General features: G+C 38.3%; 1 protein-coding gene across 9 annotated transcripts; it reads right to left on the bottom strand.

Moving 5' to 3' along the window:
• Window positions 1-12,142: 12,142 nt before the first annotated feature.
• BCAS1 (brain enriched myelin associated protein 1) lies at window positions 12,143-67,763 on the bottom strand. 9 transcript variants are annotated; one of them, XM_087959268.1, is made up of 13 exons: window positions 67,645-67,751; window positions 59,885-59,964; window positions 57,778-57,865; window positions 43,488-44,050; window positions 34,024-34,182; window positions 32,343-32,387; window positions 29,265-29,393; window positions 26,975-27,010; window positions 26,470-26,694; window positions 19,370-19,528; window positions 18,230-18,292; window positions 15,034-15,288; window positions 12,143-12,952 (listed from the first exon to the last, which is right to left on the bottom strand). In XM_087959268.1, the coding sequence occupies exons 2-13, from the start codon at window positions 59,954-59,956 to the stop codon at window positions 12,878-12,880; spliced, it is 1,869 nt and encodes a 622-aa protein (XP_087815394.1). In that variant the 5' UTR covers window positions 59,957-59,964; window positions 67,645-67,751; the 3' UTR covers window positions 12,143-12,877. The 9 variants fall into 9 exon arrangements, with proteins under 9 accessions (XP_087815394.1, XP_087815400.1, XP_087815395.1 ...); XM_087959274.1 differs by having other exon boundaries at window positions 67,640-67,732; XM_087959269.1 differs by lacking the exon at window positions 67,645-67,751 and adding an exon at window positions 65,032-65,079.
• Window positions 67,764-72,089: the final 4,326 nt, after the last annotated feature.

The raw sequence follows: 72,089 nt of genomic DNA, 5'->3' as shown, positions 1-72,089 counted from the left end.
TAAAAAAAATAAAAACAATGTGGTAGAGCCACAAGTAAGGAAATAGAGGTATTTCCTGCCTCTACAGGTTCAAAAGGAAGTTTCTTTTTCTTTCCCCTTCTCTTTTGCTTCTTTCCCTTTTTTCCCCGTTCTCCAGATTCAAAGGACTTGCTTGCTTTGCAAATCAGCTTTCCAAACATTGCAACTCAACATAAGCTTCTGAAGGATTTTAAGGAATATATTTACATAAGGTTGCCTCTATTTTTGCTGGCCTCCTCCTGCCTGCTTGACAAGGCAGCACTTAAGTTATTGGTATCTATTTCTCAATTTCTCAGTTCAGCAGTCTTGCCCGCTCACAAAATGGTGGTTCATAATCGGTTATAAACCACCCATCTCCCAGAATGCAATCCTCTCTATTATTTATTGACCAACTGATGGATTAGATTTTCATCCTGCCTTTTTCGCTTTAAAAGTAACACAAGGTGGCAAAAATACTTAATAACCCTTCCTCCTATTTTCCTCACAACAACCCTGTGAGATGGATTAGGCCCAGCTTTCATGCCTAAGGCAGAACTGGGAACTCACAGTCTCCTGGTTTCTAGGCAGCACCTTAATTACTACACTAAACTGACGAGCGGATCCCTCCCGTAGGACACCCCCTAAAGTTATTGTCTCTGTCCTTTTTTGGAGCAGATGGACACATTTTTGGAGAAGCCCTGAGTTGCAACTGACCATCGTTTTTATACTGAAGGAGTTTTTGTAACCTGTATGTATACTTGGGAATAAAAACCTGGAAGGGAATGTTTTATTTGGCCATGTGTCAGCCTTTTTATTTTTATTTTTCAATATATAACAAGATGCAAGGACAGACAGCCTGATAGCTCTAAAAGGGACAGTGCCGTACCTACTTAAATGAAGAGTTCCTGAACATTACTAAACTGATGAAATAATTATTACCAGTATTTCATTTGGAGATTGATTGATTATATGCCATCAAGTCAAGTCATCAAGTTTTGACTCCTAGCTACCATGTAACAAATTTTCTTCTGTATTGTTCCATCCAGAGGTGTGCTGCTACCGGTTCAGATCGGTTCGGGAAAACCAGATGCTGATTTTACATCTGGTTTGCCAAACCGATAGTTGCAATGATTGACTGGCTGGGCCCACCCACGTGGCCCCTCCCCTCCCAGGAGTCTCCATGCAGCTTGTTTTGGATCCCAGGTATGTGCAGGGCACATGTGGAGGCTTGAGGAGGGCAAAAAATAGGCCTCCTGGAAGTTCCAGAAGGCCAGAAACAGGCCCATTTCTGGCCTCCAGAGGGCTTCCAGAGCCCGGGAGGCCATTTTCACCCTTCTAGAGGCTCGAGGAAAGCCTCCAAAGCCTGAAAATGCCCCCACCCACCCTGCCGTGTTGCAGGAGGTTGACTAGGCTATGCCCACCATGGCCATGCCCACCCAGCAACTGGGCACAGAACCAGTTGCTAAAATTTTTGAAGCCCACCCCTGGTTCTATCCCTAACCTAACTCATTTGCATTAGAACTCCAGACAAGTTTTCAAATTATAGACTCCATTCAAATTGCTAGAAGAAGTTGAAACACCTTCAAAGAAAAGGAAACAAGCCTCTACTTTCCAGGTCTATGTCATTGTTCCCTTCTCTCTCGGTCTTCCTAGTTTTCTAATTTCTCCCAATCCCGAAAGCCTCATTACCAACTCATTTGTTTCCCATCCTTCAGACTTCTACAGACGATATTATCATTGTTTCTGTTCTCAAAACAATTCCTCAGCTGTTACTTTATGACACGTCTTGGAGGTAAGTGTACTATTTTTAATTCCCAAATAAATACTGTGCATATAAATGCTTCAGATTAATTGCAATGGCTTCTCTTTCCCATTCCTTCTCTTGGCACCCTCTTGTACATCTGATGTAATTTCCCAGCCTACAGGTTTTTACTTCCTAACAACAGCAGCATTCAGTAAGAACCACTAATTTACAGACATTTAAAATGGGAATTAAATTGCTTACTGCTTGCTCATTTTTTAGCTTTGTCAAAAACAGATCAAGTCAGACTAATCTTATTGCATTCTTTGACAAAGTGACAAAATTAGTGGACCAGAGGAATGCTGTCAATATAACTTACTTGGACTTCAGTAAGACCTTACTGACTATGTAGTTACAGTGAGCTCTAGCACTTAGATCATTAGAGATGAGTACTCCAGGGTCCTTGACAGAGTTTGGATCATCAACAAGGTCTTGACTATTCAGTAACAGTGAGTAACAGTGAGTAACAGTGGCTTATTCCAATACTTCAGGTACTTAAACTTTGAGATGCTCCTGGTTCAGGTTGCCAATTGGTGAGGCTATTGAGAATCCCTTGCAGTTTGCTTGGCAAATGTTTGGAAGTAGTTTGCCACTGGCAGAGAGAGATTGGTCCAGAATGGCTAGCTGATGTTCTTCTGCCAAGAATGTTTCTGCTCTGATCTAGCACCTTAACTGACCAAAGTGACTTTTTCTATGTCTCTACATCAGTCTTTCTCAATCTTGGTGGCTTTAAAATGGGTGGACTTCAACTCCCAGAATTCCCCAGCCCTCCACAACAGTCCCAGTTTTTCAAGTAACCCCTTGGCAAAATTAATTGCCCATTCCTGTTGTAAAAGGTCTTGGTCATTTCTAGATAGGGCAGTAACCAAATTGTTAGTCAATAATTGGATTTTTCTTCCCATGTTCTGGGAATTTTTGCACTCTGAAGACTAAGTTCCCCATGGCCAACTGCTTTTAAAAACAAATAAATAAAGACAAAAAAATTCTAACTGTAGTTTATTCAGCAGGCTTTACCATGCTTTACTCAAGTTGTTTGTCTCTGGATAAAAGACATCATATTTACTTAATTAAATCCAGGGGGATGAAGTATCTCTGCTTTGTAACCTTTGGTGCTCATTCTCAGGAACTTAAAATAAGTCAGCTGGTAGTCACAAACATACAGTCTGATCCTGTACCTTGCTTACATGTCTTACACATCCAATACCTGTAAACAGCTACCATCCTGATGATTTTCACCTCTGCTCCCTCTGACCATAAGGCAGAAAACAAATACCTATATAAATCTCCACAATACTTTCCATAATACTAGGATGAAACAGAAGATCTATCACCAATAGTTTTATTCTTCACCCAAAATTTATTAGGACTGAGACAAGGCATAAATATTGTATAAATACATTGTAAATGAAACATTTGATTACAAGAATGGCAGTGCTAAATCTAAGGCGTAAGAGTATCTATAACTGGAGCTTATAAGAAATGGACAGTGTTTATTGAGTTTGGTTTTGGAAAGGAACCATCTCATAAAGTCAACCCCTCCTTCCCTTTCAGAGCAATCCAATTATCGCAATTCTCTCTAACAAAGCAGGTTGCCTTGATGATACCTGGAGGGAGAGCTGATCTGCCTTGAACAGCCAAAACAGATCACCTATTTCCCCTGCCCCAAAGGCAATTGTGAAGCTGTTCTGACAAGGAGATCTCTTTGCTTTATAGAATAGAATGGAATAGAATAGAATGGAATAGAATGGAATAGAATAGAATAGAATAGAATAGAATAGAATAGAATAGAATAGAATAGAATAGAATAGAATAGAATAGAATAGAATACTTTATTGGCCAAGTGTGATTGGACACACAAGGAATTTGTCTTGGTGCAAATGCTTTCAGTGTACATAAAAGAAAAGATACATTCGTCAAGAGTCAAGAATCATAAAGTGCAACACTTAATAATAGCCATAGAGTACAATAAGCAATCAAATCATACTAGGAAACAGTCAATATAAACTGTAAGGATACAAGCAACAAGGTTACAGTCATATAGTCATAAGTGGGAAGAGATGGGTGAAAGGAAGGATGGGAGGATTAAGAGTAATAGTAATGTAGACTTAGTAAATAGTTTGACAATGTTGAGGGAATTATTTGTTTAGCAGAGTGATAGCATTCGGGGAAAAACTGTTCTTGTGTCTATTTTTTCCTGGTTGTTCTTCAAAGCCATTCCCCTAATTGAAGTCCCAGCTGTGCATAGAATCCCCCTCCAAGATCTTTATGGAACTAATGTTACTTTTTGCACGTCCAGGTGAAAAAGGAAGAAGCTATTCTTGAATGAATGGAACGACCTCAGAAAGTACATTATGGTGCCCTCTGCTGGCTATAGGAGATTAAAACCTCAGCCAGGGAGTTTAAGCAGCGGAGGGGGTTGAGAGTGTACAAAGCAGAAAACAGAGCAAGGAAGTGAAATTAAGCAACAGTCAAGGAACTTTGTCAATAAAACTGGGCAAGGCTTGAAAATTGTAATTGCATACCAGGGAGGACTATCTCATTCTTAGCAGACCTTGCACTAACTGTCAGCCTGCACATGTAACTAGTTCAAGATGGTGAAACAGAAGCTGTTGGGAGGGAGAGGGGAAACCAGGAACCGAGACTTTTCCAAGTTGTTTGATTTCCTCACAACAAGGAAAAAAGGGGTTTGTAGTAGATTTGCATAGGCTGGCAAGTCAAAAACCCTCCCTCTCCATGTTTCATGACAACTAAAGAGAAGAAAGGGAAATGTCCCATGTCCCAAAAGTTTTATTATTTTGATACTGAACATTCTGAAATTCACAGAGAGGGGGAGAGAAAGAAAGAGGGAGAGAAAGAAGTATTTGAGAAGAGGGCACCATGGACTGTGCTGCCCACTTATATTTTGGGCTGATCATGGCTCAGCTGCTTCAAAAGCTTTGATAATAAGGGGATGCAAAGGCATAATTGTTAGGGTTGTGCTGAGCACACTTTTAAAATGATCGGAAAGGAAGAATTTGGAGTTTGCACAACCTACTGATTAAAGCACCTCATCTTTTTCCAAGCTTCTATGCCAGCTACAAACAGTTGACTCATTAAAGTTAGTGCATCTGCAATGCTTTCTCAACTGAAGATTGACAAAAGATGTGTCTGAACAGACTAATCCAGCCGTTTCCTGTGTGTATGTGTGAGAGAGAATGAGTAGGTAGTGTTATGTCTACCAAATGCAGTGTGGTGTTTTATTTTTTTTAAAGAAAACTTTATTTTGTAGGTATGAGAGAGTGGTGCTTTTGTTAGGTTGAGTGGCTGTATTTTTTAATATAATTGTCCCTTTTTTATTCTGTGTTTTTTCGTTTTCTTTCTATAAAACTAGAAAGAAAGAAAAAGAAAAAGGAAAAGGAAAAGGAAAAGGAAAAAAACCATTCAACTTAACAAAAGAACTTCCACACTCACACAAACACACAATTATCAGAAAAGGGGAAAGCTATATATCTCGCAGATTAATCAAATTGCAAAGAATTTTTAAAATTTATTTTAAGGAAATTTTTTTTAAAGTGAATGGTTCTCTAACATTACAAAATATTATAAAAAGTGGCACAAAATTATACTGAGTGATTTGATTAGTGGATAGAATGGCCTTTTCAAAAATGGATGTTACTTATCTCTGGAATTAAATCCTTAACATCAGGAATAGTACTACTTTTCCAATTTTTCAAAATAATTACCTTAGCCATATCCAAGGTCCTAAAACTGTTCTTCCTCAAAAATGGTCATTATCTAAAATTTTGGAATGTAATTTAACATAATACTAACATCTTTAACATTAAAATATTTCTAAAATAAATAAAACATGAAAAAACCTTAAAATATTCCCTATAAATCTAGTTAGTTATCTAAAAGATGCCAATAAACCACAAGACCAAATCACAAGACTTAACAATCCTGTAATGTTTCCCCCCCAAAAAAACCAGTGTTGTGATGGCAGCCAAGCCATTTCTCTACAAGTGTGACACCACACATATGTATGAAGAATAGAACTAGTGGCAAAATAGAATTAGTGACAAAAACAGGAAGATCCTGAAAATACCTACAACATATTTGATCTGTCAACACTAGGGGAAAAAAAACATCAATGCATAATTGCTTAAGAGGTAAAAAGAATATACCAGTAGAAGAAACAAAAACCAAGCCAGATATTCTGAGATTTTGCAGAAGGCAACTCCACCTATGCTTGGGGCAAGCTTATTCTAGCATATACATGATATTAGATATTGCTTAAACAGCAGTGTATGTCTTAGACTCCCAAAATGTACTTGGAGTTTAACATCTGTTTATTATCAAGTAATAAGAGCAATTATTCAAACTTTTATCCTAAAGAATGAAGGGGAAAAATCCATAGGATTTATGGATGTTAACGTAAATGAATAGTTCGGGTATACGGGTACATAATTTATATAGAGCTATATTAGAGAACTGGGTGAAAATTCTTCATCTGACAATAAATGAATTTGAGGCATTATCCTAATGAGGTATCCAAATACATTGGAAGCTGGGTTTTTTAAAATATTTTTTTTCTGTTAAGAAAGAGTGCTTACTTTTAAACACTGGGTATTGATGAAATAATAAATATCTGGGAAAATATGTGGAGTTTCTGCATATGTCACTTTTAGTGTAAATGTTTGGTAATGCTTGGCACCAAACTGACAATATCTTCAGATTTGTTTTAAGGAAGAAGACTTGGAGATCTTTCAAATGCAATGAAGAAAGATAGGGATGAACAGCTGTTTTGACTAAGCTGCATGTAACTGGAACACCACTTCCTTGTGAATCAAAACGTGGGTGAGCCAGAAATACACATTTTAATGATTCACTGGAAAATCAGTTTTGGAGAAATAGGTTTATCTAATTTAGTAATTTCAGCATGCTTGTTCTTTTGGTTTCTAGTTCCTCAACATGGTGTACTTCAAATGTATGGGACCATAATTCCCAAAATTTTGGATGTGGTGATCACCATATATCTAGATTCAGCCTTGGCAACTTTAAGACTTTAACTCTCAGAATTCCCCTGCCAGTCATGTCTTAAAATTTCCAAGGTTAGACACCCCTTATCTGGAGAGTGTCATAAAAGCTGTGGTGGCGCAGTGGTTAGAATGCAGTATTACAGGCTAACTCTGCCCACTGCCAGGAGTTTGATCCTGACTGGCTCAAGGTTGACTCAGTCTTCCATCCTTTCATCCTTCCAAGGTCAGTAAAATGACTCAGATTGTTGGGGGCAATATGCTGACTCTGTATACCAGGAGTGTCAAAATCAAGGCCCCTGGGCTGGATCAGGCCTGCAGGGTGCTTAGATCTATACAAGACTTTTCTGATTCTCTTTGTTGCTAATTTGTGGATTTTGTCTCTCAGATCTGGTACTTATTTCAAGCATTTATTACAGGGGGAAAACACACCTTCCAAAGAGATGGTGCAGGATTTCCTGTTTTTGCATTGAAATTGAGTAGTCTGTAAAGAGCTGTAGTCACTAAAGGAGATACCATGGAAAGGGAGGAGTTGTAGTTTTCCCAAATTCTCTGTTTAAATGTTTTCTTTGCAAATGTACAGATGAGAAAATAAACTATATGCAGTGTATTTTCTCAAAAAAGTGGGTGTGGAGAGGGGTGTGTTAGGGATAGCCAAGGTCATGTACTTCTAAGCCATGATTTAGAAACCAGAGGAGTTAGGTTCATGCTACATGATAAGGTAAAACAAGCACGTCTCATTTTAGTGAAAAGTGTGAAGAGAGAGATTTCCAAGTCAGGCCTTCACTTAACCTGCTTTTCTTTTTCTTTCCTAATTATATATTCAAGCACACAAATGTGCACATATACTCAAAGGATTTGATTGTAGAAGTCCCTGGAAATGACCCAGCCACAATGTAGACTGAAGCAGCTTACTAAAAGACATAAACTGAAGCAATCTAGAATAGTTTCAAAAACTACATAAACCTGTATGCCGGAGAGCTAGGGTACAATAAAATAGTATATCTTCAGCGTTCCAGGTGCCTTCGGCGTTTAGTCATGTTGGCCACATGACCACGGAGACGTCTTTGGGCAACGCTGGGTCTTTGGCTTTGTAATGGAGATGAGCACTGCCCCCTAGAGCCAGAAATGTCTAGCATGTATGTCCAAGGGGAGCCTTTGAATGTTGGCAACCAAAAACTTCCCTTCTCTTTAATGCAAGGTTCAGAAATCTGAACTAGTCAAAATTGATAGTCTTAACATGAGCTTCAGTATATTGCTGAATATTCAATTTCCAATGAGGTTCAAATATATAAAATATGATTTACTGTACTAATTTAAACCTAATAGGTGCTATGTATTCATGAAATGGATTTACAGCAATCTGCCCCAATCGGGTGGCCACCCAAGAGGGAGAAAAAGAAAGATGCATGCGTGCGCACTCACACATACACACACACACCAATCATTTGGCTGGAGAAATGTAGGTTACACTTTTCTGTGTTCATGTTTGTCATTTTGTCATCAAAAATCCAGTGAATATCAAAGAGTCCTTGGGTGTCAAACATCATGTGTGGTCTTAGATCTTAAATACATTTCAGAAAACAGTAAAAAAGCGCCAATATGTAGTATCCAAGTTTTGCAAAATTGGGATCACCAGCCATAGAGAATTAATTAAAATCTTTAATTAAGCAATTAAGAGCAAATAGGTTTTCTTAAATAATGTTTATTGAATCAGAAGGAAATCAAAATATACAAGTATTTAAAATTCAGGTGCTAGTTTAAATTATAACATTAGTCTTACTGTTCCTTACTTTTACAATAATGAATAGAATGTATTTGTATGTGTAGCACAGATGTGCTATAAAAAGTTCCTACCACAGAATGTTTGTAAATCAGTTATAATTTGCATTTGTTCTTTTAATCCATTTTTTAAAAAAATCATGTCATTGTAAACCTAACAATCTCATCTTCCCCTGAATAACAATACACAAATTATATTAATAACACAGAAGTAAATATGTCCTTTAGGTTAGTAATAAAAGGGCCTCCATATTGCCCCCTTGTGTTGGATTCTGGTTAATACTTTAATTATGTACTTTTGAGAAGCAAACTTCTTGCATTTCATTACACGAAGACAGAAATAGATGAGAATTAGTGAGAAATTCTGTAAAGTTCAATAGAATTACAGGTAGACTCACAACCATTGTTTGACAACCATTTGCAGTTACAATGACGCTGAAAAAAAGTGAGTTTTAACCAGTCCTTGCACTTATGACCATCATGTGACAATGCAGTCACATGATCAAAATCCAGACACTTAGCAACTGGCATATAATCACAATGGGTGCAGTGTCCCAGTGTCACATGATCACCATTTGCAACCTTCCGGCAAAATCAAATGGGGAAAGCCAGATTGGCTTAACAACTATGGCAGAAAAGTTCATAAAATCGGGCATGAAACTCACTTAACAAGCAGATCACTTAATGATGGGAATTCTGTCTCAGTTGTAGTTGTAACTTGAGAACTACCTGAAATCACTTGAAAGCCAATTTCAAAAATGCCTTTAAAAAATCATGAATGCAGCCCTGGTATTCAGGATCAACAGTGGGCCATTGGTTTTAACCCACTGTTGTACGTTGGTGTGTTTTGAAAATAGTTTAGTTTACAACTTGCAATGGAAGTTTTTGCGGGGTTTTGTTTTATCCTTTTCCCTGGAAAATGGTACCCTTTAAAGAGGATTTCCCCCTGATTCTATACAGGTAGTCCTAGACTTACAACAGTTCATTTAGTGACTGTTCAAAGTGACAATGGCATTGAAAAAATATGACTTACTCAGCAGTGGGATCCTACCTGTTCTACTGCCAGTTTGGTGATCGCGCGTGTGCACCCGGCTTTCCCCACACCAGCTGAGGCCTGCAGCGTCAATCAGCTGAGAGGATAAAGAAGAGAAAAGCTCAGGGGCGGTTGGAAGGGCTGATCCTGTGCTTTTCTTTATCCTCTCAGCTGATCGGCGGCGGCTTTTTTTCTCTTCTCAGTTGATCGTCAGAGGCTTTTTTTACTACCAGTTCAGCCAAACCAGTAGAAATTTTTGTTACTGGTTCAGCTGAACCGGGCCTAACTGGTAGCATACCACCACTGGACTTACTGTATGATCGTTTTTCACATTTACGACCTTTGCAGCATCCCCACGGTCACATGATCAAAATTCAGATGCCTGACAACTGGTTCATACTTATAACCGTTGTCCCAAGGTCACGTGGTCACCTTTTGCAACCTTCTGACAAGCAAACTCAATGGGGAAGCCAGATTCGCTTAACAACCAGTTTAGTAACTTATCTACTACAGCGATTCACTTAACAACGGTGGCAAGAAAGGTTGTAAAATGGGGAAAAACTCACTTAACAAATGTCTCACTTAACAACGGAAATGTAGGGCTCAGTCGTGGTTGAAAGTCGAGGACTACCTGTAATGTACATCTAACCATAAGCATTTCAATCTCATCCTTTTCTTATTGTCTACTGCAACCCTAAACAAGCCTACTCAGATATAAACCCCCACTGTCCACTGAGTCTTACATTATATTATCTTTATAACTGCAGCCTTAGAAAGCTTTCATACTCTGATCAATTGCTCTCCATACTTGCATTTGCAAACACCACATAATACTGAACAATGGCTCCTCTCGTTATCGACTATCCTGAGCGTGGATTGTTATCTGATAAAACTACCAATAAGGGTGGCCTAGAAAAGGAGATATGAAAGTGTGGCTTGAAATATGCTTTCAAACCATCATTTGCCTTAAGTCTGTGGTGTGATCCATGCCGCTGTCAGACCAATGTAAACAACACTCTTTTGTCTGTATTAACTCATCCATGAAAGCTATTCTTAGCTTGCCAATTAACATCTCATTTTGTTCTCTTTAAGTATCTTTAGGTTTTAATGCCGGTACATGTTACCCAGTTGATTCCCTTTAACATGGTTTGATTGAAGTTGGTTTACTGTCAGCTCTTTGAAGACAGGTTAGAACAGGAAGCCAACTCCACAAGTTTTATTGAAACTTTATTTACTGACCTAGGGCAAAGTCAGAGAATTTTGAATGCCTGACTGAGTTTTCTCCTCTCTCTTTGTTAGACTTTAGTGAATTAAGGAGCCAAACTAAGATTCTTTCTACTATATTCCACTTTTCTTGGGTTTAAAACATGTGTGTTGACATGTTGTAGCCATCTTTGTATATAGTTTCTCCAAGGCTATCGCTGAGAAAGTACATTCGCACTTTCTACAATTTGAGAGAGGCTCATAAGAATATTTATCTCCGCATTAGCACCACTGTTTTATAATAACCCACAATATTCCTATCTAAGATTAAAATTAACCCCAGATTATCCATGTTCTCACAGAGCAGGGAAACTGAATTTATGTTTTGTAAATTACTGCAAAAGAAACGAATTGCAAACATATTAATACAAATGGTGTCCTTTGCATAACTGGGCAAACTAAGACAAATGATTCAAGATTGATATTCTAATTTGAGTAAGAGGACATTGTCAGAATTCATTCATACTCCAAATCGGTTCTGAAATGATTGACTCAGTTGCAGCCAAGAGTAATTGCAAATAATTTTTGATAACCTGAGATCATGAAACTACATTTATTTATTTACTGGGGCTTATATGCTGCTCTAATTATAGAAAGAGAGCTAGTCTCTGGTAACAAAAAAACAAAAACAAAAAACCCCAATCCAGAGGTTTCTGATAGCATCTTTTCTGAATAACCAGTTTTGTGGAAAGATATAAGCTTTCACAAGCTACATTTGCACTCATGAAAGTTTACGTATTTTAATAAAATTCCGTTACTTTCAAAAAGTTCAGTCAGACTTTGTCTGCTGTTCTCATCTAACAGGGCTCTGTTTATCTGTTATCTGGCTCTGAAGTGCTCAATGGACCTGCGATCAGATGTCTTGAGATGATCCTCTCTTAAAATAAGGACATTTGAAGAAAATTGGGATGGAAATTACATTTCATGGAGTTTGGGTTACACATGGAGGGGAAATACGTTTTCTTCAATTTTAAAAATACAAACATACTGTATGCATTTTTTGTGGATTTAAAGATGTTTCTTTTGTATCACACCACACACTTTGCACAGTCCTGTGACATGATTTGTAGCTTAAAAAGATGCCTAGATAATTGCATAAAATGCAGCAAAGTCTAGGAAATATCAGTGTCTAAATGGAACCCATTATGAACTTAGTACAGAAATGCACATATATTAGAAATGCGTAATGCATATAAATTTGTAGGCAGGCTTTCTCCAGTTCTTTTTTTAATTTGGGTTTTTTTGGGGGGGGGGGGATAGATTCAGAAAAAAGAAGGAAACAAATCTTAATCCATTCCCTTATACTGGTAATGTCTATCTGCTTTTGGGTTTTGATGAATCTATATCAGATATCCTGGATGCTGAATTCCCTTTAAATCTTAGTGCCTCTGTAAGCTTTTTTTTTTTATTATTATTTTTAAACTTTTAAGAGAATATGTTCTGCAATAGGTAGTCTCTCAAAGCATATATTAGCCCAGTGGGTGCATTCAGGGCAACAAGAAAGTTTGATAGTGTTTAATTTGGATCTTAGCTGCAGCTCCTAACAGTCCATTTTATGTGTTAGAAAAAGGAATGCCAGGCAGCTAAACCAATCAGATGGCAGGCTTTTTGAGTGCATGACCAATGAGAACACTGGAGTAGATAAATCTACCTTATGGTCATCCCATAGAAGGTATCATGGCAGCAGGAGAGAAGATATACGTGGTGATTCAACAGACTGAACTGCAGTGAGAGTGGGCAAGGCAGTGGGAGAAACCGTGGGTGAATGATAGTGGAAACAGACAGTCCACAAAACATCTTACTTGGAATAACCTTGGATTTGTATATCAGCCCTTAGGACTTAGTTTGCTTAGTCTGCCATGAAAAGAAGGGAAGGAGGGATGGGGGGAAATAAACAATACCAATCATTTCTTTTTTTTCTTTTTGTCCTGAAAGGAAGAAAAGTAAAGGTGATTCAGTGATTCTTCAGAGACTTCCAGTTGTTAATTATTTAGGTTTCACGATAGACACAATAGACACCGGATCTGTTTGTACCCCAGCATCTGACATCCGTTTGGGACTCTGGAGAAAAGGGAGAGAAAAATGTCAACATTGCTGATGCTCAAGAAATTATGTTTTTTATTTATTTCTCTCTTTAGTGGGCTGTTTTCTTAATCCATATGATGGAGGAGTCTGCATCCAGAATTGTGTGCACATTTTACTGTACAAACAAACTTACTGCCAATATGAGGCAAATTCCATGTGAGAAAAAGATGCAACCTACAACAATATTGCCGTCATGATTCACACATTTGCATGATGTTTTACTGTAATTTATTTTGTTCTGAGTGAGAAGAAACAAAAATTATGAAGCTTGTCACTCAGACCAGTGAACCTTTTTAAATTGTCTGTGATAGACAGAACAAATCAAGATGGCAGCCATTATAATACAATCAAAGATCCAGCAGTTTTTTTTAATGTGCATCACAACATAACACCCCCCATAAAGAAAAATCATTTAAAATCTTTGGATTTTTAAGAGTTGGCTTTAATTAAGCATGCATAAGGATTGGGAACATTTTAAAAGACAATATTCTGTCACTAATTATATTTCCTGCACTGTTTCTGCGTTTGTGTATATAATTTCTTCTATCATATTTAAAACACTAACATGTAATACATTTCTTGATTGTGGAAGCAACTCAGAATCTTTGCTCAATCATATCACATTATTCATCAAAACAAATTTATCCTGCCTTATTTTTTCTCTCTTTCCTATGTGCTTTGCATATGCAGAGATACAGGAAGAGGTTGGCTTGGAGGAGCTTCCGTGGTTCTAGCTCATTACTATTTTGATCCTACTTAAAAATAATAATAAATTTTCACTTAACTTTTGTAAGGAAAAATGAAATAAAACATGGATTACTAATAGCTTCCAAAGGGTTCTGGGATGCTTTACATGTTATTTGCAAGTTTCCCATCTGTCAGGACATTGGACAAAATTCATTGAGAATGATTTTAGTGTAATTCTCCTTTTAATGTCCTCTTGGGCCTGCTATTTGAAATAAATATATAAATGCACAGAGCTTGGCTCGAGGACTCAGTCTGAAAGACATACGTAAGAAAAGAGGAGCAGATAAAAATAGGATGAAAGTGTTGAACCCAAATTCTACAATGTGCAGTTGAGTCACAACTCAGGGAATGTTGTTTGCTGCAGCAGAAATTCCAGGAACAATAATAAAAAATCTTCTGGTGATAGAAAGGGATTCAGTCGATGTGTACAACACAACACATTTAACTGATTACTAACAATCTGTTTTTTGGGAGTTACCTCATACATAGGGATATATAAATAAAACCACTATGGAAATTGATCATGATAGTCTATTTCCACACTATAGTATTGTCCATCTTGATTATCAGATTCTCTATTTTGTAGCTGACCATAAGAATCCTACAAAAGTTAAAGTTAAAAAACATTCCCCCCCCCTATTCAGTTTCAAATGCAATGATATCCAATGAGGAAAGAAATGATGATGAATAATATATTAATTCAATACAAAGCACTAAACTTAGCCTTCAATTTAAACCCCAATGTGCTCTGTGAAGAAAGATATATAGTTCTTTAATTCAAGGCATGACTTTGGAAAGAGATTTCTGGGCCTAAAAAAGAAAAATTAGGCAATTAAGTTGATTTATCTGATAGCTTAACCATAGCCCAGATGGAAAACCACTTATTGAATAAAAATCCACATCGATCCATTTTTCAATTGCAGAGTAACTACTTCACAATCTAGCACTCTCTAGATGTACTTAGACCTCAACTCCCAGAATCCCTGTCAGTTTTCAGATATGCTAGTAGGGAATTTGGGGAGCTGGTCCCAATAGAATTAGAGGGCACCAGGCTGGCCAAGGATTCCACTACATCTGATTGCCAAAGCAATCCAGAATAAAGAATTTGCTTTTATAGCTCTGCTTTTGGTAATCTTGGAAGGGCCAGATCTCCCTCCAGCCTGGTGCCCCTTCCTTTCAGATTATTAGTCTCCCGTTCCTGCTTGGGAAAAGAATGAAGGTGCAGGAGCTATTCTCCTCTCCCCAAGAAAGTTTTCTTCCAGAAGTGCTGCCTAAGCAGGGATTGCTAAGGGAAGATGAAGATAACCTACAAGGCCTTTGAAAAACCCTCCAAAGGTTTGTCGCTTCTCCATTCGCTTGAGAGGACTTTGTTGTGCTGCATCCTCTCCATTCTGAAGGGAGTCTGTCTCAGCTGCTTCTTCTTGTCTTGACTCTTCTGGATCCTTGGTTTTCTGGGGAATCTCTTGTGACTTGTTCAGGTTGTCTGTTGAATTCTTGCGGCTCCCTTTGCTTGCAGAGTCTCGATTCTCAGCCTGGGTCAAAGGTCTGTCCGTGAAGTCCAGGGTCTAGAGCAGTTTCAAACAGGGTTACTTGGTCGGTGAGTTTAAAAGAAAAAAAAAAAGGGGGGGGGGGCAGCTTGCTTTGCAAAATGAAAGCCCAAATGGGGAATGATTTGTTTGCTCAGGAGACCTTTGGATGCAATCTTACACCCAACATGCAGGACTAAATGCCAGTTGTAGGGTTGATTCATGATTGTCCATACAGTACATTTTAAAAAGTCAAGGTATCAGACAATTTAAGCAAGTATATATTAATAAAAACTGTAAATCAGTTGGAACATAAAGAATGGAGAAATCAGAAACCAAATACCTATTTATATTATTTTGGTTCTCCCTCCCTTGCTCGCTCGCTTGCTCCCTCCCTCCTTTTCTTCTTTCCTCCCTTCCTAAGGGTAGTGGTGATTTTGGCAGCAGCTCCAAATATTTATACTATTTTTCATATCATAAAAAACAACTATGCTATCAGAATAAGTTTCTTGACATTTTTTTTAAAACCATACCCTGATGAGATCCATGGCACAGGGCAAAAACTGTACAGCAAGCATAATCTGCCATAATCTGATTTTCTTCATCCTGTGTTTATGTGAATAAAATGTCATCACAGGGTTTCTACAATATCTCTCCCTTTCCCTATTTCTAGATTTTTTTTTTAAAAGGATGAAAAAGTGGAAATTTGTTTGGCAAAGAGCTAGGAGCAGATAACACTTCTGGCACTGGCATATGCCATGTCAGCATTCCTCCCTGCCAACTTGTATCACCCTTTACAACAAGGGTAGGCAGGCAACTTCGTGGCCTCCAGATGATAGGATTTTAACATACACATGCTCCAACCAATAAAGCCAGTGGCAAGGAAGGTATCCAGAGTAATCAAAGCATATTATCTCTAATATGGTAGGGTTGGTATTTGTCTCTGTGATTTCAAAACTCAACACAAGGTTTGATAGAATATAATCTATCAAGATCATTAGACATAAAGGAATCCAGAGATGATCTTTGGAAAGAGACACAGAAGGAAGGAAGAAAGAGTTAGCCATTTAGGTGGGATCTGGAAAAGAGACCACACAGTCCAAAGATGGAAAGAAATGTGAGAAAGAAAAAAGTCAAAATAATCCTGCCTTGATTTTATAATTATTATTATGATGTAAGAAGAAATATATATTCCTGTATTTTCCCACCCCAGAATTTATTATTTTCTTTGTTGGGGGAAGGGATTCACAATATTCAGGCAGGGAAAAAATTACTGTTTACACACTGCACAGAGTCACTCTGAGAGTGGTACCTAAATTTGATAAATAAATAAATTAATTAAAATTTTTGATTGGAAGAGCTAAGAACTGCCCCTCTGGGAGAACTTAAGAGGTAAAGCTAGAAACATTATACCTAAACTGTATAGGGAGTTAGATGGAACTTTCCTAATTTTAGTCAAATGAGCCTGTAAAATTCTGCATAGAACCACAAATTGAGAAAAATTGATGTTGTTTCATTTACTTTATTGTTTTTGCAAAGACATCACAAGTACAAGAGAGTGTGTTTCAGACAAAGGAAAAGAGCAGGATACAGTACAGATAAAGAGTAAGGTACAAAATGGCACTGTTGATATGGCTGCAGTTTCAAATTACAAAGTACAAAGAATTTAATATTCATCCATCGCCTTTTGTAGTTGGAAGTCTGGAATAAGGAACTAACTAAACACACAAAACAACACATTCTTTTAAACTGGCTCATTGAGTGAAAGTAGAGTAGTAACCAAACATGTGCTAAAGACTGCAAAACAAAAATGATGCAAAAGGCATCAAATGACAGCTTTGTTTTTAAAGATTCTACATTTAATTAACTTAGGTTCCATGCTCTGGTCTGCAGTCTCTACTTTCAAAACAGTCGCAATTTCTGAAGCTAAAAGAAGTATTAAATCGATCTGAAATAAATTGGCCTAAAATTATCCTATTGTATGTTTTATCTGAAAAGCCAGTTTTCCCATGTCTGTGTCTTTAAATGCTGCAACTACATATTCTACTGACAGTCAGCTGTTTCACCAAAGTGGTCTCTGGAGTTTATATAAATAGTTCATAGGCATATCAATGAATAGTTCTTAAATTTTATAAGGCTGAAACATGTTCTCTAGCCTGAACAACCTTCCTTAACTGGGCTGAAAATACTAGGAGTCACAACCCACCCAACACTTCTGAGGAATATGAGGTAGAGGAGGATGGAAATGCTTCATCTTTTCTATAATAATGACAAGGCTATTGCTCAACCAGTGTTATGCATGTTGGCTGGGGAATTCTGGTAATTGAAATCCAATCCACACAAAGTTGCCAAGATTGTGAAACACAGCCTAAACTGTTGAATTTATATTTCACTGACAAAGAAATAAAGGGAGATTGGTATAGATCTATTTCAAGCTATTTAGCTCTCATCAGCTATCCAGACTGGCTTGAAATAGATCTATACTAGTCTCCCTTTATTTCTTTGTCGGTGAAATATAAATTAAACACAAAAAAAGTGTTTGTCATGAAAGCAACTGCCTGCGAAGGCTCCTGGATTGGGGCTGAAAGGCGAAAGTGGAAGCAGTATGCTCCATCCCATATTTGGGTAGACCAGGTTGCCCTGGTAGACCAGTTTCACCAGAAAAACACTGTCCTAAACTGTTAAACTTTTGTATTACACAGAAATATTCTGACCAGTTGATCCAGCCTTTGAGAACTTATTATAACAATGCCATTTTTCTTCATTTTAGCTTCAGTTTTGAACTGAGTTGAATGGTTTATAGAAGAATTTAAACCAACAGTGCCACTTTCAGTGCCAAAAGTATTGGGAAACAAAGACAGGAGGAAATACATAAAGTTGTATATCAAATATATAAAAGAATCATGTATGTTCTCATTAAACCCGAGAAGAGTTCAGTTGAACCATCACCGAAGGAAAACTAAATGATCCATCCACTTACTTGGTGATCAGATGCTGGCCCATTTATTTCAGGAGGAGTTACCCCTGTGTCACTCCTGACTGACTAAAATAACAAAGGGTGTCATGAATTTCTTCCTACTATGATTATAAATGATTGTACACAGGAGTTTAGCTGAGTCTTCCTGTTTCAGGACTTAAGAACACAATGGCAAATAGAAAAGCATGTGATTTCTTTTCTCATAGGAATGTCCTCTAAGGAACCTCTAGCCAAACTTGGGTGTGTCCCCTCAATATCCATTTAGAATAAATATATGGTCTACCACATCATTTGTCATACCTTTTAATGCCTTTTTTATACAATCTATCAATTGCTCTCCCAGAAATGATTTGTTTCAGTGTGTCAGGGTTTAGACTAGGACTTGTTAGTAGATCATAGAACTAGAGACTCTTCACTCTTAGTTGACTTCCCAACTTGAACGGCAGGAAAGTCTCAGGGGTGACATGGTTAGATTAGAATCTTTACTGTATATGAAAGAATTCATGTGGTAAATGGTTATCCATGTAGTGGAAAAAAATGCCCAGGACTTTTATATATTCTCAAAGGTTTACATTTGAGGTGTTCTTTCCTCCTTTTGAATAAATGGTTGCTTGGTCTGATGCTTGATGGACTTCCACTCAAGTAGCTGTGGTATATTTAGATAATAGCCATTGCTAGTAGAGGAGCTGTTGATTCCCACTTTCCACCCTGAACCCTTTTGTAGTATGAAGGTGGAACTCAAGAGAAGTGGAATTCAATAGGAAAAAGCCCTTTACTCAGGAGCATATCTTTAACTGCTGGAGAGTCATTAAAATCCTGCCTATCATAAAATGTTATAGATGAACTATATAAATATAATGTGAGGCGGACTTATGGGCAACTTTTAACATTCCTTTTATATTCCTTACTAGCCACATATTTTGTGGAATGGAGGCCCAAATATGGGTTCACTGTTGGTCTGGTAAAAATGATCATCCATCCATCCATCCATCCATCCTGATGAACTCAACTCAACATAGGGCTGTTACAAAAATGTTTTAATTAGCTGTCCCATCATATTTACTATTAATTAAACTTTAAACTGTCTGACTGCTCAATGATTGTAATACAGCTGACATACAAAATCAGGAACATCAGTCTTACCAGTTTAAAGAATTTTCTCAAATTTGTTTTGGTAGGTCTCTCTTCTCCTTTGGACTTGGTTTCTGCAACTTCCTGGCTCCTTCTTTCATCTTTCACTGGGACTTCTGGAGATGCTTCAATTCTCTCAGTGTTTATCACCTCTATGTCATCTGTGGGAGTCTGCAATGATTCAAAAGAAGCACTATCAAGGATGGGTGAATTCATCCAAGACATTTAGATCAGTCAAGATGAGATTCAGAAGACCTTCTCTCAGTGAGGCTGAAGAAAGGCTGAAGAAGCAAACTTGGTGTTCTGCTTCAAGAGGAAGCAAATTAATTTATCCCAAGGCTCACACACCTCTCAAAAATCAAAGCTACTAATTTCAGAATCCCTGATCCAATCAGGCACTTAGGACTTAGTGAAGAAAGTAAAATAGATACACCAGTAATAATGTCTTTATGCTAATTAACAGTGGTCAGAAACATTTCTTTGGCACTAAGGACTGCATAGCATTGAGCACATTCTTTTGCCTGCAATCCAGAAGTCATATTTTAAATTTAATTAGGAGAAAACTCTTAGAATGGAATCAGAGGGTTTTGCAGGCAGCCACTTGTCCTTATGATTATATCATAAGATTCAGCAAGTTATTTTCTCTGGATATTTTTTATATTCAAGGAGTTACTGATTTTTTTCCATTAAAAAATAAATAAACTGGACCCCATGCTTCACATACACACCTCTTCAGACTGAAATTTAGTGTAACATAACACAACAGATACAAACTCTATGTAAACTGCTCCAAACTTGATTGCAGAAAGTACAACTTCAGCAACAGAATGGTCAATGCCTGGAATGCACTACCTGACTCTGTTGTTACATCCTCTAACCCCCACTCCTTTAACCACAAACTATCCACTATTAACCTCACCCCATTCCTAAGAGGTCTGAAAGGGCATGCATAAGTGCACAATTGTGCCTACCATCCCTGTCCTGTTGTCCCCATTTATTCGTAGCTATTTCCTGTATTCATACTCATGTTTATACTTATACCTATTATCTTGTAGGCAACTGACAAATCAAATAAAAAAAAATAAAAAAATAAATTAAATGTTATTGCAAATAAGATTCAGATTCAGGAACTGTTCTAAATTATGCTTTACAATAAAGTTCTGCTTTATTGATTAGCATTACTTTTATATGATGTTAAAAGTTTTAAGACACCTGGAGAAGTATAAATGAATTTGAGAAGCAAGGCAGAATGTTCAATAAGAATAAAGATTAAATAGTATAAAAGTAGACTAAGACTCCATAGTGAGAGAAGAAGGAGGAGATGAGAAAAGAAGGAAGAGGAGAAGGCGACATTGTGAAAAATGCTGGCTACTGCCAAAATTAGTGCTCTGATATCAGATTTCTCTTTTCGCTTTCATTAGTTTTATAAATGTTACCATGAATTTGACAATGTTATACCCTAGAGGCTATACTATATTGTGCATTCCACATTAGGGATTAATTTAAGTACCTGTGAGTGTGTATGAAGTAATGGTGTTACCAATAAAGGAGCATATTTATAGCCCAGAATTGAAATGTGGGGTCCTTGATGTTTTCTGAACTTGGCTGTTTTCTTGCAGACATTTCATTACCCAAACTAAGTAATGTCATCAGTGCTAGATTCTATGATTTCTTCCACCTTTTCGTTTAAGAGTTATCAACAGTAATTTAGCTGGTAATTTTGTTAATTAAAAAATTAGAAATAGTCCTAATTAAACTGGTTGAGAAAAGTGGCAGTTAATAGAAGCAGAATTAATTTAATTAAAAATATAATTTATTAAATTTTAAAGAAAACCGGAACACTTATCACTCATTATAATTAACTCATGATAATTCTCATTATGTTATCACGGTGTCTGTTGCTAAAGTCTGTTTTTATTCTTTTATATGCAGTGCACTGTAATAATCCTGTAATACCAACCGATGACAGAAGAAACCGCAATGTCAATTACGATCCAAGATTATATCAAATGCTTATACATGGATAATAATAAAAACATATTATCATATTAAAATATGATCCCACTGAAAGCAAATGTTTAATTTTTTAAAAAAATAACCAGCTTCTCTCTCACACTTTCACTTCAGCAGCTATAATTCTAATATTTCTCACAGTAACTCCATCCGTACACCATTTAGAAATTTTTAAGTTTTCCCCAAAACTGAACACATGCTCTGTAAAGCAGAAAGCTTCTGTTGTGCTTCGCCGGCAGCCAGTGCAGACGGCAGTGGTATCGGACAGTGAGGAAGAAAGGGAACCAGTCAGAGAGTCTGTAGAGAACTTGGATAAGGGTCCTGCGTCTGATGCAGGGATGGGGCCAGGACCACCTTCGGAGCCTTCGGAGTCTGGCAGCAGCGAAGCAGAGGAGGGGAGCCTGTTCCAAGTGCGCATGTGTGCAGAGCTGCTAGAAGGCAAGAGCAGCTGAAGCAGAAGGGGCAACTCGGGAGTAAGGCTGGGAGGTGAGTGCCCCTCCCATAAGGGATAAAAGTCAGACCTCAACGATGAAAGCTTTGCAGGAAGCAAAGCAGTTCAATAGATTCCGAGCCCTTTTTGAAGCCCTGTGTATTCTGGTCGTTGTTGTTTTTTTTGATACTGTTATAATTAATTTGGATACTTCTGTTTTTGGGAGCATTCCACAGCACTGATAGGCATGTGCTTATCTTGGGGGAACTGTTTCAATCTAGTTCTGGCTGTGAATGGAAGTAATTCCCAGCATTGCATTAAAATAGGTTTTGCTTTTAACAGAAGTTTGTGTTTAATAATATTTGACGAAGCCTGGGTCAGAACAGCAGTCATGATTTATTTTTTAAAAATAAAATAGTATATGGGATTCTCTTGAGAATATTGCATTTATTTTTTTCCTGTCTTGTAATGTTCACTCAGCGGGTTTAATGTTACCAGTGATACAGCTATATCCTGGGAGGGACCTTTGTTGATAAAAGAAAACAAGAGATATTCAGGAAATCATTTGCTTTGAGTTCATGCTTGACTTGAAATCCATTCATTGTGAGATGTAGTACTGGCAGGATGGGGCACAAATATTGGTGTTATGATGTCCATGGCTTAGAAGCAATGGTGGAATTCCACATTTTTTCCCCTACTGGTTCTATGAGAGCATGCTTCACACTCAAAAACCACCCTCTGTGGACACTTCCGGTTTGTCGGCTTCGCGAGCGGCAGGATTTGCGGCTGCACGATCCCTGCCGCGCTAGTCGTTTTTGGGGCTCCGACCCAGACGGGCACGGAGCTAGCTGCCACTGCAGGGGCAGCTGAAGGTAGGGGGATCCGGAGAAGGGTTTGGGGTTTTGCAGACCCCTCCCCGGCCGGCAGAACCCCTTTTCCCAGGACGGTGCAGCGGCGGTCCGTAATGCCGCCACAAAGAAGCTGGCAGCCGGGTAAGAATGCGCAGGAGGAAGTGGAGAAAGTGCTTGAAAGGAGAAAGTTTTTCTTGGCTCCTAGGACTCTAAGACATATTTAACAAAATTCCTGAAAAGTATGACTTTCTGAATGATACCTTCGAGAAGAGGAAAAAAGCGGCAGTTTAATGGTGCTGAAAGGATAGCTTACCCTCTTTTCTACGGAATAAAAAGTGAATATTAAGAAATCTATTTTTTTTTTAGGTGAAAACTGGCTTTAAGCGATGAGTGGGAAAAGAGAGGACTAAAAAAATATTTGTATGCTAAGACTTTGTTGGAGGAGATGCCTTAAGGATTGAAAGACTAAAATATATTGCAATAAGATTTTAAGAAACAGATTTGGACTTTCTTTTTTTCTGATTGATACTACCCTAGGAGGAGAGAGTGGGAACTCTGTCTTGGTTTGGACTGACTGATAACTTTGGGATTGTTTTATTTTTCCTTTGGAATATTCTGACTGTTGTAAGAGAAAAGAAAAGAAAAGATTTATAATGGCTCCTTCTATTGAGGAACTGAGAAAAGATTATGAGCAAGCAAAAAAAATGGTAAAGCTGGTTTGAAAGAAGCCTTCCTTTTTTAGAAATGGCGCTTATTAACTATCAACAAACATTGCAGCAGATGAAGACAGCAGAAGAAGAAGAAGGAGAGGAAACCATCTTTAATAAATCTCAGAACTCGACCAAGAGGGAAGGAAGAGGGAAGAGAAGAGAAATAAAGGACTTAAGATTTAAAAAAACATTTAAGAAAGGGAAAAACAAGGTGCAAAATCAATATAAGGATGGTAAACAAAAGGGAAGAGGAATATGACAGAGAAGGGAAGCCAGTAAGGCAGAGGCTAGAAGAAGGGGGTAGAAAGGTTTGTTGGGAGAAGAAAGAAAGGGAAAAGGTGGAGAAAAGCTACAAAGTTTTGAAATTAAATGGGAAAAAGGAATTTTTTTAGGGATAAAGGATAAGTATAATTTCTTCAAAGAGATTTTGCAAGGTACATAAGATGATATGGTAGTATTGTATTAGAAATAGAAAACTTAAATGGCTTAAGAGTTGATAAGAGATTAAAATGTTGAAATGTTAATAATGATTGGTTTTAAAATATAATATGAGGGAGATTTAGAATATTGAGCTTTAATTAAAGAGTTTAATAAGATTATGGGATTGATGTTATTATAAAATTTTCATTATAGTATTTGTTTTTAATATTTAGATCTATTGTTTAACTATGTATTTAATTATTTTGGATGTATTATTCAGTTAGAATGTACCAAGCAAAATCGGATTGGGTATTCTAAAGATTAATTTGATTAATTTAGTCGGGAGATAGAAAGGCATCATACTCTGATTAGTGATTTCAGGAGAAATTTTTTTTTTTTTATAAGGAATGAGACAAAGGTACAATAAAGAATGGACAAAAGATACAAATATAATGACTCAAATTAAGATGATTAATTAAGATAGAATTAAAAAGAGTGAAATATGGGGAGAAGTTAATATAGAAGATTTAGAATGGTAAATAAAATAAGTAATGATATGTAAGATGAGTATGAATACAGTTGAAGTCCATGAAGAAAGAAATACCTGGGTCCAAGTTACTTTCCAAAAAGATCTTTTTATGTTTTGTGTGTTGTGTATATATGTTTTTTTTGGGGGAGAATTAATGAAACCTTGCAGAAATATAGAATGAGAATAATGGTAACTAAGTCAGAAAGAAATAGATGAAATAATAATAATAAAATGGAATAAGAGTAAAGAGAAAGAAAGAGAAAATGGATAAGAGGTTTTTGTATGTTTATATGGAAATGGTTTAAAACAGAATTATAGTTTATCTGACTTGTTAAATTTATAATGGAAAAAGGTTTAAATATGTAATGGATAATGACGACTTGTGTGTTTTGAAAAAAATTAATAAAACTTGTTTAAAAAAAAAAAAACACCCTCTGTGTCAGCACTGGTGAGCTGTGTTGTTGTTGTTTTTTTAACTCAGCTGAGGTGCAGCAATCCACTCTGCCGCGCGAATCAGCTGAGCAAAAAAACAAGGGAATATAGGACAGGAAAGGGCAGGGGGTGGGGCCAGCCAGAGGTGGTATTTGCCGGTTCTCCGAACTACTCAAAATTTCCTCTCCCGGTATGTCAGAAACGGTCCGAACCGGCTGAATACCACCTCTGCTTAGAAGTTGCATCTTTAATAGATGCTGCGGATTTGTGACATTAGAGTGCAATTGCTGAACTTCAGCCTCTAGGTCCAGATATTTTGCTCCATTTTTTATGCAGATTCCAGCCAAATAGCCCTCACATTTCCAGATATCACCTAGGCAGTCATGATGTATCCATGTTACAGGCATGTCTAGACTAGCAAAAGCATGATTGCTAGACTTTATTCTTAGATGTGGCTGCTGATGGCATCTTCGTTAGATGTTCTCATTTTTCCATCAATCATGCAAGGAGATGACCAGGATCTCAGAGATCTCTGTGACTTCATTTCTGATAGGATCTCCTGCTTGAGCAGGGGACTGGACTAGAAGACCACAAGGACCCTTCCAGCTCTATTCTGATTGATTAGTTGATTCCGCTAAGACAGGGGTTCCCAACCTTTTCTATACTCGCAAACCTAGAACGTTTCTGATATAATCTCGCACCCCCTAAAAATAAATAATTATAAGCATATAATTATACATATACACTATAATTCTGAAATTTCTAAAATCAAGTTTTTGTACCCCCCGGAATATCATCTTGTATCCCCAGTTGGGAACCTCTGCTCTAAGAGAACAATAGCAAATGGGGTGTGTTGCATTTGTGATACAACTCTTCCAAGCTACACTGAATTTATGTCAAACCCAGTGTTTCCTCATTATCCAATCTGCCATCACACTGAACCACAGTGGGAATAATACATGAGCAATCTGCTTAGGTAACTCCTGGAAACATGATGGCTACCTGGCTGGAATTGCATAAAAAACATGTATTATCTTTCTTGAAAATGCATCTTTGTTTAAGAAAAATGTAGTTGGAAAAAAAATATTCCCAGCAACTCATGGAAACTAACCAAACATCAGTTGAGAAATTAAATAGGAATACAACAACAACAACAACAACAACAACTACTACTACTACTACTACTACTACTACTACTACTACTACTACTAATCAATTTAATTTTTCTTATATCATCTTATTTACAAACTCTATCACAGAACTTTGTTTTCAGATAATGCCAACAGCCTATTTGGTTGACATATTCTGTATAAGGGATTACCAATTGCACACAGTTTATATATTTGTGATCATTTATAGGTGGAAGATCTCCAATCCAATTATTACATTGTAGATTATATCAGAAATCCAAAGCTACATTTATTCTGCCTTTGTTAACTCAACTAAATCAGTTCAGCATACTGTAGAAGAGAAAAGCTATTTTCTGCTGACTGAGGTAGATGAACCTATACCAAAATGAGTTGTGTTTGTAGTGGCTACAAAAAAGATACAGATGTAGATGTTGACAGTACTGTTAATTTTAGGGGTGGTGGTGGTGGGTTGAATTGAATTGATATAGATTGTTGTAATTTTATACAGGTTTTTCCAAAAACCTTATGGTTGCAAATAAATGCACTACCAATAATAATTGAAACTTCCAAGTGAGTGACTCTAGAATCCAAACATACCTTTTTCCAAAAGAATTTACTTAGGGGTGTGGGAGTAGAAGAAGATCTTTCCTTGGTTATCTCCTTGGGAGCTTCATTGGTAACAACCACAACTGTTGGGGCTGGTGGTGGTACTGGAACTTCTGGAGGTTTCACAATTGGCTTCACTGCTGGACTTTCCTGAGTTGGAGGCACACTTGTTTCCGGTTTTGTAACAGGGACAACAGGGACAGGCTGTTCGGTTGGCTAGAAACAAAGTAAATAAAAAAATTGTTCCAGAGAAGATGAACTTCAAAGACCATCAATGGAAAAACACATTTGGCTACAGGAGAAGACAAAAGAAGCTCAGAAAAACATTGTATACTGGCATCTTTCATTCCAGCACCCCCACACATTCATCTTTATTAATTAGAGGATTACAGGAGATAGGTTATGAAAATAATGTAGACATCAATGTGGCTGATCGAAAACTGTAGAAATACTGTACACAAGTGGAAAATTCAGAATTGTCTGCATTATTACTCACCTTGGTATTTGCTGTCTGTTGAACATCTTTTTTTGCCTAAAAGAATGTAAAATACACAAACACAGAGAGAAATCATGTGGGCATTTTCATTCTCTAAGAATCGAAGTGGCTGTAATGTTATTTAAGGATGGAGGGATCCAGGCACTGCACAGGGTTCGACATGGTGAAGCCATTATAAAGAAGATTTTGCTGGGTATATTTTCAGCATTTCTCTGACATTCTGAAATGTTGAGCTGTGTATCCTGAAATGTCACAGGGGACGAACTGGAGCATAAAACTGAAAACATGACGTAGCTAAACTAAAATCATCTCAGAATGATGGGTGGAGAAAGTTCCTAAGGAGTTTTTCTTCTGTAATCTTATGCAGCCATTAAGCTGAAGGATTGGAAAGTCAAGTCAGAAAACGGAAAGGACTTCATATAATGAACCCTTTCCCAATATATGATATGAATGTCCTTCAATCTCTCCAGAACCATTTATGGAGATCCTCAGTCATCCAGGTCATGGGTGTCCCAAAGGTGTTTTTTTTTCCCCCCAAGAGGCAACTGGACTTTCTTGTTTTTCTTTGAAGACGTTTCGCTTCTCATCCAAGAAGCTTCTTCAGTTCTCATTGAATTCAACTCCAGAATTCCAGCTTAGACAGGTTACTGCTGAGAATTTTGGTAGCTGATATCCAGATGGGTTTAACTGGGATATAGGATAACACAGTTAAGCTTTGCAATTTGATATCACAAAGAGGAATGATAAATGTCAAATAGGAAAGCTTCAAAGGGGAGCAATCTGTGAACAATACAGCAATCAATGTCTTGTCCTCCTGATGGTTAAATGTCTCCAATTGCAGAGATAGTATGATTCTCATGACCAGCTAGAGATCTGGAATGGGATATTATGCTCAGCCAGTTAAGCCTTTGTTCCGATGTTCTTCTGAATCTGTGCGATCTGAACTTACAATGATTTCACCATATCAGCAATTGAAAGGAAACAATATTTAATCAATATTAGTATTTGATATTAGGCAATGTCACTGCTTTCGGGTTCAGATTAGTTTTATGATGTGATCCTGAAAAAAAAATCTTAGGAAGAGGTGAGAGTATCTGAAGCAAATCTGTATGCATTTATTTTGGGATTATGCAATATCTTTTGATTAAGAGAATGCACCAATTCAGGTACTTTGTAAAGATTAGTTGAGGACACCATTGAGTAGAGATAGCCTCATGGTAACTACCTTATATTGTCTTGTGAAGCTAATAGGAATTTGTTGGTTTTGCAACTCCTCTTGGCAACCATAGAAAACTTTTTTCTCCCAAGAACATGTTTTACATGCGCAGGGTTTTGTTATCCTGGTTTTTGTGATGGTGTCCCATCCAAGGACCAAACAGCCCCAACTGGGCTTGCTTTTGAGTCCAGACAAACTCAGCAGTGCTGAGCATGGAAAACTTATTTCCCAGGAAATAAGAATCTATGCCAAGACAATCCATCATGTTTTCATCTTATAAATAGCCTGGTGCCATTATGATGCTGGAATTGAAGGAATTGTGCTTACAACACATTAAATAATGCCAGATTAGGGCAAATTTCCTAAAATCAGCTCTTGTTCTATGATTAGCATAGCTCCTTTTAAATGGAGTTTGAATTAACTGGACCTAATGAATTTTTCATATTGAAGGAATTTATTCAGTTTCCTTTTCTTCAATCCAAGGAATAAGAAGATCGAAAAACAAAGGTACTTGAGCCTTCCTTCCTTCCTTCCTTTTTCCTATCTTCCTCCCTCCCTCCTCTGTAATGATGGGTGAAAAGGGGGGCAGTTATTGCATGATTGACAGTAGATTGGGAGCAGGGCACTGAATTTCATGCTTTGTTTTCAACATTTCAAAGAGAAGGAAAGATAGTCACACAGTTCAGCTTCAAATTGCTTTGTGGAGTGAAACTGATGGCAGTATGGAATTGCACTAAGTTCTGGTTAGGGTGACACAGGTTTTGTTAGTGAGAAAGACTCAATAATAAGACACAGAAAATAGCAACGAATATGCAGTCAGTGGGAACTTCCTTCCACTGAACCCTGAATTCACAGATATTAATGGAGAGGTAAATGTTCAGGAGTATCATGATACTTCCCTGTTGCCAAATTATATCTTTGTCAAAGCCAGCAACAATTCTAAACAATGTCCAACTCAAGCTTTGCTTTTCAGTAAGTCTAGCTGCTGCATGCTTGCATTCAGGATAAGCAGATTTAAAAGTTATCTGTTGTTATTCAGGGTTCTAGATTTTCAGGTTACTCTCCCATACCAACCTTATGTCTAAACAGTTTGCTAAATGTACTATGTCCTAATCGGGGGCTGTCTAGCTTCTTTTTCTTGGTGCTTTTGCCAAGGGAATCAGTCACCGTCTTCTCAGTCCCACCATGGCCTGTTTGAGATCCCTTTGTGTGACATCAATCAAAGTTGAATTTTCATTGCATGCTCTATTTTCCTTTTGCCCATTACAGGCATCAACAATCATACAATGTCTTTATAAAGCTCAATACTCATATCCACCAATCTCACTTTCCCAAAGAGAATTTTATATTTTGTAAGGTACTATATAGCACTGCATAGAATAGAATAGAATATTTTTTTTATTGGCCGAGTGTGATTGAACACACAAGAAATTTGTCTTGGTGCAAATGCTCTCAGTATACATAAAAGAAAAGATACATTCGTCAAGAGGCAAGAATCATAAAGTACAACACTTAATGATAAGTCATAGGGTACAATAAACAATCAAATCATACTAGGAAACAGTCCTAGTTTTTTCAATTACAGGTGGCCCTTGACTTACAACCACAATCGAGCCCAAAATTTTTGTTGTTAAGTGAGAACTTTGTTAAGTGAGTTTTGCCTCATTTTAGGACTTTTCTTGCCACAGTTGCTAAGTGAATCACCACAGTTGATAAGTTAGCAACACAATTATTAAGTGAATCTGGCTTCCCCATTGATTTTGCTTGTCAAAAAATTGCAAAACTTGACTTTGGGACACAGCAGTGGTCATAAGTATGAATCAGTTTCCAAGAATCTGAATTTTTGATCATATGATCAATGATCATGGGGATACTATAAAGGTCGTAAGTGCAAAAAACAGTCGTAAGTCATTTTTTTCAGTGCCTTTGTAACTTTGAATGGTCACTGAAGGAATTGTTGAAAGTTGAGGACTACCTGTATTTGCAACAATATATTATTTGAGCATACATTTATTTAGCAAGGAATCCACACATATCTACCACTGATCTCCAGGGCACACCTTAGATCAGGGGTGTCCAACCTTGGCAACTTTAAGACTTGTGGACTTCAACTCCCAGAATTCAACTCCCAGCTTTGCTGGCTGAGGAATTCTGGGAGTTGAAGTCCACAAGTCTTAAAGTTGCCAAGGTTGGACACCCCTGCCTTAGATGCTGTCATTTGTAGATTATATATAAACTAATGGGGCACTATACTTTCACTATAACCATACATGGATACCTGGCATTCTCCAATGACTCTGTATTGCAACAAAAATCAACAAAACCCCAGGCAAGGACAATTCCACTTAACTATGGAGGTCTTACAAACCATTCACAGTGTTAGTCCTAACAATGAAATATAGAGAGACGTTTATTTGAAAAATTGCCTCAGTGCATACAATCCTGCTTATAGAGCATAAGATCACCTTTGATAATTTCTTAATAAAAAGACAGGCTTATGGCTCTAAATATTTGACTTGAGTTTGGCCTATTGTAAACCTTAAAATAAGGTTTGAAGATTTTCTTCATTGGGGCTTTTCAGTGAGACTGTATTCACCCCAAATTTATAACACCGCTAAATATATGTTGTATACTTTTTGCCTTTACTCTTGTAAGTACATAGCTTTGTCAGAAGACAAAAATATTATGAAAATGATCAGCTGCAAATTTCCAACAGGATAGAAACCAAGTTCCTAGAAACTTCTCTCTCCCTCTCCCTCTTCCTCTCTCTCTCTCCTCTCCCTCTATCTCATCTATCTATCTATCTATCTATCTATCTATCTATCTATCTATCTATCTATCTATCTATCATCTATCTATCTATCTATCTATCTATCTATCTATCTATCTATCTATCTATCTATCTATCTATCTATCTAGGATAGATGAGGAAAGGAACTACCTCATTTCATAGCCTTACCATCTTTTTATTATTTATGTTTTATTGATTTGACTATGATTTCTTTGTTTGATTGTTGCGAGATGCCCAGAGTTGTTGAGATTTGGGTGGCATATCAGTTCAATATATTGTTAAATGAAATAATATTTCCCCCAGAAACTCACAACCTACACACTACCCTGTTCTTCCATTTTATTTTTATTACAACATTGAGATATAGGAAAGGCTGAGATAATGGATGGGGAAAGAAGGCTTCCAATTTGGGGGCATATCTGACTTTCAAACTGATTGCCCCATCCTACTGTACCCTTAGCCTCAAAGTTCTGATGGTTGATGTCAGATGTATCTGTAGAACTACCAACTTCATGCACATCTGGTATTGAACTAGACAACTTGTGACCTGTTTCAGAGATATTTCCTTATTTAAATTAAAAAAAAAAAGAATTGCCCAAAAAACAGTGGGAGTGATTCCTGCTATCTTCCCCATTGACTTTCCTTGTAGGAAGCTGGCAAGAAGTGCTGGAAATGACAATCATGTGACCATGATAACACTGAAGTGGCCACAACTTTGCCAAGTTTCAGTCCCATAAGGCTCGTGGGTTTTGGATTTTGGACATATACCGTTAATTAGTCCCTTGGAGCTAAATTGATTAAAAATTATTGTCCTATGAGTTTTGCATGATTGGAGGTTACAGACAATCAGAAAGACACAAGAGTTTTAGTAGATGAGGCAGTAGCCTTACCAAAAACCTCTTTGGGCATAGAAATAAACCACAAGAGACTCAGTTCTTACAACAATGGAAACCCAAAATGAAACAGATGAGTGATGCTAATCATAATGAGCATCATACTTAATGAGAATTGAACTCAGCTTCTTGACTGACATAATTTACAATAGCTTTCCTCAAGTTAGCAGCATCTACTTGTCCAGTATGGCCTCCAAGAATAATAAGGCAATTCTGAAGGTAAAATAAATGAGGATCATGTATGCAGTTCTGAACATCATAAGAGTAAATCCAATAAGTGAAATGAAATAAGTAAAACAATGCAAATTATATCACACATAAACTTTTAAATCACCCAACTTCCTATCAGATGCCATGCTTTCACACTTAGAATGAGATATGTGTATGAATCAATCTTAAAAGTAGGTAACCGCTCCACCCCCCAAGAAAACCCACAAATGTTGAATTTGCAAAGAGAAAGATACTCACCTTATCCTCAGTGTCACACTTGGAATCAGCTTTGCTTGGTGAAACCTTTTAAGAAAAAAATCATCCTTGAAATGTGCAGTTTTTAAAAACCGTTCCAAACCTTGTCATTGTCTTTGCTTTTAAAAATAAAGGGAATTAGGAGGACATAGATTTAAAATACAGAGATTAAAGACTAAAATGAAGAAGTTTCCAACTATATGTGAAGCAAAGTAATGATCTGGTAAAGGTACATTTTTCCCTCAAATAATCAAGTTGTACAGACATCTATCAGAAAAGAAATTGGTGTTTTTTTCCACAAAAAATTCATCAACACTAGATGGAAGAACAACTGCTGCTTGTGAGGAATAAACTCATTCATGTTTTTGGTTTCACAAGTCATTTGTTAGGCCCAAGAACCAAGAATGACATATGGAGTTACTTCTGAGTAGTTTCTTTATTGTTAGTCATCTTTACCATCTAAAGCAACTGTATGTACAAAATGGATATACTCTGTGACCTGCTCTGGAGTGGCCATCTTAACTCTCTTTCTGCATACAAAACTCTCCAAGCTGTGCTGCCTCTTTGACCTCTGGGAAACAACCCCTCCCTCCTGGGATTCCAGACTACATTCCACCACATCAATGCAGTTATACATATTTTGTTAACTATTGTCCTGCTTTCAGTGAAAGAGAGAGAAAACAAAGAATCCACATTAATACTTAGCAGCCTTGCTTAGCAGGATATGTAATCCTAGCTATTATCTTTTGGCTAACCACTATTGGAAAAAAACATTACCAGTCTTGATCAAATTTAGATTCCTTCCCGCAGTTATTTTATTTTCTTATTTCTCTCCTTCAAACTGCTTAATACATATGCAAAAGGAAATACCCCTCCAAAAAAGAAGCTTGTCTGAATTCATTTGATTTTTAACATTAATCTTAAGTGTCAGTCTGTTTAGAAGTTCTGTGCAGATTGAACTTCATCAGCATTATTTTTGAATAAAAGTGCAGATTTTTTTACTCTTTCATAGATACAGCAATTTTTCATTGTGCCTAATTAAAAACCCTGCTCTCGACAAAGTAAATTTATTTATTTATTTAACACATTTAAATGGCTGCCCAACTTACATACTCTGGGTGGCTTACAGCATAAACGTTCCACAATGTAAAAACCCTTAAACCTTCATCAGAATATATCTGATAATTTTGACTTGATCTTCCTAATTAATGAATAAAAAACACAACCTTTCACACTCAGTTAACTTATGTTCTTCTAGAACAGCCTTCTTCAATTTCACAACCTAACTCGAAATATTTCTGGTTAAGATTACTCTTCCTAAAAACTAGGGGATCCCAGTCCCATATAACTGTTGGGTGCCAGTCTGGGAAAAGTTATTCTACAAATTCATTACTTCTTCTAAAACAGAAGTCTTGCTTTTCACATTTTCTAGCAAGTACAGCTGGCCACATTCTCTTCTTATCTGCCATACATGATTTCACATTCAATCTTTGTGACAGTCACTTTTCTTGCTGCTGTCATTTAAATTTTCCAGGAAGGAAGGAAGGAAGGAAGGAAGGAAGGAAGGAAGGAAGGAAGGAAGGAAGGAAGGAAGGAAGGAAGGAAGGAAGGAAGGAAAAGATTGATATCAAATTTGTGTAACAAATCATCTCAGTTAAATAGGGAAAATCCAATGACATCTTACCAGTGTTTTGAAGAAGCTCATGATGTTATTATCTGTCCTAGTTGCTGTATTAGTATTGTCTGTTTTTTTCTCTTCTTGGGTAAGATCCACAGAGACCAAGCAATTGGAAACTGCTATATCCTGTTGCAGAGTGGTTTGGTTGCATTCATCTACTAAATCCTGCATCAAAAGAAAGCATGTTTCTTTCAGATCCTGACTTATTGAATGCCAAACAGATTTGTAAAAGTAATCTGTTTGCCACTTGTATCATGTTGTTCTACAAAAGAGAGTCATAATTCCATCCATATTTCTTCAGCCTACATATCCAGAACAATCGGTCATTTATGTAGTCAGTGTCGAAAATATGCACGTTTGCTGTTGGTTGGAGGGACATTGTTCGGAATCACAGAGAACAACAAATGCAAGAAACAGGGTTACATATGACCAAATACGGATCCTCATTCCAAGCAACTGAATATTAAATACTAAGCTCCATATGATTGCAGTTTTGAACTCTGAATTCTGAGGATTGTATACTAGCAATCAGAGGTTTTTGGAAAGCTCAGTTTATAAAATTTGATTTGCTTAGCATTGCTTAAACCTAGCTAGAACTTTAACACTGATGAAGCATGGAAATGTTCTCTTGATGATTGTTTACATTTAAATAATTTCTGCAAGGATTTTTGAAAAAAAAATGTTCAAATCTTTGAGTTTGAATTAAATAGTAAAAACCACAAAAATGCCTTATACGGTGAAGACCAATGATAGTTTCTGGGATAACTAAGAGCCTAAGGAGCAAAACTAAATTCCAAACAATCTTGATAAGTCAAAAATGGTCTGAAATAATACCAGAATAGAGAAAATAACATAAATAGAATATAGAAGCGAGGTTTTTCTTTTTCTTTTCATGTCTTCAAGTCAGTGTTGACTCCAGGCAACTGCCTGGACTAATCCTTGTAGAATTGGTTTTCCCTTACCTCTTTCCTAGGGCTGAGGGAGAGTGGCTGGTCCAGCTGATTTTGTGTCTAAGGCGGAATCAGAACTCATGGTCTCCCAATTTCTAGTCTGTTGCCTTTAACCACTATACCAGACTGACTCATCAGAGAGGATACTGGCTTGAAATAGGACATGGAATTGAAGATCTTGGAATTGCAGCTTTACCCAAGCTGAATATGAGTCAGTTATATGACATGGCTGAGAACAAGATAAGTGTCAGGCATGAAAGACCAGATCTACATGTAAAGTGCAATTAAGCAGATTTCTTGCTACAAACCAATGCACAGGAATCTTCTCAACACCTGGTTAGAAAAGGGTCAGCATTCAAGGTCATAAGGATTCTAGGCCATTCCTCCTTTTAACTCCATCCCCGAATTCTGCTATTCCTTCTCCTACAGCAAGTGCCATTTTAGGCAATATCAATGAAAGCATAGCTTCACATAGTAAAAGTGCTCAACTCTATTCTAGCTCTGTCAAGACCCCAACTTCAGTAGAGGTTTACAGAAAGAAAATTAGAGTATGAGTTTCTAATTGCCCAGTGTATTTTTCTGTATTGTATGGTAATCTTCGTCTCTCAGGAAACTGAATGTAGCACAATAACTATATGTTAGCAAGTGGTCCATGTATGTGCATTTGAATACTTGTGTGTGTATGTCTACCTCATCTTTCTCATTTATTCCACCTTGCTTTTCAACAATGCCAGAGATACTGATGTTGGAAGAAAATAAACATTTTTTCTTCTACTTTGCACAGATAAACAAAATAAAATACACTCAGAAACGGACACTCACAAAAGTTCAATTTTTACAACTGCCCACCTACTCTCTTCTTTTTTGTTGCATACAAGCTCAACAATTCCTAATTAATTTCATACTTGCCCAGATTTTACAAATGATGAAAGCAGCATCATTGTCTAGTTATAACACTTTCTGTGTACACGTGCATACACATAAGCAGAGAAAGAGAGAAAAACACAGGGTTACCCAGATTGTTTTTCTGCTGTGCTAATTTACTTGTAGAAAAGTTTCTAAAAGTTTAAAAAACTGGATCAGTTCAGAGCACATTCTTTAGATGGATGGTCCCTAGGATGCTTAAGTTTTAACAAATGCATATCCCACTTTTTTTGGTTAAAAATAATCAAGAAAACTAGTAAAGGAGAAGAATTACAGCATGCAGAGATAATGTTTAAAAATACAATGAATGTACCGTGTGTCTCCGAAAATACAACCCTGTCTTATATATCTTTTGCTACCAAAAAAGGCACCAGGTCTTATTTTCGGGGGATGTCATCCACTGACTAACCTCACTTGCACGTGTTGCCCCTGGCCTCCTTTTCACTATCAGAGGCCTTCAGAAACTTTTTCTTCTGCACCTGCAAGGCTTTCCTGAAGGCCTCTGATGATCTGGAGCTTTGTAATCAGCTATAGGTATATATTTTTTATCTTCCATTCAATCATGTCCAATTCTCAGAGATTGCCCTGATGTATCCCTGCAGTACAAATCGTTTTCAACCTACAATTATTTGTTTAGTGACCATTCAAAGTTACAATGGCACTGAAAAAGGTGACTTAGGGCTATTTTTCACGCTTATGATGGCTGCAGTACCTCACAGTCACGTGATCAAAATTCAGACGCTAGGCATCTGGCATTGTTTATGATGACTGCAGTGTCCCAGGGTCATGTGATCATCTTTTGTAACCCTCTGACAAGCAAAGTTAAGGGGGAGGCCAAACGCACCGAACAACTGTGTTACTAACTTAACAACTGCAGTGATTCACTCAACAACTGTGGCAAGAAGCACCATAAAAGGGGGCAACATTCACTTAACAAAATTCTACTTAGCAACATAAATTTGGGGTCATAAGTCAAGGACTACCTGTATTCTTGGCACTTCTTTTTCAGAAGTGGTTCACCATTGCTCCTTCTTAGGACCGAGGAAGAATGACTGGCTCAAGATGACCTGTTGACCTGTTTCTAGCCTGATGCCTTGGCCACTACACAAAAATGGCTCTCACCATAAGAGTGCAACTAATTGCTAAAATAATGTTCATTAAGTGAAGGAAAAATAGAAGTTAAAAAGATGCAACCATGAGAATAAAACAAAACAAAACAAATTAAAGGCAGTCACTTTATCAGCCCAAGTTCACATTTCTTAACCATCAAAAATCCTTCTTAAAAAAAGCCACAGTACTATAAAAGAGCTATAAAATTCCCCTGGTAAACTTTCAAGCTAATTTCACAGGAAGGTAGAATGTGGTCAAACCCTGGCTTGACGTGCCTAAGGTAAACAGATGGCGAAAGGAGTAAATGGAAATATCCTCAGGTCAAGCTAGGGAATGGAGTGGTCCAGAGTTCACCAAAATGTTTCATTTTTTTAAAAAAAAAATTGGAACAGATAAAAATGAAGAAATTATTTCATTTCATGCCTTATAACAAATGTTTATTTCTCTTCATACCTTTTAATTAAAACTGAGGCAAGAAAATGCAACATTTGAACATCAAATGGATGATCTTATTTGTAATCTATGGGCATAGTGTAAAGGCCAATATTTAGTCACTTTGGTGATAGATGCTAGACATTGTAATTGTCAACAACCTTGTGTTACAAAATGATACACGAATTATGTATTATTCCTTATTTCACAGTGAACATATCAGCAAAATATTGACATATGGCACATATATTTTTAATTCTTAATTTTAATTCTTAATTTTAATTTTAATTCTAGAGCTGCGGTGGTGCAGTGGTTAGAGTGCAGTACTGCAGGTTACTTGTGCTGCCTGCCGGCTGCCTGCAATTTGGCAGTTCGAATCTCACCAGGCTCAAGATTGACTCAGCCTTACATCCTTCCCAGGTGGGTAAAAGGAGGACCCAGATTATTGGGGGCAATATGCTGTAAACTGATTAGAGAGCACAGTAAAGCACTATGACGCAGTATATAAGACTAGGTGTGATTGGGATTGCAATTGCAACAAGAGTTCTAATTAGGATTGCCTATGGTTAATAGATAAAAAGACACCTCATCTAGCTTAGAGAGGTCTGTAAAGCACTGTGAAGCGGCATATAAGTCTCAGTGCTATTGCTATTGCTATATGTTTATAGAGGAAGGGACCACAAATGCAAACATGCCAAGGGCCTATACCACATACTGTGGCTCTGGGCAGGAATGTCCCCAGAAAGGCTTGATAAGCCCCACTCCCTTTTCTTTTGCATGCTCTGCATCATGACTTCACTGCAGAGTGATGCTTGCGCAGTGACATCACTCTGCCTGCTGAAAGCAGATTTTGCTTGCTGTCAAAAAACAGACCAGTCAGTGCAGCTGATTTTATTACTGCAGTCAATTTTCATTTACTGACTATGAGCAGGCCAACTGCTATTGGCCTGTTTTTTGAGGGCAGGGAACAATGATTTAAAAAAAAAAAGATCTGGGAATCAAGTAATGTCAAACAACTTCACGGGTTATAGTGCAAAGCAATAACATTGAGACTTACTGGTATGTACTGCCCCATGGTGCTTTATGGCACTCTCTGGATGGTTTACAATATCATCATATTGACCCTAACAATCTATTTTATCAACCTTGGAAAGATGGAAGCTTGACTCAAGCTTGAGCCCGCATCAAGATTGAACTCCAGGCTGTGGGCTGAGTTAGCCTACAATACTGCATTCTAACCACTGCTCCATTAAGGCTTCATAATGGCAAACATTACTTAGAATTCCTGGATTATATTTTGGAAATCTGGAAGCAATTAGGAAGCAATATCTTCAAACTAGAAAAAAAAATGTAGGATCTTCCTTATAAAGCATATAACTTTCGAACCCTCCATAATTCATGTTAGTGCTTGTTGAAGTATGCACAGTATAGTATTAGGGTTTGCCTTTGTAAGTTTTTTAGCAGGATTATTTCCCATTTAGAGTCCACTAGGAGTCACATCTTAGGAAGGACGCTGTGGTTCAGTGGCTAAGATGCTGAGCCTGTCAATCAAAAAGGTCGGCAGTTTGGTGATTTGAATCCCTAGCACTGCATAACGGAGTGAGCTCTTGTTACTTGTTCCAGCTTCTTCCAACCTGGATTCAAAATTTTTTTACTACCAGTTCTGTGGACGTGGTTGGTGGGCATGGCATGGCTTGCTGGGTGTGGCTTGGTGGGCATGGCAGGGGAAGGATACTGCAAAATCTCCATTCCCTCCCCACCCCACTAACCTGCTTTCCAGCTCTGTTCTCCTGTGCAGGACAACAAAAGAAAGACCCAGCCGATCAGCTGGGACTCTGATCAGCTGGGACTTGGGAGGCAGTGAATAGATGGGGGCGGGGCCAACCAGAAGTGGTATTTACAAGTTCTCTGAACTACTCAAAATTTCCTCTACTGGTTCTCCAGAACTGGTCAGAACCTGCTGAATACCATCTCTGATGGAGACGTCTTCAGAAAGTGCTGGCTCTTCAGCTTTGTAACAGAGATGAGTACCATCCCCTAGAGCCGCTAACAACTAGCATGTATGTGTGAAGGGAACCTTTATCTTTAGGAGTCACTTTGTAAATGCATTGTCATACGCGGTAGCTATTTTTTGGTAGTAGAGTGCAACTTTCTTTTTCAACAGCACTTGTTTTTTTTTAAATGATGGCTTTTAAAAATCTTATTATCTATGGATTATTCGATGTTTGCATTTTTCACTCATATAATACAATTCTTTATGCAATACTTGGCTGGGTGGGAGAGACCTCATAAAACCAATGCAATAAGTATTTATTTAAAAAGTTATTCAGAACTACATTGTGTGGCTTATTCTACTCCATGGAGATCCTTTTCTCCATGACTTCCCTTTAACATAAATCATGGGTCACATACCATTACAAGGGGAACATGCAATTCAGTGGGATGGAAGTGGGCTGTGGACAGAGATTCTTATTATATATAAAATGTTACATGCATGGAATTATGGTGTAACAAAAGTCCTTTAATTTCATGAAAAAATGGTAGATAGGGGATTTATTTTTAGGTTAGTATGCAAGGAGTTAAATGCTTCTATAAGAGTTAGTCAGTCGGTGTTACAGTCAGTCTATGTCCATCTCTCTCTCTCTCTCTCTCTCTCTCCCCCCTCTCTCATTTTACAATCATAAAGTTAGCATAAATCAAGGCTATCCTCAAAGAAAAGTCAAGTGGATAGCCACAACTTTGCAATTTAAACCCAGCCTTTTTTGTTTTGTTTTGATGAACACTGATGCATGCATTCATGCATGCAAAAAAAAAAAAAAAGACAAGGCTTTGATCATGCACTTCCAGCTGCCATTCTGACTGTTTTATCCTCTCCTATCACCTGCAGTCACCCTGGTACAAATCCTAGCCTCGTAAGGTATAGACAAGGGGATTTATGAAAATGATCCCTTCTGCCAAGACCACATTCACATTCACATGGCTGTGGCTAATAGTCCAAGCAATCCATTTACCTTGGCCTGAATAATAACTGCTCTATCCAGGCTGTGAATCCTGCTCTTGTTTGAATTGTGCAGCTTCCTGAATGTAGTTTTGTGATGCTTGAAAAGAAAGCCGTGTTTCAACCAAACACAGAATGTCTGTCTATCTTCGGGACTCTGCCCTAAAATGGGAACGCCTCCCTCCTTTCCTCTTTCCAGTGGTGCTGCTTGTTTGTTGGTATGTGAAAAAAAAGCTTTGATGTGATTAATATAATTAATTTTCTCCTCAGAAACCTTGACTTATTTAAAGAGTGATTGGTACCCAAAGCAAAATTCAGACAATTATAATTATAATATTTTGACTGTCTGTACAAATATGCAGTCTATAAAATTGGGCTTCTTGCCATTAGCCCAGCCAAAGGAGTCCTTATTGTATGAGGTTTGGCTTTTCCATCAGGCTTCTTCATCTAAATATAAAGCCCAACAAAACACAGATGGGAAGATACTAAGAGCTTCTTCTTCTTCTTCTTCTTCTTCTTCTTCTTCTTCTTCTTCTTCTTCTTCTTCTTCTTCTTCTTCTTCTTCTTCTTCTTCTTCTTCTTCTTCTTCTTCTTCTTCTTCTTCTTCTTCTTCTTCTTCTTCTTCTTCTTCTTCTTCTTCTTCTTCTTCTTCTTCTTCTTCTTCTTCTCCTTCTCCTTCTCCTTCCTCCTTCTCCTCCTCCTCCTCCTCCTCCTCCTCCTCCTCCTCCTCCTCCTCCTCCTCCTCCTCCTCCTCCTCCTCCTCCTCCTCCTCCTCCTCCTCGAAGATCAACTTCAGCTATCTGAACATGTGTATGCTACAACCTGCTGCTTTGAAATAAGAGCAACATAGTAGCTTGATATCCCATTCCTGTCATTGTGGCTTGCATAGCAATCTTTCCAGGCATGAAAGTTTTCAATATTTTTCCAAGCTTTGAACAAACAAAGATTCTCAGTGTTTCAGAATGTTTAATAGAGTGTATCTCAACCTTGCCAACTTGAAGATGGGCAGACTTCAACTCCCAGAATTCCCTAACCAGCTCTGCTCTGGGAATTGAAGCCTGCCATCTTCCAGTTGGCAAGGTTGAGAAACACTGCATCTTAAGATGCCATCCTCTCCTAATGAAAACTTAACTTCAAGCAAGGCTTATTTGTTCTTTGTGAGAGTTCCTTAAGAATACAAATGACATTTTTTGTCACAGGTTAATTTAGCCAGATTGAGAGAAAGGAAAAGGATGAAGTTGCAAGAGTCAGAAGAACTGGTTATGAGAAAAGAAGAGTCAAGGAGCATAAAGCTGATGACACTGCTAGGATTTTGCTAAGCTATTTTGGAAACAATTCAGTGATGTTAAAACTACAATTGAGCATTATGAGAATAAGGTCTGGAGAGTTATAGTCTCAGTGACAAAGGACAGGGGACTGAATCTCCTGCAATGTCCAGGATCAGCCCAGGATCTTCACCTCATCCTAGGAACATACCACTGAAATCAACAAAATGGACTAAGCTACTAAAGCATAAACCAGGTTCCTACATTAGACTAAGTATAATTTGCTGAACAAACCACTATTGGCTGGGCTCACTTTTTTTTTGTCTAACAGTTGATGTAAAGCAATAAACCATTAGCTTGAACATTTTTTCTTACCATCATGTATGAATGCAGTCTTGTAAGATGAGGAATATTTAATTCACAGGATAATCATTTCTTCTACAACATTGTTTATGCTGAAGTGGAGAGTAATTAGGATATTTCTTTTAAAAACCCTCTTTGTAACCCACTAAATCTTACTGAAGCAGCTAGGATTCCATTTTTTTTAAAAGTTACTGAACCAATCACTCTGCACAGTGGTGGGATTTAGCCAGTTCGCACCGCTTTGGGAGAACTGGTTGTTAACTTTCTGAGCAATTTGGTGAACTGGTTGTTGGAAGAAATCATTAGGGCAGAGAATTGGTTGTTACATTATTTGAATCCCACCACTGACTCTGCCTATTGACAGGGCTAGTCGTATTTATTTCTCTGCCTCAAGTATTGTTCCTTCTCGCTAATCTGAAACTACCTTGTTTTTATTTATTTATGTACTTATTTACTTACTTACTTATTTACTTACTTATTTATTTTTGTCAATTGCTTACAAGATAAAAGGTATAAGTAAAAACATAGTTATGAATACATGGATACATATAAGAAAAATAAAAAAATAAAAGAAACAATAGGACAGGGACGGTAGGCACGTTGGTGCACTTATGCATGCCCCCTACAGGCCTCTTAGGAAAGGGGTGAGGTCAGTAGTAGACAGTCTAAGGTTAAAGTTTTTGGGGTTTGGGGTTTTCTCTAAGAACTTTTCACAATTGTAGTCAGAAATGAAACATTTTTTCAGTGTGTGCTTCTAACTGTTGCATTACTGACAGGAAGATTTAAAAAATAATTATAATTGAAAATTAATTTCTCAAAACAGAAATCCATTATTTGACAATACAGAACAGATTTTGACCTTCTGTAGGTAGATATCCTTTCACGTATTTGAAAGATGCGATGGTGACTCTCTTGGCCTTCTTTTCTCAAGGCTGGATAATCCCAGGTTTCTCAATCTCTCCTCCTAAGGCTTAATTGCTCATTACCTGATCATTCTTATTGCTCTTCTTTGAACCTTAAAAAAAAAGTTTTTCTGAATCCCTAAACTGCAATGCACAGAACTAGGCTCCCTACTCAAAAAAAAAAAAAAAAAAAAAAGAATTTTGAAGTATTACTTTCTGGGATTTGCAAATTACCCTTCACTTGATGTAGTTTAAAACTGCCCTTGTTTTTACTGCATCTATATTACTATTCAGTTTGCAATCAATTACAATCCCAAGATCTTTTTCACATCTTTTTAACCAAGCCAGGAACCCTTTTTCCTCCCAGATCCATCTTGGGCTTAGGCAGATATTTTTCTATTACCTGAATATTATTTTTGCATTCCTTTTTTCTTTTGCTATTTTAAGATCAATTATGTAAAATCTTAGGATATTTCTGATTTCCGCAGCATTAATTATCCCACCCAGTTCCAATTTCTATACTTGCCTTTCTCTGCGATTCATCATCCGAGGTGCTTTTTAATCCTGCAGGTTCCTCTGAGGAGATGCCTACACCTGGACAGCTGACGGTCACCTCCTGTTGATTTTGCTCCTGTTGTCTGCTCTTACGACTCCCTTTTTCCAATTTGAAGAGCCTGTCCAAAAAAGTTAACTCTTTGGACTTCGGTAAAGGGACATCCTCCTCTTTAGCTGGTGCAGAGAGTTCAATTTCAGTATGTGATGCTTCACTTAGGTTTTTATCAGAAGCTTTCTCTGTGGCAGCTGCGACTGAAAGCTCCCTGGTTTCACTTGATGCTTTGTTTGCTTGAGCTGCTTCTGAGCTGACATCAAGTTGAGCTGATCCAAGGGATGAATTTGTCGCCTGCGCTTCAGTACGTCCTGGTACAGACCGTGAAAATGCAAAGGCAAAACGAGATTTGGCAGCTGATGGAATAGGTTTGGCTTCTTTCCTGAGATTATTTCCACTGGCCTCGGAGTTGGAGCTTATCTCCATTGTTTCCTGGGAAGAAACAGCTGCATTGTCCAGGCCAACACTCACTCTTGCATCCACTACAAGAGCAAACAAGAAAACAGCAATTCTCCATCACAACAGGAAAGATGCACTATTAATCGTAGCTGCCTGCATCTTTAATGGACTGACTGTAAACTGAAAGGTCTAAACAAACAGTGTCCATGTTTCAATTCTCTAACCAAGTATTAAGTTTGGCCTAAGCAAAGAATTTGAATTACCCAAATCAACCATATGGTTACTGGTCCATTTATAAGGCCTCCCCTTTTGATGACATAGAGCTGTAGGATAAAATGAAAATTAAATTAGCAAATAATTGGCAGCCTTCTCTATTTCAGAACTGTCTGGGTCCTGCAAAAGTAAGGTTGCTGTTACTATTTTTTTAAGGATATATATATATATATATATATATATATATATATATATATATATGTATGTATGTATGTATGTATGTATGTATGTATGTATGTATGTATGTATGTATGTATGTATATATGGCATTCAGCTTTGTTCGGGTATTTTCCCATGTCATTGTAGTTGTGCTACAACTTTAAAAGCACAACTACACGGAACACACACACACACACACACACACACACACACACACACACACACACACATATATATATATATATATATATATATATATATATATATATATATATATATATCCAAAATGGTAAATGTGTGATGTGTGATTACAGGTGTTTGTTGAAGCTTTAGAAGTTGTCATTGCGTGAGAAATAGGAATCTGGAAAACTCAACAAAAAGGCAGAACTTGGTTTGAATGCCAAATGCTATTTAATATTTGAGAACACAAATATTCTGTTTGACAACTGGTAGCGTTTCTTGTATACAGAGTTCTCAACTTATGGACAGTCATTTTATGACCATTCGAAGTTACGACAGTACAGAAAAAAATGGACTTATAACCGGTCCTCACGTTTATAACTATTGTAGCGTTTCTACAGTCACATGATCAAAGTTCAGGTGCTTGGCAACTAGCATGTATTTACGATGGTTGAAGCATAGTGGAATCATGGGATTGCCATTGGTAACCTTCCAAGGACTAGGGGTGACCTGATAGCAGTGTTCCAGTATCTCAGGGATTGTCACAAAGAAGAGGGAGTCAAGCTATTCTCCAAAGCACCTGAGGGCAGGACAAAGAGCAATGGATGGAAACTAATCAAGGAGAGAAGCAACTGAGAACTTAGAAGAAATTTCTTGACAGTTAGAACAATTAATCAGTGGAACAACTGGCCTCCAGAAGTTGTGGGTGCTCCAACACTGGAAGTTTTTAAGAAGAGATTGGACAACCATTTATTTGAAATGGTATAGGGTTTCCTGCCTGAGCAGGGGGTTGGACTAGAAGACCTCCAAGGTCCCTTCCAACTCTGTTATTCTATACTATAACCCTTAAGGAATTCTACTGCATTAGCAAAATAAACAAGAATTATTCCAGACAACTCTCAGTCAATCCATCTGTCACCGTTGCACTTAATATCAGTTTGTTGGCCTTAGTGGCACCCAAAATCTTATCACTGTTAGTAGAAAAATTACCTTATCCTAGATCAATGCTTTCAGAAGATTTACCATGATAACTCATTAATCAGTACAATATAACAAAGCAGATTCTGACTTGCAAGTGATATCTGTTCACTCAGTTAAGCGAAGCAAAAACAAAGATAAATGTGTGTTGTATCAGAAGCAAGAAACCTTTGATTTCAGAGCTTGCACAACTTGCAGGAAGAATTTAAAAAATGTTTTTAGGCTTGTTCCTCATCTACTGTACAGAAACATTAGCCAAACATGCATAATGAAACAAGGGAATGAAAAAATATACTGAATGTACAGTAATAGGTGGAAACCCAGAACAAATGAATTATGTGTATCTGTGAGTATTCAAAACTTACAGTGGATAACAAAGGGCAGGAAAAACAATGAGTGTCATGAACATATTTACTTCATATTGGAGTCTATTTCTATTTCTGGTTCTACAGCAAATATATAAAACTGCCCTAATTCATTGATCTTGTCTACCCATTAGAATGCATTTTTCAACTGGCTCAAATAATTGGCAATTACTATTACTTTCCTCTTTCTTTATTTCTTTGTTTATATCCTACCTTTATTATTTTTACAAATATCTCAAGGCAGAGAATGCACACCTTCCTCTTCCTATTTTCCCCACAACCACAAGCCTATGAAGTTGATTGGGCTGAAAGAGTTACCAGTCTCCCAACCAGTTTGCATAGCTAAGGCAGAATTTGAACTCATGGTCTCCCACTTTCTAGCCTGGTGCTTTAACGCAGGGATGTCAAACTCAAAGCCGCAGGTTAGAGGAAAACAGAGCTCACAGAGGCCATTTTCACTGGCAGAGTACTCGGGCCACCACAGGTGCCCCTGACATGAGTAACATCAATCTGGCCACACCCACCCCAGCTCCCTGAGGTCAAACACAACCCCGATGCTTCCCTCAAAGAAATTGAGTTTGACACCCCTGCTTTAATGATTAGATCAAACTGACTCTACTACTTTGTGCCAGTGGTGGGATTCAAATATTTTTACTACCGGTTCTGTGGGCATGGCTTGGTGGGTGTGGCAGAGGAAGGATACTGCAAAATCCCCATTCCCTCCCCACTCTTAAAGTTGCCAAGGTTGGAGACCCCTGCCCTGAAGTGGTAGTTTGGCCCAGTTTGGCCCAGTTCTGATGAGCCAGTAGCAGTGATGAGTAACAGAGACTGAACCTGTTCTCTCCGCCGCGCTGCTATTGGGCCCACCCACCCGCCTGGGCTCCCATACTCACTTTTATCTGCTGAATTTGAAGTGCAGCTGCTTTGCGCAGCACAGAAGAGTGCTGTGTGGCAGCTGCTGAAGTAACTGGGATTGTGCAGGCTTGCAGGAGGTGAGTTAGAATGCCTCTGCACCTGTGCAAATGCCTCTGCGCCAAGTGTGTGTTTGGTGCACGTGTGCATGCAAAGTGTGTGCATGTGCGCAAAGCGTGCCCACCAAGCCACACCCACCGAACCAATGGCAAAAACGGTTGAATCCCACCACTGCTGCCCTGGATTGTATTCCCTGACTAGAACCAAAGGTGAAGAACCCCAATAGCTGGAGAAACTCAAAACACACAGGTTCTTAGTCTTGCTTGGGTTGAATCAGAGCTTGTTCTTCCCCATACAGATTCCTACAGCTTCCAAGCACTATGATAGAACCTCAGTGGCATGATTTAGTCAGTCCAGGGTGAAAATGTACCACTGGATATCACCGTCAATAGCAGCAGCATATTGATAATGTTGGACCCATGGGTGGGATTCTACCAGTTCGCACCTATTCGCTAGAACCGGTTGTTAACATTCTAAGCAGTTCGGAGAACTGGTTGTTAGAAGAAATTACTGGCCTAATCCTGTAAGGAAGGCAGGAAGGAAACATTCTGGTGTTGCTTACAGAAACTGCCTCTCCATTAACTATTATTACATTCTTGGCAGGACTAGACTTCCTGTCTCAGGAACATCTCTGGAGTTTCCCCCCCCCTCCTTTGCTGGTACTTTGCTTGTGTGGAGTGACCATTCAAAGTTACAATGGCACTGAAAAAAGTGACTTATGGCCATTTTTCACACTTACGACTGTTGCAGCATCGCCACAGTCATGAGAGGCCAGGCGAGGAGATGCGTGCCTTGATATGAGTTATATTGAGTTGGCCACGCCCAGCCAATAATATGACCACCAAGCCATGTCCACCCAGTCACATGACCACCAAGCCACACCTACCACCTAAGCCATGCCCACAGAACCGGTTGTTAAAAAATTTGAATCCCACCCCTGGTTGGACCCTGTATTGAGAGGTGACATCACCTAGCAGCTTTGTGTACCCACAACACTAAGGACCCTATCCATGTTTTCAGAACCAATGGGTTCGAATTCTTTCTAGGTAACCACATTAAACATTCCCTTATCAATTCCGTAAAACCTTGCGGAGCCCGAATTGAACTCAGAAGGAACAAGACTAATTTATCTGACAGAGACCCAGCGTAGCCTTCACAGTGCCACTGACTCCTTCCCCAAGAAAGATCAGGTTACCCTAAACCAGAGTTCTCCAAACTTGGCAACTTTAAGACTTGTGGACTTCAACTCCCAGAATTCCTCAGCTGAGGAATTCTGGGAGTTGAAGTCCACAAGTCTTAAAGTTGCCAAGTTTGGGAACCCCCGCCCTGAACAATGTGATAATCCACTTATCTGTGGACAGAATAAGAGCAAAACAAATTGTTACGTTTTGCTGCTGTTTTTTTATTGCCCCAAAGTAATTCTTAAGAAAGGTTTTTACCTATGCTCAATTGGATTCGCTGTTTAATGATGCTTTTTCTGAGTTCATCAGAAAACCACAGAATTGTCTCAGATATACAAACAGGGATTGTCTACACAGTTCCCTCTGAAACCAAACAGGGCCATCATATTTATCTGAAAGGAAGACTAAATTATTTACAAAGAAATCAGCTTTATAGCAGGGTGGATACCTTAGATTAGATAAGTATGGTAAAAGAAATAAATGAATTTATTTTTCCATCTAGAATTTCTGTTGGTAAATATGGTGACCATCTCAGAAGTATGACAGAAACTATTTCTCTTACTAGAGGAATGCCAGGAGAGCTAACTCACGGGGGTGATGTTTGAAAACCCCTGATCCTTCCTGTATGATGTGCCACCAATTGCTTCCAGGGCTCTTTAAGTATCTTCAAACCTGAAAGTGCCATCAGACACCTGGAACATATTACCTTGAGTGGTGGACATGTGCAGAAGCCAAAAGATATTGGACAAAAATACATACATGGTTGGAAAAAATGGTAAAGAAACATATAGTTTTGAAACCTTAAATTATTTTATTAGGAATGGTACCAGAAGGTTACAGCAAAGAAGAAACATACCTAATTATTCATGTATTAACCACAGCTAGGATTGTATTTGCTCAGAATTGGAAAAGCGATAAAATACCGGCAGAGGGAAAAGTGATTGAGAAAATATTTGAATGTGCAGAGATGGATAGATTAACATTGGCAATTAAAGAAAAAGAAGAAACTGAATATTATATGGTATGGGGTCTATTTTTTCAATGGTTGGAAAATAAAACAAGTTAAAATTGAGTAGATGAATATATAAAGAAATAAGTTAAGATTGTTATAAAAATAATAGACATAAGAGATAATGATTGATAATGAAAATGTGATTATTGTTATATTGGTAAGAAAAATGTTAATTACAATTGCTAGCACAAGACATATGTACCCAGTCGACACGCTGTATGAATGAAAGAGGGAATTATTGTAAATATTAAAAATAAAAATTTAATTTAAAAAAGTATCTTTGAACCAAAGTCACACGTGCTATGAAATGAAGTTCTAATATCTATGCCCATTATATTCATTCCCCAGAAGCCTTTTGGATTATTGTGACATCCTAGAGCCTACCAGAGATGATGAAAAAACCAAAAGTGCTTGACGGTTTCTGAAAGTTGTTTTTTTTAATGAACTTCAATGAGTTCTTGGATGAAGAGTCATTCCGAGCTACATCAGAAGTTGAAACTACAGTGGCAAGTGTTGCAAACTACACATGCATGCCCCAAAGACTTGGAAGAATCAAGAAAGATTTTAAATTCTGCATGGGTTTCTGCAATTAATTGAACCTTTTAGCTACAAAATAGGACATGTAACGGTGCAGAATGCCAGGGGCATCAGTGTAACTCCAGTAATAAAAAGCAAATGAAGATGACAATTCTGCAGGTTGAAACTTTACTGGGTCACACCAATGAATTCGACAAGTCTCATTTGGATTAGCCTCTGTTATTTTAAGCAGATTGTCAATTTTGCCTCACCCTTTGACTAAATATGCTTCTGCTGAATACACATCAACGAGGGTGCTGAAACATATAGTTATTAATACTGGTCTCTCTCTCACATCCTTCATTGTGCTACAGCTTCCCTGTTTCCAATCAGAATGGAAAATCAGAGAAAAATATTCTGATACTGAACTGAAAGAGAAAAAAATAAAAAGCTAGAAAAGCAACTTTTGGAGTTGAGCAACATAATTAGAAGCCTGACAGCAAGTTGTAGTTCCTGACACAAAATGGATGGGAATGGGGAACAACTTGTGTGGCCTGTTAAAAAATAACCATTTAACCAGAAAGTAAAACTGTTTCTTCTTAAGGTCCGGGGCCAGCTCTGACTTTTTCTGAGTTAGTTTTGTCTTTTTTTTTTCTGGAGAATTGGTCATATATCCAAATAAAGTTTTAGACGACAATAATAATCCACCTTATTTGTTTTCTTATCCTGGTAATATGGGGGTGCAACAACAGTCTTGAAAATATGTATGATTCCAAGACTGGTGCTTTGCAGTATTTCCATTAAGAAAAAAATAACCTTTGAAATTTTAAGTTTTAGGCAGGTTGGCAAGCCTAGGCTAGGCCAAAGTCAATGTCCACGGATTTAGTTACACAGGTAGTCCTCAAATTATGACCACAACTGTGCCCAACATTTCTGTTGCTAAGCGAGATAGTACTTAAGTGAGTTTTGCCCCATTTTGTGACTTTTCTTGCCACAGTTATTAAGTGAATCACTGCAGTTTTTGCATTAGTTACACAGTTGTTAAGTGAATCGGACTTCCCCATCGACTTTGCTCGTCAGAAGGTGATTACATGACCCTGGGACATTGCAATTGTCATAAGTATGAAACAGTTGCCAAATGTCTGAATTTTGATCATGTGATCATGGGGAGGCTACAACGGTCATAAGTGTGAAAAATAGTTATGTCACTTTTTTCAGTGCCGTTGTAACTTTGAATGGTCACTAAATGAACTGTTGTATGTCGAGGGCTACCTGTACCTTCCCACACAGAGACACTTTATTTTCTCACCTGCATTCCCCTGCACAGAGCTGCAAAGATTTTCTTTATAACTATGCAATTAACTTCATAGCATAATGTGGTGTTTCCTGAAATTCAAGATGCAGGATATTTTAGACGAGCTTGCAATCATGTGAGCTTTCTCACAATATTATATGAATGCTAGTGTAGAATCTACCACTCAGCCTCTCAGTGGCAGAATGTTTGAAAGCATTTGAAAGTGTTGCTCACCTTGGCTTTTTAGAGTCATGTCTCAAATTAGGCTTCAAACATACCTGTGCATTCAGCCATGACAGCATCTTAAGAGGCTTCCAAAGAAAACATAGAGTTGGTTCATAATCTACTTACATTCAGTTACAATACAGCAGTGGGATCCTACCTGTTCCACTACCGGTTTGGGGATCGCACGTGCACACACACCTAACATGCGCACGCAGCTTTCCCCACACCAGCTGAGGTCTGCAGCACCTGTTCTGTATTAACATACTCCAAAAGGTAAATTCTGATTGGTCCGCACGAACTGCATTCTGATTGGCCGACTCAACAACTGTGATTGGCTTACTTAGAATCAACCGCGATTGGCCGAGCCGATTGCGGGAGATTCAAAGTACTGTCATTGGCCGATGAGCCGCGAGCAATCCCTATATGAAGGGCTGCCGCGGCTCCAAGATCTCGTACAGATCTTAACATAAAATAAAGAGCTTGAAGTTCACTGGTCTCGCGTCTCTTTTGTACCCAATCTAACAGCACCAATCAGTTGAGAGGATAAAGAAAAGAGAAGCGCAGAGGCAGGTGGGAGGGGAGATCCTGCGCTTTTCTCTTCTTTCTTGTCTCAGCGGATTGTGGAGGCTTTTTTTTTACTACTGGTTTGGCTGAACCAGTCCGAACCGGTAGCATACCACCACTGTTACAGTAGCAACAAATGCACAATCAGAAGACTTGAAGAACCAGGTTAGACCCTGATCATCATGGAGAACATCAATTGCCTGTCAAACTGACAGCCTGTGGGCCAGATGCCTCACATGCAGGCCACAAAGGCAAAAAACTTCATGATACATCATATGACATGATCGAGTTTGACATCCATGACTATGTGGTCACTAAGAGCTGGTAACAACTTGTTGGCATGTAATCAACAACTCCCCTTCCAAAAGTATGGATACCCAAAGCAAAATCTATGCCACCTTATGTGTCACAAAAATGAAAGTCAAGCTAAAATGTGATTCTCACCAAGTTAAACATATTGAAAATCTGGATCTGATTCCTTCTATAAAAAATAAGATGGGGGGGGGGAGGGGTAGAATGGTCAGTCTGATTTAAAGATCAAAAAGAGTTGTGAATTATCAATTCCACAATTCCTTTTATTTTCCAAGCTAGACTGCTGCCTGATATTGTAACACAACTCAGGACGAAGAAAAACACAGCTAAAAGAAGTAATTATGGAGTGAAACGTAACACATAAACACACCACTTGTATGGTCCTTTCACTAAAGACCTGTAGGATTGATACAAACCAGGGCTAAGATACACACATCTATTGCTATCACTTTTAATTTAACCTTTGCCTTACAATCCATTTTTCACTTTATGATTCAAACAGATGTTTCTGCAAACCATTTCCACCAGAGAAAAAATCTTTCGCAAAGTAACAAGATTCTTGATAACAACCAGCTTTGTCTTCTTTGGCAGTTTTTACAAACATGAAATTATTTGAAGTGCCAAGTTGCTGTAAGAACTCTCTCCTCTGAAAGTCATTAGTAGAAATGTTCAGGAGAAAGAGCATGGACTGTAATACCACTGGGCATGCACGAGCAATGTGTTATGTCGTAGAACAAAGGCAAAAGTGATCAAAAGCAGCTTCTGATTTCACAGATGAATAAAAATGTCTCCATTTTCAAAGCAAATAAACAGGGGAGCAAAACTCCGTGCGGAGGAGTTTGGCAGGGAGACTGTAATTGATTCCACACAGCACAGCCAGTAAAGGAATCTTTATGGTAATCTGCAAATTATGCACAATGCTTGTTCTGCTTGAAGAGATGTCAGAGTACACCTGTTGGAGGTTTAAACATATGTCCTTGTAACAGGAAAAAGGCTTGAGGAGAAAGTGACTAACTTGAATACACCATAAAAGGTGAAAAATTCCTATCCAGGACAGGTGAAACTTTTGAAAAACCTATTAATAACTCTCCCTTTCTAATGATTTGTGTGGTTGAAGATGAGTTGGAACACTAATTCATATAGTCTGAACTTATCAGATTGCTATATTTTGATCTGAAAGTTATAAAATTATTAACAGGGCAGAATAAAAGAATAATACAATAATAACAGAGTTGGAAGAGATATTGGAGGTCTTCTCAACCTGCACAAGCAGGAAATCCTATACTAATCCAGACAAATGATTGTCCAATCTTTTCTTAAAAACCTCTAGTGTTGGAGCATTCACAACTTCTGGAGGAAAGTTGTTCCATTGATTAATTATTCTGTTAGAAAATTTCTCCTTAGTTCTAGATTGGTTCTTTCTTTGATTAGTTTCTATCCATTGCTTCTTGTCCTGCCTTCAGGTGCTTTGGTGAATAGGTTGACCCTACTCTTCTTCGTGGCAGCCCCATAAATATTGGAATACTGCTATCATGTTACTCCCAGTCCTCCTTTCATGACTTTGGACTATCTTCTACAGCAGGGCTGTCAAACTCCTAGCCCACAAGCTGGATGCGTCACACACTATAGTGATGCCCACACCTGGTTTAGCGAAGGGGAAAAAAGTCCCAATGCCACCATAATGATGTGAGTTTGACACCCCTGTTCTACAGTATCTGTCAAACACTTCTTTCTTTTCTATGGCTGAGGGCCAATTTTAGCAATTTATTAAAGCATCAAAAACTAAAGATAAACAAACTAATTAATAATTGTGGCAGATTGTTTAATTTGTCAACAAATTAGTGCAACTTAGAGAGAAGGGCAAGAAGGAAAATGTTCAAATGATTTTATTCCTAAATTTGAAGTCTTTTATTTATGATATAGAATATAGAATAACAGAGTTAGAAGGAACCTTGAAGGTCTTCTAGTCCAACCCCCTGCTCAGGCAGGAAACCCTATATACCATTTCAGACAAATGGTTGTCCAACCTCTTCTTAAAAACTTCCAGTGTTGGAGCTTCCACAACTTCAGGAGGCTAGTTGTTTCACTGATTAATTGTTCTACCTGTCGGGAAATTTCTTCTTAGGTCTAAGTTTTTAGCCATCTATTTCCCTTTTCCTTAAAAAAAAAAAAAGCTGTTTAGTAGAGTCTAGATCTGAAAAAAATGCTGAGGATTTAATATGCACTGGGAACTGAAAAATAATTCCTGCTTATCTTTCTAATCAGGAGTCAGTTCAGTAAACATGCTAACAGTTTTGGAGAAGCTGCAAACTGTTGGACATGTGATGGCCTGTTCAGTTGCATGCAGGTTAAGCAACTTCAGGCCGTGCCACCTATCAGAGTCTGTCAATTACTTGACATGTTTCACCATTTTCTCGCAGCTCCAACAGATAAGAAAGAGCCAGAAAATTAGGGATCTCCTAGATATGATAGGACTGGTTCAGCTTGATGTATTCAAAGTTGAGCAGACCAGCATAAAGCTCATTATCTATCAAGATGGGAGTCAACATTAAAGATTAGAAGGGCAGTTCAGTTTTCCCTCTTGATGTGTGGTAGCAACAAATGAGACCTCCAGCCAAGTGAGGGATCATCATCACCAAGGACAATCAACTTAGTTCTGGCTCATGTTGTAAGTTATCCCACAAGCCTTTCTTTTCATCTCCAGCAGTTAAAATACAATGTCACAAAGTCTAAGATTTTTTTTAAAAAACAAATAAACGATGGCGTAAAGTAGCCATGATTCTTTGTTTGTAGGATTCACCTTGCCCTGGGGTGATGGGAATGAGAACTATTTTTGCAACGGTGTATATCTTTTCTCTTTCTTGCAATGTCATGTGGAAAAGAGGTGAGCCAACTCCATATGAGTCAATCAAGTCAAACACTATTGATTAATTCAAGCTAACACCCACAATGTAAATTTGCTATTGACTGATCAGCCTTTTGTACTCAAAACTGCACCTTTATTGTACACAGAAAATAGACAAGTGATAATGCAGGACACACACACAAAAGAGCAAGAATTTATAAGACTTACAGGGCACTTTCAATATAACAGTGGTAGGCTTCGTAAAATAATTCCAGAAAGAGCTATTTGTGGCAATAATTTGTGTTGGTGAGTAGAATCTTTTCCCTGGCCATAACTACTTTATTTGCAACCTGAAAAAGATTTCTTGGCCTTCCATTCTTCACAACATCAAAGGATGCCATCTGCTCTTTAAATAATTCACAATGCTTAGCGATTTGGAACAATATTAGATTGAGGACATTATGGGGAATTTCCCAAGAGATCCATGTCATCCTGGAGATCATTGGACATATGCAACTTGGGAGCACAGATCAAAATACAGCTTGTTGAGAAACCAGAGATCTGGCAGCTGCCAAGCTCATCAGCCCTATGTCTTAGCCAAATGTGAGACATTGCTCAGAATTTACAGAGAAGAAGCTCATTCATGTGAAGTGTACTCAAATCCCTTTGAGCAGCCTATTGCTCTAAGGCAGGGGTGTCAAAGTCGCGATGACACATTGTCATCATGTGATGTATCACAATTTTCCCCCCTTTGCTATCTAGATGCTAAAGGTGAGGGTTTCCTCTATCCCAGGACTGTCAAACTGCTGGCCCATGGGCTGGATGCATCACGTGCTGGCCATGCCCACACCCGGTTTAGTGAAGGGGGGAAAAGTCGCAATATGTCACGTGATGGTATTGTGATGACCCGAGTTTGACACTCCTGCTCTATCCATTCGATTCTGACTCTAGGGGGCAGTGTACATCTCTGTTTCTTAGCCAAAGGAGCCACCATTGTTCAAAGACATTTCCATGGTCATGTGACCAACATACACTGAGGCACAAGGAGCATTGTTACCCTTCCACCAAAATGATACCTATTTATCTGCTTGCATTTGCATGCTTTCGAACTGCTAGGTGGACAAGAGCTGGAGTAAATAACAGGAGCTCATCTCATCGTGTGGCCCTTGGGTCTCGAACCCAGACTGTCAGCTTTCCAGCTGACAAGCTCAGCATTTTTAACTGCTGAGCCATCACACCCTCCAAAGATTCCATGATTTCCCCTAAGCTTCCCATTCTGTAAAAAGCTCATCCCACCTACATTAACAAGGGTCAGCTATAAAAATATATATTATTTATCATGCTGATGGATTTTTACAACCTGCCAAAACAACCATCATCTATAATATTTTACGGGTCAAACCTGCAAGCTTTCTATACTTCAGAAATAAACGCTGACTCAGACTTCTTTGTCTGCATAAGTAGCTCTCTGTCTGGTGCTTTCCAGATCAGTTGGCAATATTGGTAAGGGAAGATTGGAGCTGTAGTCCCACTTCAGAGGTACCAACCTGATGAATCTATTTTCTTGAAATAGAGGGCAAGCTTCTTCTTTTTTGGCCCATAGAGTTGAATTTGTAATACAAATAGTTCTCACCCTGCGACCACAATTGAGCTCAAAATTTCTGTTGTTCAGCAAGACAATTGTTAAGTGAATTTTGCCCCAGTTTACAACCTTTTTTGTCACAGTTAAGTGAATCACTGAGGGTTGTTAGTAACACGGTTATTAAATGAATCTGGATTGACTTTGCTTGTCAGAAGGTCACCAAAGGGGATCATGTGATCCCAGGACACTGCAGCCATCACAAATACATGCCAGTTAACAACAGCTGAAGTTTTGATCATGTGACCAATGGAGATATTGCAACAGTCATAAGTGTGAAAAATAGTCATAAGTCACCTTTTCAGTGCTGTTGTAACTTTGAATGGTCAATAAATGAATGATTGTAAGACAAGAACTGTCCTAGAGATTATATAGGTTATGGTTTGTGACATCAGGACACCACAAGGAAGAGAGGGGTAAATAATTCCACCCTAGAATATTTTTGTTGTTTTGAGGTCCTTGGAAGTTCTCAGGGCATAAGGAATATCTTAAATGTGGTCAAGAGCTAGATTACCTGTTTTATTTCTATACAACTCCACTCAAAGAGATAAAAGAATTGGTATTGGTGTCAACTTGTAAAGCATTCCTATGCCTATTTTCAAACTGCCATAAGCAGGAGGAGGGAAAAACCTGAAGGAGCAGTACAGCAATTAAAACCAGAAATATATTCCACGCTTATCTTACAAAGATTGTAGTCTAGGCTACTGGATCTTCTGCCCGGGAAAATCCTTCATTGGAGAATGTGATTGATGACACACAGCCTGTGAACGTACTTCGTTGGAGAATCTGATTTATGACACACCCAGGAAGGAGGGGGGAAACAGGTCACAGGTGACCATAAATTACGTGTGGCAGAGTTGACTTCATATGGGTCAATGCCGACATGTTGCTCCTAATAAATCTTTTGGATTCTTTTGAAGCTTGGCTTGAAGTTCATGTTTAATTAGGGCAATCATCAGAACCCTGATAACTGGAGGACAATTGGTAGTTTTTAAGGGGCACAATTTTAAGGGGCACAATTACTTCAAGACCAAGACATCCATTTTGTTGCTTAGAATACCCCAACATGTATAAGAAAGCTCTGAAAATTAATCCCTGCCTATTCTGAGAAACTCTATTGTTATTCTGTGGGTGCTATGGTTTATTGGAAAGCTTATCCCTGATTATATGATGCACTCTGCCTTTCTCTATTTCCTACTCACCCAATGAAGAAATGCCATTTGACTGTTTGTCTTTTCAGTTCCCACAGCCTGGTCCTAATTATATAAGACATGGATATGCTACCCAGGACATACCTGTGTCACTGTTTGCAGAAATCTCTGTCTGTACTGGTTGGATAATAACAGGTCCATTCGTAGGGCTTTCAGGAGGTTCAGAGGAAATCTGCAGCATAAGATTAAAGTTTGGTCATCTGAGGTACCAATTTGTCCTGAATGTTTGTAATGTTTTATGCATTACAGCAGAGGTGTCAAACTCAAGACCCACAGGCTGATCCAGCCCTTGAGTGCCTGTGGGCTCACCCTGGAAACAGTGAAGGACTGGCCAATGGTGCCTCTGCCAGTGAAAATGGAGCTTCCAGGCTCTGTTTTCAGCCACGATGGCCTCCTGCAATCCACTGCCAGTGAAAACAGCCCGGGGAGGCCGTGCACAGCTGAAAACAGAGCCTCAATGAGTTAGCCACAGGCACCCTGACAACACCTGCCCCCAAGGGTTCTGATGTGGCCCTCAATGAAATTGAGTTTGACATCCCTGCACTATAGCAATCAACAGAAGTTCAGTTTGAACCAAGTGTGGGGAAAAATTGTGATAAAAAAATGAGTGAAACATATTTGTTTGATTGGAGGCAAAATACTATAGATTTATGAAATGATCACTTCTCTAGATTCATCTTTCCAAAACAATGTGTTTTTGGCATTCTTGCTTTGGAAGTAAATTCAGCTTGATTGACTTCAGATCGGATTTGTATAGGAATACACTGTGAATCTCTCATTCTCCTACATATTTTTTTGCAAAATATCCCCATTGTAAATCTTCTCTCTCTATATAAAAATGGATGTGTGTGTGTGTGTGTGTGTGTGTGTGTGTTCCAGCATAACTCTGGAACGCCTCCAGCAATTTCAATCAAACTTGGTACACAGATGACTTATCCTTTGGAAACAAATACTGTGGGGGTAAGACACTCCTAACATCCCTTGGGGTATGTTTGCCTTAAAATGGCTTCTACTGTACAGTACAGTGGACTTGCCATGGTAACGGCTTCACAGTACTGCACAAGGGGGCTCCCTCTCAGCCCTCCAAGGAAACGTCAGGCGATTGGCCAAGTGCAATCAAAAAAAATGAAACACCAGCGTAGACAAGAAACTCCCAAGGAGAGGAATAGAACACTTGCAACACTGTGCGAGAGACAGTACAACAACATGAATCTCGACTTCAGGATTTTCATGTCTAATACAGGATTGGGATAAATAAATACCCGGACAACGCTGGGTTATCAGCTAGTCAGCAATATAAAAATGATTTTGTGTTAAAATAGGACTGTGTGGAATGATAGACAGACAACAGACAGACGATAGGTAGATGATGCATGATTGATCTGATGATCGATTGATCAATCGATTATACATACATAGATAGACCAATAGACAGATAGATAGATACTCTTCAGGAGTGTTTGAAACTTTGAAGCAAACCTTCAAAAAGTTTTGATGAAGCAAAATTGGCCCATGTTTACATATAATGGAGTCTCTGTGGGACTATTTCAGGAAAAATGAATGAATCCACTCTAATCTACATGTTCCAGCTTTTACTCTCTTTTTTTGAATATTGTCTATTTCACATAGAGTAGAGTGAGCTCTAGAAAGGCAGTCCACTTATCAATCTGAAACTTTTTTTCTAGGAAAAAAATACACTGTAATCTGCTATGGTAGCTTGAAAAGAACGGCAGTGAAGGTCACCATTTTGAATTTTCAAGTTAAAAAAAAAGATTTTGGATGAACCTGTAGTTTCCAAACCAGTTGTTGAGCTAGGAAACATATAAAGCTTTCAGTTTTCCCCAAAACCAAGACTTACAAGATGCAGGGAAATGTGTGAAAGAGTGAAAGATATCAACATAATGGACAAATGTCTGGTTATATGAAGGTCAAATAACTGCCAATAAAAGCACCAAAGATACATGCTATGATGTGGAAGATCCATTTTATTTGTATGTCAAGATATGTAGAGTACTGTGCATATTTTAATACTATTTAAATATTGTATGAGCCAAACTTATCCAAGTACTTTTGAGATATATTGGAAATCAAAGGCTAAGTCTGGGAATTTTGGGAGCTGAAATCCACAACACTCTAGAGAAAAGCACATTGGGTAAGGCTAATATACACAAATGTTTACTCTAAAATTTACCTGTGAATATGTTGCTTTAGCAGCAGGATCTTGATCTTCAGGATCGTTTGGAATGAACTGTGTATTTCCCATAACAGTGGCTGTAGTGGGAGACAAATGAAACAATTAAGTACAGATGAATGAATATATTTCTGTCAAAAATCACAGATGGACAATAAGGTTGCTAAACCTCAGCTTGTAGGAGCACCAATCAGCATAGCCAGTATCAAAGAATGCTGCCAGGTGTAACAGCAATAGCATCTAGACTTATATACTGCTTCACAGTGCTTTATAGTCCTCTCTAAGTGGTTTACAGTATCAGCCTATTGCCCTCAACAATTTGGGTCCTCATTTTATCGACCTCAGAAGGATGGAAGGCTGAGTCAACCTTGAGCCTGATGAGATTTGAACTGCCAAATTGTAAGCCGGCAGTCAGCAGAAGTAGCCTGCAGTACTACACTCTAACCATTGCACCATCGTGGCTCATAACATCTGTAAAGCAACAGATTTCTCATTCTAAATTTTATTTTGTCAAGGGCTACCTGTAAGTCAGCCCTTGACTTACAACCTTTTGTTTAGTGGCTGTTCAATAGCACTGAAAAATGAGAATTACAACTGGTTAAGACTATCACAGCATCTTTATGGACACATAATCAAAATTTGGGCACTCATCAATTAACATATATTAATGATGGTTTCAGGGATCACCATTTGCAACTTTCCTAGCTGGCTTCTGACAAGCAAAATGTCAAAGGGGGAAGCCAGGCAACCATGTGATTATTTAACAATCGCAGCAATAAAGGTGGTAAAATTGGAACGTTAATCTACTTTCCTGCTGTGGCCTCTTTAGGAAAAGGATTTCTGAATCTCAAACAAAAATAAAAACGGAAGTTCTCAACATTTTCCTTTCCTTTTTCCTCTGGGTGACCAATTGGAAGGCAAACAGAAAGAAAGATATGATTGCTTTTTCTGTAATTACCTATCTGTTTTTCTTGGGGGTGCTGAAAAAAGAATAAGCACATATAGCAAGATTTATCATGATAAATCAGAAAAACAGGGATGGAGAGAAGTCCCATAGATTACAGATAATCAGAGTTGGAAGGGACCTTGTAGGTCACTTAGCCCAACCCCTCGCCCAAGCAGGAGACCCTACACCATTTCTGACAAATGGCAGTCCAATCTCTTCAGTTGTAAAACTGTTAGGTTTTCCCATATAACAGAAGAAATGTTCTCCACTACGATAAATATCAAAGTTCTAAATGTGCAGTACTAAGTAATCTGAGTTTTGAAAAAGCCAATATAAAGCAATTATCTTATCAGAAACTTGAAGGGATGTTTTCAGAGTAAGGTTTATTGCACCAGATTTTTGCAGAAACTCAGAAACAACTCCAGACCCTCCTATGATGTTAGCTTTGTTCAAATGCTGAATTGTTTTGAAAGATCCACAGGAAAATTGGCATTTCCAATATTTTACTTCTGAAGGACTTGGGGGCAGTTTGGTCTTTGACCGCATTTCTCCAGATGTATCATTCCTTTAGAATATTTTGGAATATTCATGGATTTTTAAAGGAAAAAAATGGGTTAACATCTAAGCAGCTGTCCTTCAAAATAATCATGTTTTTTCATAAGATTTTTTTAAGGGTACACTGACACAATTCTTTAATTTCAGCTTGAAGGTGCTGTTCCAATTGTTGTTTAAGGTCCTATTTACATAACACCATTTTCCTCTCGCCCTCAGCCCTTAATCAAGGTTGCCTGGCTTTGAGGTTTTCTGTTCTAGTGTGAAAGTGGTATTTTCCATCTACACCCAACAAAATCTTGCCATACAGATAGTCCTCCACTTAGAACGAGTCATTTAGCAATTATTTGAAGTTACAATGATACAAAAAAAAAAAAAAAAGACTTATCAATAGTCATTGCACTTAAGACTATAAAAACAACTCCACAGTCACATTATCACAATCCAGGTGCTTGGCAACTGACATGTATTTATGATGGTTGAAGCATCCTGGGGTCATATGATCACCATTTGCCATGGTGGCACAGTTGTCAACTTCAAAGTGAAAATTTGCTGATTGCAACTGTTGCTGCTTCTCAGTTGTCACAGAGACATTGGGGGGAGCAGGGAGAACCACCTATGGGATGCCAGTTCCAGATAACAAGATGTCCTCCCCTGAGAACCAAAATCATTTGACCAGATGGGTTAGCAAGACCCAGATCGTTGCCAAAACAATATTGGAACCTCTGATTGGACAATGTGACCTGCACTAATTGGAGGGAGGGCAATTTGATTCTTTAAGTATATGAAAATGGCAGGAAATATCTAGAGTTGGTTTTTTTTTGCTTCAATCTATACCGATATGATATACTCCAGGGGTGTCAAAAACAAGGCCCACGGGATGGATCTGGCCTGTGATGTGGTTGGATCTGGACCGTGGGGCCATCTTGGAAAATGTAGGAGGCTGGCTCACATTGCTTCAGCCTGGTCTACCTGCATCACTTTAGCCCAGTCTACCCAACACAAGAGGAAACATAGGGCCAGTGTTGCTTTGGTCCGGTCTACCCAATCCGAAGAGGAAACATGCCAGCAGTTTGGGAATGGCATCAAGCTGACCATGCCAACACAGTTGGCCACACCCACTTTCTTAACCATGCCCACCCAGTCAGCCACACTCACATCCCCCCAAGGTCAACCACAGCCCTGATGCAGCCCTCAATGAAATTGAGTTTGACACCCCTGATGTTCTCAATAAAGCTTAGTGAAAAGAGATAGATTTCAAGTCTGCTTGCTTGATTGGATCTGTCAGTCATGACCTTGACAACAGTGGTTAGAATGCAGTATTGCAGGCTACTTCTGCTGACTGTTGTCCGCCAGCAATTTGGCAGTTCAAGTCTCAGTGGTCCACGGTTGACCATCTGAGGTCAGTAAAATGAGAATCCAGATTATTGGGGGCAATATGCTGACACTGTAAATTGTTAAGAGAGAGCTGTAAAGCACTGTGAAGCTTAGAGGGCTATAAAGCACTGTGAATCTAAGTGCTATTGCAATTTGCAACCTTCCCAGCCACTTGTTGAGCAAAAGTCAATGTAGGAAGTTGGATTCACTTAATTTGCAATCAGATCTTGACAGCGGATGAAAGCAACCAAGCTGTCCATCTTTCCAGATTCACCTCCTTTCCAGTTTCTCCCTTGTGTCCACTCCAAGATGAGGATAATGACTCATGAATGCAAGGAAAGATATCTATCACAGTACTTTCACTGAACTTTCAGTAAATTGTTAGGACAACCCCACTCATCACTGTACCAAAAGAGAGGTCAGCTATGGGGAAAATTATGATGCTGTAAATTTGCTCTACAGACTGGGGGAAGGCATCTTAATTTTACTGCCTGGATATCTCTGTATTAAGAAAGAAAATGGCTATTTATTTCCTGCCTATTTTATAAGACATGGGAGTGAAGGGATTTTGGGTTTTTTGAGTTCTGGACTAGTTTGAGGCAGGTTTGATAGAATCACATTTCTATGCAGGTGTGGCTATGGAATAAGAAATCACCCAGAGTCCCATTTCAGAATGAAATGAGCAGATAAACAAACAAACAAACAAACAAACAAACAAACAAACAAACAAATAAATAAATAAATAAATAAATAAATAAATGGATAAATAAATAAATAAATAAATGTTTAAAAAGTCAAGATGGGAGTTTTCATTGTACAATCACAATCATCTTAACTGTTTTGACAATCCTCCTTGGCACCCCTTATTTCTTTGTGACACACCTTATTCTTTGTGCTTTCCTGCAATACGTTAACGTCAAATGAAGCAAAGAGAACTTCGGGATGGCTTCCACACACTTACGAGGAGTTGGGTTGTAGAAATGTGGCAATGTGGCAAACTAATGTAATCTATTTAAATTTAATATTGACTGCCCATTCCAAAAATGCTGGCTGGCCTGCAATGACGAAATATATAATTAAAACACTTAAGAACGTGAAACAATATGTAGTGAACTGGATTAAAAAACCATAACAATAAAAAAAACAATGAAAGGGACTCCATAGACATAATAACTCAGACTGGGAAGTATTGCCACAGAAATCTCAAAGGAAATTTTGGTACTATGAAACCTAACATATTTGTGATGGCTTGGGTTTCTTCAGGCTACAGCAGCTTCATTAATTTATGCCACAATAAATCTGTTAGTCCTTATGGTATCTCTTTATTCTTTGTATTTTAAGGAGTAAGATGTCACTAAATTCGAGCCATAAGGGCCGGAACATAAGTCTGGAACTAGAAATCATTGATGCCTGTCCAAGTTTAGCTATGACAAAGAGCAAGAAGGGGAAAAATATGTTGGGTGTGATTGCCTGCTAAGTAAATATCCGGTTATACAGCCAACTAAATAGCTTTTTAGCGGATGCCATTGGCATACTCACAGAACAAGCAAGAAGATTGGCAACAGCTTTTAATAATGTCATGTGCTCTAACCTTGGCCATCTAAGGGAAAGCATGAGAGTGACAGTGGAGACCAGCTATTGGGAAGGCAATGTCTTTGAATCTATCCCCATTCACATGAAGTCATTAGTCTGCTTTGTCAAAATAGGCAGCAAAGGGAAGGGCTGGGTATTAGTCATTTGGAGAGTAAATAAGAACCACCCAAGAACAATTTAAACAAGTTTACAGCATAGCATACTCTGCATTTCAAGACCTTATAACCTCTCTCTCTTAGCCTCAGGGACAAGCCTCCAACTTTTTATGCACCTCACAAGATTAATGCACAAATGACTGCCCTACAGACACCTGAGACTTCAGGACGAGAAAGCTGGATTTGCAGAAAGCTGGCATAGCAAATGGTTGGAATAAAACACCCCTTCTCCATCTGTCTACTCCTCAGATAAAAGTGATCCCTCCTAAATGCATGTATGTATGTATGTATGTATGTATGTATGTATGTATGTGTATATGTACACACACACACACACACACACACACACATGAAAGGAGTCATCCAAAAACTTTGCCCCAGAGTAGTGTGGAAAATTAAAGCCACCGCTTTCTTGTTAGCATATCTCACCAGACCAGTGGTGTGATTCAACCAGTTTAACAACCGGTTCACCTCACATGTGCTCCCAACATTTAGAAAAGACAATTTTTAGCTATAATACTTACCTTCTGCTGCAGCCCCAGTGAGTAAAACAACTGAGGTGAGGCAAACTGCTCTGCTGCACAAATCAGCTGTACTCAAGGAAATAAAGCACAGGAAAAGGGCAGGGGCAGGTGGGCAGGGCCAAATGATCACCAGAACTATTGGTTCTCTTGAACTGGTCCGAACTGGTAGAATCCCACCCCTGCACCAGACCTAGCAGACATTATTAGTGGACTCTTGCAAAATTATTGAATCCTGAAGCCTGCAAAAACCAAACATTTTTGTCTCCCTTTCTTTCTGAAATTGTTTGTGGTTTGTACTTCTGAGCATTGAATTCCTCCATAACCATTTTCCCTTTTATGTTTTCTATAAAAAAAGACAGGTTTCTCTCATGTTAAAGTCAACTTCAGGTGATTTCGCAGACACATCAATGTATTTTTTTTTTGGCTGCAGATAGAACAGATTTATCATTGGTTCTTCCAGGATGTCTTCTGACCTCCCTTTTCTGGAGTCAGAAATCTTTGGTATGGATGGTACTTCATCAGAAAATCTCCAAGTTGTAGGCTGGACTGAGAAATCAATAAAACCAAAACTTGTGTGTGTGTGTGTGTGTGTGTGTGTGTATGTGTAATCAAGCTCTATATTGCTGCCCCCCAAAACAGCATTGACATATCCAGGAGTTCATCATGTCTTAAAGGAACCTTTACGGTTTACACAAACTAACAACTAACACCTCTACAACAACAACAAAAAAGGAAGATAGCACTTTATATTAGCAAAAGTAGGATATCCAATTTTGGCTATTTTAACAGTTGTGGACTTCAATTCCCAGCCAGCCATGCTGGTTAGGGAATTCTGTTAAAGTCCATACGTCCTAAAGTTGTCAAGGTTGAACACCCCTGAGCTAAAGTGTTGCTAGAAACAGCACAGCTACCCCTTATCCCCTCTACTACCACATTATTATAAGTCATGTCACTTTTACTCAGAGCTTTTTAACACACCCAAATTTAGCAAGGATCAAATATTTTTATTAGTAGTAAAAATAATAAGTTGTAGCTAGGTAGAAAACTCATGCATTATAGGTTGGCTTATTAAAAGATGAGAAATTTGAGTTATGAAGTATAACTCAAAGATAAACATAACCTGTTATTTGTGAGCAGCTTTAAAGGAAAATGGAGATAGTGACCAAGAGGCCTCTCTGTCACTAGGGCAACACCTTCAGAAGTAAGGAGAAAATATGGAAAGGAACAGGCTTCTTCTGATCTGAGTTTTTCTGCTGTTGTTTAAAGCTTGAAATGACAAGGGCTTGTATGTATGTGTGTGCACCTTCCAGTCAGTGTTGACTCTTACTGACTGCCTGGATTAGTTCCTACACTTTTCCTGACAATATTTTCTCACACTTTCCCCCTTCCTTTGTTCTTAGGCCTGAGAGAGAGGGACTGGCCCATGGTCACCTTAGCTGGCTTCATGCTTAAGGCGGAACTAGAACTCACAGTTCCCTGGTTTCTAGCCCAGTGTCTTAACCGCTACATCAAACTGGCTTTCAAAAAATGGCAAAACATATTGGTTATCGCCTGTTGTGCAGTTTACCTGTAAGAAAACAAAACTCTAAAAAAAAACCACCCTACAACAAACAATAGATAAAAACTCAAAGTAAACCATTCCAAACTCGATTGCAGAAAATAGGACTTCAGCAACAAAGTGGCCAATGCCTGGAACTCACTGCCTGACTCTGTTGTTACATCCTCAAACCCCCAAAACTTTAACCTTAAACTGTCTACCGTGGACCCCACTCAATTCCTAAGCGGTCTGTAAGGGGGTGTGCATAAGCGCACCAGCATGCCTACCGTCCCTGTCCTACTGTTCCCATTTATTCGTACTCATTTATTATGTATATACTTATACCAGTTTACACTTACATGTTTGTATGTTATGCTCATACTTATACTTGTTTCATGCTTGACAAACTAAACTAACTAACTAAAAATAAGTAAACAAATTACTTTTAAATATTATCCATGCACTTCCTGTGGGCTCCAAAGCAGCCTAGTCTAACAGTTCATTTTGTTCTCATAAAACGTCTCATTACTTTGTTTGCCAGAATGGTCTTCTTCTTGGAAAGCAGAGATGGGAACTGGGTTCTCCCCAGTTCTGGATTTCATCTGCTGCTTCCCAGAGAGGATTGTAAACAGGAAGCTGGCTAGAGGAACCCTGATTTTTTTCCCCCAGCTCAGTGCACTACGCAGTCTCATTTCTTCAGCCTCCATGAATTGGCTCCATGTTGTAAGCTTTGGGTGATAAGGACTAGTAGTTATGCTAGCCCTATGGCCAAGTCTTGAAGACCCTGCAGTGTAGAAAGCTGCCAAAATCTCTGAGAAACACTCTTCCTCCACTGCACAAGGCAGAAAAAAAAAAAAAGGAAGGGAGAAGAAAGAAGGAAAACAAGCCAACCAACCAACCAATCAACTGATTTGCAGTGTGTAGTTTTTATGTTTTGGTAATGAGCTTAAAAGTAACGTTAAAACATACATCTTTGATAAACCGGCCAGGACTCTAATAAATACTATTTGAACACTGGTAGATATTTTAACATTGAATAAAATACATACATAACATACAAACAAATTGTACCTTGCCTGTGTTTGCAGAATGAAGTCTGGCTCTGTTGGGCTGTTGATCCCTTCTGGAGCTGTTCAGCCACAGGTGCTGCAGTGTTTAAAAGTCTCTTCCAACAGGTACCTTGCTTTGCCTTGAGCAATATTCAGAGTGGGTAAACATTAGGTACAGCTACATGGATTGGGTGGAGCTTTGGACACTCAGTAGCTTTAGTCAGCTATTTATTTTTCTGCCTGGCCTCCGGGGCGATTCTAGTCTGCTCTGTTACAAGTATGCTTTCCACCATTAATAGTGCCTGCCGGATTTGTAGGACCTTTTTTTAAAGCAACAGCAACAACAACAACAACATACAAACAACAGAAGACCATGAAGCTTACAGCCAGTTGTGTATCTTTGGTTCCTTGGACCAACCCCCCCAAAAAAAAAAAAAAACAAACACCCAGTGTGTTTATGCAGAAAGAATGCTCAAGACATTTAATGGGAGTTACCTAGGGAATATAGGATTGCAAGAATGTGGCATATCCACATGAACAGGAACTGGAGCAGTTGATGGCTTGCTATGAGCAAATTGCACAGCTTTTTGAAGAAAAAGGCTGCTTTAATTTGGATTCTATAATCTCAACAAGGGCTTGTTCTGTTGTTTTGAATTATTTTCACTTTGTAAAATTGTGGGATAGTATGGAGACTATTGACTGCTTATTGGATCCTCACCCTTCATAGATGACTGGATCAGCTGGAATAGCACTTAAGGGAAGTGAAGAATGTCTCTTTGTAGGTAAGATGCATTGCATCCTATATACAGCATCCCTTGATCTAGGAAATCTGTTTTGTAGGCAGATTACATTTTGTTTCTGGAAAAAGTGGTTAGTAAAACAGTAATCTTGCAATTTGAGAGATATCCGGATGATTTTGAATATCTGAATCCATTTCAGTTCAGGTTTCAGCTAAGATACAGTATAATAACTATTTTAGTAGCACGCTGATTTATATCAGGGGTGTCAAATGCGCACCGTCATGTCGTCATGTGATGTATTGCAACTTCCCCCCTTTGCTAAAATGGGGGTGGGCATGGCCAGTGCATGATGCATCTGGCCCGTGGGCTGCAAGTTTGACACTCCTGATTTATATCCAATCTAGAGACTGGCTAGGAAATAGTACAACCCAGCTAGATATTTTTCATTGACCCTGACATTGGCAAATAAAGCCATCTTTTAGCAATAGTTCAGGTCCTTCCTTTAAGGCCATGTCCACTGTCCAGTTAACATAATCAATCAATCAGAGAAAAACTGGAAGGGACCTTGGAGGTCTTCCAGTCTAACCCCCTGCTCAAACAGGAGACCCTATACCATTTCAGATAGGTCGCTGTCCAGTCTTTTCTTAAATAGCTCCAGTGATGAAGGACCCACAACTTCTGAAGGCAAGCTGTTCCATTGGTTAATTGTCCTCACCAGGGGTGGGATTCAAAAATTTTTAACAAACGGTTCTGTGGGTGTGGCTTAATTGGTGGGTGTGGTTTGGTGGTCATGTGACCGGGTGGATGTGGCTTGGTGGTCATGCACCACCAAGCTGGACGTGCCCAACTCAATATCACTCACATTGAGGCACGCATCTCCTCGCCTGGCCTCTCATCACTGTGGGGATGCTGCAACAGTCGTAAGTGTGAAAAATGATCAAAAGTCACTTTTTTCAGTGACATTGTAACTTTGAAAGGTCACTCCACACAAGCAAAGTACCAGCAAAGGAGGGGAAAAAAACCCCAGAGAAGTCCCTGAGACAGGAAGTCTAATCCTACCAAGAATGTAATAAGGATTAATGGAGAGGCAGGTTCTGTAAGCAACACCAGAATGTTTCCTTCCTGCCTGCGTTAGAATGTTAACAACCGGGTCTAGCGAATAGGTGTGAACCTGTAGAATCCCACCCCTGGTCCTCACTGTTAGGAAGCTTCTAATTAATTTCAGGTTACTCATCTCTCCTTGATTAGGTGATGAGGAAACTACATAACTACATTTCAGCTCTCTTGTCTGACAGGATACTAAATTATCTTGCATGGGTCACCATCTATATGAAATTACAGCAAGAAATAAATCAGATTTTGGAGTGGAATTATGACATTCACCACTACTGCTCCTCCTTATCTAAGTCAAGGAACAACTGACATCCTTATATGTTGAAATTTAATAGTGGCATCATCAAGGAAATAATCAGAGATCATTTCATCAGAGATCAGTGAATCAGAGAAAACAAGATGAAAAAAGTTCTGAAGGATGGAAGTGCTGTTTAAAGTATTTAAACCAAACAGATTGTGGAAAATGCCTCAGTTCCCAACAGAGGACATCTACTGCCAACTATGCTTAAGTTTTTAAGTTAAGTTTTAAAAGAAGAGATTGGGCAGCCAGAGTTCTTAAATGGCATATGGTCTCTTGCTTGAGCAGGGTGGACTGGAAGACCTCCAAGGTCCCTTCCAACCTTCTGTTGTTTTGTTGTTCTATTATTCTGTTGTTATTCTATTATTCTGCTAAGGGAAGCCTTTGACCTTAAGATTGATCCATTCCACTTCCAAATTTCTTTGAGATTTTAAAATATTCATAGAAAACAATTGTCCATAAACCTATGCCTATTTCCCTTAATATGCATTTTGTTCTCCCTTACTTTATACTAATATATTTTGCAAACAATTTCCTCTAATGTGAGCATTCTTTTAACTAATTTATGCATTTTTATATAGATCGGTTCCTATATTCTTTCAAAAATATTGTCAACAACATTACAAAAGCCTAAGAAGTGCATAATTAAATAAATAAATTTACATGTCCCAAACTGACCTCTTACTTTGAACATGAGCGGTCTTGGATAGGGGTGGGATTCAACCGGTGTTACTACCAGTACGGTGTAACGTTTTTCCCTCAGACACTGAATTTTCCAAAACCAAATACCTTTAATCCAATTCACAGATTTTCTATTTGAGTCAGTACCACCCATTCAATTTATGATAGGACATCTTAAATAATGACATGTTCATGTATATTTAATGGAAAAATCAGGCTAAAAGAATGTATGATGCTCGCAGCATATTTAAAAAAAAACATGTTACTCGAGGGATCCATGATAAATAAATGAAAGGTAGTTGACCTTCCATATGTAGTTCTCTTGTTTATTTATCAAAGAATCCATGACATGAAATTCCTGGTTTTGTTTTTATTATGAAAATCTATGGCTTGGAAGTGAGTCAGAAGTACCCGCAAAGTCATGGATTGTTAAACCAATTTACACAAATTACATGGTAAACAAGATTGCTCCATGCCCATATTCTTAAAATATATTTTAGTCCTTTCCTCATCATATAGGACCTGTATGGTAAAAAGGAATTTTGACATTTGTTCTCTCCATTGGATAGAAATCACAATTCCAGAGAAGACTAGACAATCTTTGTCATCTAGACTATATGGAATAGAATAGAATAGAATAGAATAGAATAGAATAGAATAGAATAGAATAGAGTAACAGAGTTGGAAGGTACCTTGGAGGTCTTCTAGTCCAACCCCCTGCCTAGGCAGGAAACCCTACACCACTACAAGCAAATGGTTATCCAACATCTTTAAAAACTTCCAGTGTTGGTGCATTCACAACTTCTGGAGGCAAATTTTTCCAATGATTAATTGTTCTGTCAGGAAATTTCTCCTTAGTTCTAAGTTGCTTTTCTTCTTGATTAGTTTCCACCCAATGCTTCTTGTCCTACCCTCAGATGCTTTGGAGAATAGCTTGACTCTCTCTTCTTTGTGGGATATTAGTAGAGATATTAGTCCTGAGATATTAGTAGAGTCCCATCATGTCACCCCTAGTCTTTCTTTTCAATACTCTAGACATACCCAGTTCCTGCAACCATTCTTCATATGTTTTAGCTTCCAGTCCCCCAATCTGCATTCTTTCTAGAGTCTCAACATCTTTTTTACATTGTGGTGACATGAATGCATTGTTCCAAGTGTGGCCTTACTAAGGCATTATAAAGTGGTATTAACACTTCACGTGATCTTGATCCCTCTGTTTATGCTGCCTAGGACTGTGTTGGCTTTTTTGGCAGCTGCTGCACACTGCTGGCTCATATTTAAATGGTTGTCCACAAGGACTCCGAGATCCCTACTATTGAGCAAGGTACCACATATACTGTACCTGTGCATTTTCTTGCCTAAATCTAGAACCTTACTTTTTTCACCATTGAATTTCATTTTGTTAGATAGAGCTCAATGTTCAAGTCTGGAATCCGACTCTGTGGGGATTTTTTGGGGTGCTATAGCATAATTGAATCCTTTGGTTAGGACATCTGTTTCTGTTTTGGTGAGTTCTCTGTTGGAAACATTGTATACTAATTGTTTCAGGTGTTGTTGTGAGTTGTTGGGAGTTATGCTATAGCACCCCAAAAAATCCCCACAGAATCCATCATATGTGCAGTAGAATCCAGCCTAACCAA

Source organism: Notechis scutatus, chromosome 3 (genome assembly GCF_049901735.1).
Source record: "Notechis scutatus isolate UNSWTSFEM ecotype Mainland chromosome 3, rNotScu1.2, whole genome shotgun sequence".
NCBI classification, from domain to species: Eukaryota; Metazoa; Chordata; class Lepidosauria; order Squamata; family Elapidae; genus Notechis; species Notechis scutatus.
The sequence above is the reverse complement of the archived record's forward strand: the minus strand, read 5'-3'. Positions and strand labels throughout refer to the sequence as shown.

Coding starts and splice junctions, on each gene's coding strand:
- BCAS1 (XM_087959268.1), bottom strand. CDS start 59,956: ATGGGAAATACACAGTTCATTCCAAACGATCCTGAAGATCAAGATCCT. Junction 34,183..43,487: donor ATGATGAATCGCAGAGAAAG/GCAAGTATAGAA, acceptor CTTTTGATGCAG/GATTTAGTAGATGAATGCAA. Junction 19,529..26,469: donor GTAAATTCTTTTGGAAAAAG/GTATGTTTGGAT, acceptor GAATCATTGCAG/ACTCCCACAGATGACATAGA.